Source organism: Oxyura jamaicensis, chromosome 4 (assembly GCF_011077185.1).
Source record: "Oxyura jamaicensis isolate SHBP4307 breed ruddy duck chromosome 4, BPBGC_Ojam_1.0, whole genome shotgun sequence".
Taxonomy (NCBI): Eukaryota; Metazoa; Chordata; class Aves; order Anseriformes; family Anatidae; genus Oxyura; species Oxyura jamaicensis.
Genome location: NC_048896.1, coordinates 73,195,704 through 73,256,651, shown reverse-complemented (window position 1 = coordinate 73,256,651; position 60,948 = coordinate 73,195,704). Strand labels below are relative to the sequence as shown.

The 60,948-nt window shown below is 40.6% G+C and overlaps 2 protein-coding genes across 5 annotated transcripts in view; one reads left to right on the top strand and one right to left on the bottom strand.

Moving 5' to 3' along the window:
- Nucleotides 1–441: 441 nt before the first annotated feature.
- Nucleotides 442–42,181, top strand: C4H4orf19 (chromosome 4 C4orf19 homolog). 3 transcript variants are annotated; one of them, XM_035324723.1, is made up of 7 exons: nt 442–589; nt 684–864; nt 18,965–19,014; nt 21,565–21,655; nt 24,115–24,169; nt 38,675–38,722; nt 39,804–42,181. In XM_035324723.1, exons 6-7 carry the CDS (start codon nt 38,691–38,693, stop codon nt 40,756–40,758), a joined length of 987 nt encoding a protein of 328 aa, XP_035180614.1. In that variant the 5' UTR covers nt 442–589; nt 684–864; nt 18,965–19,014; nt 21,565–21,655; nt 24,115–24,169; nt 38,675–38,690; the 3' UTR covers nt 40,759–42,181. The 3 variants fall into 3 exon arrangements, with proteins under 3 accessions (XP_035180614.1, XP_035180613.1, XP_035180615.1); XM_035324722.1 differs by having other exon boundaries at nt 446–864; XM_035324724.1 differs by lacking the exon at nt 18,965–19,014 and having other exon boundaries at nt 446–864.
- Nucleotides 42,182–50,125: 7,944 nt separating this feature from the next.
- RELL1 (RELT like 1) overlaps nt 50,126–60,948 on the bottom strand; it is a 21,817-nt gene continuing 10,994 nt past the window's right edge. The window contains exons 3-7 of one of the 2 annotated variants that reach the window (XM_035324726.1): nt 60,677–60,748; nt 59,390–59,447; nt 56,624–56,863; nt 55,930–56,117; nt 50,126–52,970 (exon numbers count right to left, since the gene is read on the bottom strand). In XM_035324726.1, coding sequence (XP_035180617.1) covers nt 55,937–56,117; nt 56,624–56,863; nt 59,390–59,447; nt 60,677–60,748 — 551 coding nt within the window. In that variant the 3' untranslated portion in view covers nt 50,126–52,970; nt 55,930–55,936. The remainder of the gene's footprint in view (nt 52,971–55,929; nt 56,118–56,623; nt 56,864–59,389; nt 59,448–60,676; nt 60,749–60,948) is intronic. The other variant, XM_035324725.1, reaches the window with a different exon arrangement.

Genomic DNA, 60,948 nt, shown 5'->3' with positions numbered 1-60,948 from the left:
CCAGCCTGGGAGCCATGCAGTGAGCTGTTGTAATGGTAGTGCCAGGTCTCTCCAGGACTTTGTTTTACAGTTTCCAGGTACACTGAGACACGTTAAGGTTACAGCTGGGAAACACCTGAGCCAGCTGCCTGCAGATATTGCTTAAGTTAAATCTCACCTCCTGGACAGGGAACACTCTCACAACCGGGTTGTGGCAGCAGAACACCTTCCATAGCACATTTGGAAACACCACACCCAAACCAAAAGGAGTCCAGGGAAGTCAGCAAGTTTCATCAGTAAATACGATGGGGTGCCTGCAAACACCTTCCTTACAGCCAGGTTCCTCTACGGAGCATCACCCGGCACAGCGGGGATTAAATTTCATTGCTAGGCAAAACTCTGATGTAACAGAGGAACTTTCTGCCAGAGCCCTTCAGCACCGCTTGTGACATGGGGAGATTTAATTTGAAGAATATGCAAATGACAGCATTAATACACTGCCAGCCTTGGACTTCGTTGTGGTCATAAGCGAGTGTCCCAGGGGAAGGGAACTGCTTGGCACGTGTTCTCTCTCCCGTCCTGCTTCTAACCCTGGCCAGAAAGCAGCAAGGTCTGTCAGGTTTTTATCCAGCTTGCAGGTAAAGGGTTACAGATTCTAGGAAGTATTAAATGCAAACTTTAAAGGATTTTATTTTCATCTGCAGTCACATGACGCCCTAATACCCAATGACACTAACTACAGTGTCTCATTAAGAGGTCATGCGAACTCCCAAGCTAAACAAGGCATTCTTACATATTTAACATTCAAATGCAGAAGCCACGCTAAGCCATGGAAGATTGCAATCAGAAAAAAGCTACACTTCCTGATCAGCACAGAAGCGACAGGTAGGAAAAGTTCTCGTTCCTTTAAACTTACAGCATTGTGCTTTCGAGAGAAAATGTTTCCAGGGCATATCTTGTACTGTCTCTCTTTCTCAGCTTTCAGAATAATCTAATACTTTTATTTGGAAAATACCTGATCCTGCTTGTTTCACCTGTTGTACAATCTGCAATGTTTGTATGCTCGGAAACACAGCTGGCTCAGCAGAAATCCAAACAAAACAATGTTCTTAAACGGGATGTAACTGCTGAAAAACTCATATTTCTTTAAGATTTCTTAGTTATTGAAACAGCTGCATCGGAGTATGTGAGGTGAAGGGGGTGTTAATGTGTCTGATGTCTGAATCAAAGGGATTTGGAGCTCTTCTGACTTTACTTATGCCATGAATTGCACATTGTTTCAGTCCCGTCAAGGAAAGCGTATTTTAGTGGATGTGGCTTCCTCAGTGGACTTTCGTGATTTCTGAGTTCTCCTCCTACAATTTGGTGCATTTTAAAGAAAAAAAAATCTTGCAAAAGCAAATGAAAGGCAGATGAGGGTATTTCAGTGCTCTACAAAAGGAGAAAAATTTACAAAACAGGGGAGTACAAAGAAAGTAAGTTAAAACCCAATTAATTGAGAATTTAAATTGTATTAATATATAGCTGCTTATACAGTAAGTGATAAAGTTTCACTGAAAACTGCTGACAAAATTGCAGAAGGTTTTGTTTTTGTTTTTTAACTTTTGCTGAAGGATTTTTCCAGGGTACAGCATCAGTATTTGTATCACAAAGATCTTTTTCTCATCACGGTTTTTCTCTAAACTGTAATTGTTTTCAGGCGGGTTTCTACAAACTTGTCATTTTCATCCCTTTATAGGGTTTTAGTTGTAGACTACATTCTGTAGAGCTACAAAACCTATATTTACTCAAAGACCTCGAGTGCATCAGAAGGTTTCCACCCCCTGGGGATTGCCACTACATGAAAGGAGCAAGTGGTTTTTATTGTTTTACTCCTACGCTGGTTGGGTGGTGATTGCAAGCAATGTATTTTTTCCTCAGTTTATTCTATAAAACCCATCTCTTTTTCCTCTTCCCACGTAATGCAAGTGGATACCAAAAAGAAGTGGGGAATAGCAATACTTACAGCACCTTGCTTCTGATAAGCTGTCAACTTTCTCTGCTTTATCGTTACCAGTACTTCCAATACATTTGAGAAAGGTTGAGCCCCAGCAAGTTTATCACTAGTGCTTAAAGAAATAAACAGTCAGAGTGCCCATCTTGAACTACTGTAGGTCTAACGTCAAGAAGGGCCAAGACCCCGCTTTGGCCTGGTCTGTCCAGCCCAAGACATCAAAAATCTTTTACCAAGCCAGCAGACCTGCTCACCTCCCAGCAGAGGAGCTAACCATAGTGAATGTAGCAAGAAGCCACTATGCTCTAACAGAACTATTCTACATTACTGTAACTGACCTCCGAGCTTAAATTATTTTTAAAAAATCTATTCAGTAACTTGTATTTGCTAAGCAAAACTTAAATATAAGGGCAGTGAGGGGAAGACACGAGCTCCCACCCAAACAGCCACCCTGTGACACAGGCTTTCACTGACGAGGAAGGCTGCACCTGCTGGGAGAGGAACAGCCAGCCTCGGCCAGCCTCTTCTAACAGATGTTTGTACAAATTGGGTGGGTCACGGAGAGCCAGCACTTAGTCGCTACGGAGTTAAAGCTGCTGAAGGTTGATTGCACAACATGTCTTTGTAGGATGGGAGATAAAAGGAATGCTAAAGTTACTCTGTGGGCAAACAGGCACCGAGTGAGGCGAGAAGTTGCTCGTTTCCAGAGGAGAGGAACACAAGTGAGGAGTGTGCTGCTAGAGCTCTAGCAGTTCAGATGTTCTTTATAGCAACAATTTTACAGTCGTTACAGGAATCTGCACTGATTTAATTTCTGGTGAAATAATCCAACCTGTTATCTCGGTTTGTCACATCAGCATAGTCAAACGTAGTGTTGTTTCACGGTGAGGACACACAAATCAAAGACTTCCTTCTCATACACAAGGAAAGAAAGAGATGATTGGAAACTGAGATCACCGGAAACCCAACAGAATTTTTCTCTTTTATCTTGGGCAGAAATCAAGCAAACATAAAAACAAAAACACTTCCAGAACTTTGGAATAGTTTTCTCTTCTCCCTCAAACCAAAGCTAAGCAAAGCACTGCTCCAAAGCCAACCCACCTCTTCACAAATGCTTGCAAATCTCAGGAAACTTTAACAGATTAAGGTTCATACTGAAAATCATCAACCTGATTTTATCGCAGCTCTAGGCAGGTGAGAAGACAGAGCAAAACTTGCAAGTGAAGGGAACTGTGGCTTCCTCAGAAAACCTGCTAGAAAGTGGTCAACAAGCAAGGTAAACATTGCTGAGTGCTGAGGCCCTTCTCTAACCACACAGTTGTTTTTATCAGATCTTAAGGAAATACAGCAAGTATTTGCTGTAAGGCTTTAACTAAATGAAAGCCAAGGTGCCTCACGCAGGCTGGGGTGCAATCCTTTCCTTCCTGCTGTGGAGAAACAAAGAGCAGGGGGGCTTGGAGCAGGCAGGGCCCACACAGGAAGCCAGGGCCTCTCCTGGCTCCATCCTATCGTACCACCTTAGAAAAGCCTTCCTTCATGTTTTTTTGGGAAGGGGTGGCCTGTATCTGCACAGTATCCAGTCAGACACGGCCTTGGCATTGTCTATGTCTTGCACTGCCACTGTTTCATGGATGACTTGGTGGGGATGGGACTTGACACACGCAACACTGACGTGATGAGATTTAATCAGTTAATAAATATTTGCTTCAAAGTTACAATTCCTCCTCCAAAACCTGTTCATCTGAGGATTATGTACAGTCACCTTACAGCAGGGCGTGACTGAGACTTCCACCAAAAATAGTTAACTGGAAAAACATACACGATCTCTGGGCTTCCTTGCTTTCATGACAGAAAATATGCTGGTGGCTTTTTTTGTTTTAGCACAGGTTGGTTGTTCTAGCACTCCATGGGGCGTCCATTTGAAATGAAACAATGAAAGGTCTGGTTTTCAGTGGGTGTGCAGTGCTGCAACACATCTCAGAGAGGGCACGGCTGAACCGAGAGCGGGAGGCCAGGTCCCAGCTCCCTCCTCACCCCTGAACTAGCACCCGAGTGTGCTCGCTTCACGTGCAAGCAATGGTGCATGGAAAACTTAGGGTTTTGCTGAGCTGTAGATGAAGAGTGCTGGCAAGCAGGATGTACTGCCATGGAGAATGGGTATTAAACACGATGGAGTTTTACTTATTGAAAGTTTAAAATCAAAATGGACAAAATATGTGAGTTTTGGTAGCAAGGCCAAAAGGGATTATTGCAAAGAAGGAACAACACAGCAATTTTCCTTGAGCTCCCCTTTGAGTCACTTTCACTTGGACATATGGAGGAACTTTAAAATTTTATTAAGAGCTGAATACATTGTTTGGAAACTAAACATTTAATCAGTTACAGCAGGAAGCGGGGGGGGGGGGGGGGGAGAAGACCTACGTTTTCTTTTGTGTGACATTTTTGTCTGCAGTTTCTATACAAGTTTATTTAACTTCCAATTCTTCACTTTAACCGCAGATGTTTGCTGCAAAGCCACAGATGCTTTCTGGTTAGAAAAGTATTTGTGGTCAAATATTCTATTAATTCACATAAGTTACTTTTCCATTTGGGAGAAAAGAATAAGCAATCTCCCTGCAGCTTACTTTTTTTGGCGTTACCAAATGGGCCTGGCTCCACTTTGAATCATTCCTCAACTATAAAAGAAAGACGTGTGTTGCTATTAAAGAGCAGTTAATCTTCTGATTTTATGTAAACAAGCTCCAGTGCCTTGCTATCGCAGGCAATCTGCTTTTCTGCAAGAGCAGAGTAACAAGGAGGAGAGTACCCCAAGTGAAATAGGAAACACCCACAAAACGACTGAAAAACCTTTCAACCTGGAGTCCACCCTGGGACCTTGTCATACTGGCTCCAGTGGGAGCAGTGTCAAATCCTCACACACAGGCCAGGAGGAAAATACACACCCCCATGTGCCTGGGTGCGAAGGCACTTCGCCCAGGCAGGTTGGCATTAATGCCCACAGACAATTAATGTCCGTGCACTCTGATGTGGAGGCTCCAGAGGCTGATTTAAGGCTGGAGTGTCCTAAATGAGCTGTGTGGAGCCTGGGGACTTGCCAGGCCGTGGGTTCCCTCCTCCTCTGAAAGCCCATCCGCTCCCTGTATTTGTTGCAATGGTTGCATTTATAGGCTTGAGCTGTATTTATGGCATTCCCTTCCCCCTGGATCCCACAGCCACTTGGCAACTCTGTTTGATCAGCGGTAGGTTTGGGAGCATCCAGCATTATCTACCTTACTAAGAAGCTGAGCTTTGTGCAACAGCCGGGGATGCAGAAAGCAGGGCCTGTGCCCTGAGACAGCTCAACAACAGCCCACCAGTTTCCTCACCTCTCCCTCCATGCCCCTGCCCACACCAGGGCACGTCCCAGGGACCAAGTTACCTGCAGTTTATTCCCCCCACCCCAAAAAGTGTTAGCAGCTCTTACTCTTCTTACAGCACGCAAGCCTGATAGTGATCTGATTTGGGTGATTTTAACGTGGCTTATTTCCAAGGAGCTACTCCTCTGATCTATTCATAGTAAAAGTACTCTTCTGACCTACTCAGAGTAAAACAGGCAAAAGGCTTGGATGGTGTCAGGTTGTTGAAGTAAGCTGATGGTCTTGCTCACTGTGTAGAGCTCAATGGAAAAAAAAAAAAAAAAGAAAGAAAAGGCAGTTCTGTCATCTTCCACTTACATGAATTAAGCTTTGTTAAGGTCCTTTCCATCTCTATTTTTGGTTTGGGTGTGGTGTGGAAAAAACAATATTTACCATCTCAGTAGCTGTGCCCTTTGTGTATTTGTTTTCATGTTCCCTTTCCCCATGTGAATTCAGCAGATGTTGCATGGCTTGATAGCAGCTCTGTATTGCTGTTGCCTGAATGCGTGCATGTCTCCACTGAACATTAGCAGTGAACGGGCTGTGTCTGTGCAGCAAAGATACCGACTTAACTGCCAGGCACTGTTTCACAGGCAAACGTGCATAAAGAAGAAAAATACCACAAGATTTCATTTGCAATGTAAATGAAACAGCAGCTACAGTCATCAGCCCTAAACTGAAGGCCTCCAGGGGCCTGAGACGCTACAACCATGTACAATGTCCCATTTCCATCCTTAACATGTCTTTTTAAATTGAAATCACTTGAGAATATTTTCCATTGCATTGGATGAATATGCTAAGATTGCTAAAAGGCTACTCCATATTTACCAATATACATTAAAAACTAATGCTCACTGCAATTATCCAATTCATTACTTTCCATAAAAACGTTTCCATCTATTCTATGTTTACTAGAGTATAAACAGACAGATTTGCTGTTGCACAGATGATCAAAAAGCCCAAAGACCTCTTAAGGAGACAGAGCAAAGACAAAGAGCTTGAGCTAGGGGAAGGAAAGCTGCATGCTTTCATGGCCAATACCAACATCACACATTCATCAGACTACAGCAATAGTTTTGTTTCATTTCTCTGCCATCTTTCCACAATAAAGCTTTGCTGTGGCACCACTGAAAACAATGTCGTTGGATGTGCCTCCTGGAGAGAGACAGTGAGCCTGTTTAGCTCAGAACCCATGCTCATATCCATGTGTGGTATGGGGAAGACCAGGTTTGAGAAGCAAGGAGCTAAATCAGCCCCAAGCTCTGTACGGGAGGCAGAATTTGAATCCAGGTCTCCTGACTTCTCTAGGAGCCAAATCTGCCTCTAGAGAGTAACCCTTTAAAGTCCCAGCCCACTGTCAATAACTCTCCCGTCACGAGGAAGCATGTCAGATGGGCCAATAAATGAGGGTCTTACCCACAGGCAGCAGACGTTTGCCTTACGATGGAGCTACCTGAGACGCACCATTTATAGCCATGGCATAAGCTGTCTGGAACAAGGAGTTCTGCTGGAAATGTCAGCATGTTGTCAGCACACGGCATCGGGAGCTGCTCCGCTGCAAAGGCAGAGTCCTACAAATCAGACTTAATTGTGCAATTTCCATTGATAATTTTGGTGAATACAGCCCATTCTTTTGCACAGGATTAAAGGGAAAAAAAAAATAGAAAAAGAAAAAAAAAGATTACTCAGCTGGACTGACTCTAGACAACCCTAAGTCTTTCAGTGGAATGAATACCTTCCTATAACTTTCAAGTATTGTTCTACAGTGAAACTGAAAAAGGTTGCAAATGCAATCAAGATGAACAATAATAGCGCAGAAATGCATCTGTATTTCACTGCTATCTCACCATTACCATATCTTTGCCACTTTGGGGCCTTTTAATGCAGTGGTCAATGCTTTGGACCTGCCTTCTGCTGAGAAAGAATTATTGTAATCACTACATAAAAACACTTCACTCTTGTTCACAAAATCATTGTGCCAAATCATTCTCTTAGCCACCCATCATCACTCAATGTCTGCTAAGGAAATTGGTTTAAAATAACCAAATGGAAAAGTTCACAGGCGCTCTAAACAGCTCCAGATTAAATTATCTCTATGCTTTACACATTAATCTAAGTGCTGTATTTAAAAGAAAAGAAAAACCCTTTGAGTCGCAAAGAACTCGTGTAAGAGAAAAAGTCACATCACATGAAAGGGTCTTTATTAAGGTATTGTATCAGAGTCTTTTCTTGAAGATTTTTGAGTGTGGCTTTAAGTAGTTTTAGCGTATTCTGTATCTTTCTGTTTTAAAAGGCTTGTTACCCATTTTCAGTGCTTTGTAACCATGGCCCAAACAATCCTCTGCTTTTCTGCTCTCTGCCCACCATTCTTCATGTGAAATGTTTGGGAACAATGAGGTAAAAATATCCTAGTACGTTTCCCACATTTATTATGTAGAAGCAGGACCATGTGGCAGGAGCATCCTGAGGAATGGAACAGGGGGGAAAGGAAAAAATAATAATAATAATAATAATAATTTTAAAAAAGAGGCACTGGGTGCATGAGGCTGTGTATCTTTGAGGCTATGTTAGAACTGAAAGCTGTCTGATACAGGTATATCCTGACAAAGAAATTGATTTATGTGGCTTAGACTGTTTTCAAATTATTCCTATTTTTATTCTACATATTTGATCCTCAAACATACCCAGAGTTGAACAGGTCTAAGCAGTTCAGGCTGCAAAATAATCTCAGAAAAAACTGCTTAAGCGAGGCACAGCAGGGCCTTATCATTCACTGAAATACCACTAAACATCTGGTACTCCTACATGCTACTACTGGCAGTCATCTGAACTGTGGACCACCAATATCTGACATAATATCTGACAATGCCCACTCTTTGCCCACTAAATACGTCATCTCTGCACCCACAACATATCAAATTCTTCAGAGGAAAGGATCTTCTCCAGGTGTCCCACCACAAGCTGTATTACTTAGCTGCACTTCATCTTTTGATCCAATTAAACACCAGCAAGGATAAGAAATCATGATCAAAGTGATCAAAATTACCAGTGCTGTTATACAGGACAACAAGTTGTTGTTTTTAAGATGGGCAAAGACAATTTTTTTTTTCTTTCAAACCCACCTACTCACCTGTACCAAGTACATAGTTCTCCAGTCTTTACATTTATTTTTCCTCTCTGTCCTTCTGTACATGCCTTAGCCCCGTGCCTTCTGATTCTCAGACCCTCTAGGCTGTCTTTGGGCAGGAGGCTGAGTTGTTAATTCACAGTGCTCTCTTTCAGTTTGGCCAAGAAAAAATACATTTGGCTGAGCAATAAATTTATAGTGCACGCTTTGTGGGCCATACCTACTCCTCTGAGTAGGATTCACTTTAGACTAGCAGTAACAAACCAAAGATGCAACTCTTGCAAACTCAAGCTATTTATAAACGGGCTTCAGTATTCTTTCATTCTGTTTATGTTCCACTTTGAAGATCAAGTTGTAACTGAAATCTTCCCAAAAGATTTTCCAGTCTGCCAGGCACACAAAATGCCATTTTTTTTTCCTGTGTTTAACTTAATTTTCCTTTGAAACAATGAAAGTAACAGAAACCCTTTACCCTATGAATTCTGCTTGCCTTACAAGGAACGCAAGTTTCATGGTTTTCCCCCAAACCTGATAAGCTGCCAAACATGTTAAATTGTCTTTGTCTCACAATGTTGGAGTCTGTAAATCATTGATTCTTCTAATCTTATAAAATTATTTTCTATTTTCCATATTATTGCAGCTTGGTGCAAAAAAACATATTTGCTAATGAAAATTGATTCATAGGGCCAGCATCTGAGATGAGCCCCACAAGCATGGCATATTGCAAATCTGTGGTTTGCACTGCTGTAACGACTGCATTAAATGAGCGTTTGTCATGATAAAGTAAACCTGACGGAACTTCTCTAAAGTATGTTTAGCGCAGATAATCCCGTAGTGGTATGCTCTCCCTGCTACAGGGCTTGTATTGTTCAGTATCATGCCATGAAAGAGCCTAGATCTGCTCTACTCTTGACTTGAAATAAAGTTAATCATAGACTGAGATTTCTTTGTTCAGTAAAACAGATTGTTTCTGGCCTTTTCAATTTTACTTTATCTCACATTCCTATAGCCTGCAATATTCTTCTGTCCACAGAGCTCACTGTACAGCACGGTGTTAATGCAGCTGAATAGCTCACCTATACACTGGCACAAAATCTCAAATCCAAGGTCTGAGTCCATCAAGAGTCACCTGTTTTCTAAATTTGGCCTTCTGTTTCTCAGTCTGTGCAAGGCTCTATTGTTAAGGTGCAGGATTTGTACTTTATGCTGGTTGTTTTGGTTTTCCTCATTTCCATGGCATCCCCGGTAAGGAGCATAACATCTGAAGATATAAAAAAGCCCTTTGTGCTCCAGGAGATATACAGGGTTTCTTGAATAAGGCTGCTGGAAACTTTGCAACAGAAACTGCGTGAGTAAATATACTACCGCCCAGAAAAAGCTGGGCTCCCTTTCCCGGGCAAACGGAAAGATTAACTCCATCAAGCCCTGCAGATTCAGGAGCCCTCTGTCCTCAAAACTTCCTCATCGCATAGCTCTCGTAGCTCTTTTGACAGAAGGAAACTTAAGCTTAAACTGGCAAAGACCCCATTCATTTATGCCAAGAAAATCCCACACAATTTGGAATTAATCAATAGCTCAGAAATCCCCTCCCACCTACCACATGGAGCCCAGTCTCCAAAAACCTGCAGTGTCTCTCTAGGGTGGTATTTGAAAGAAGCCTGTTTGCAGAGCTATCTTCACCCTCCTCCCATGCCACCTTCCCACACAGAGATCTTTTGCTACTTTCCTCCCATGGAAAAAAATAACATACCCATGTAGAAAATAAAGGCTAGAGCACCATAAAACCTGGAAAAGCCTGATCTGAGAAAATTTCTTCACCGAGTCAGCACACTTTCCTCCCAGTAAGAAAGGCAGTGTTTATAGTCCAACAAAAAGCGACGCAAACAAGGCTTAACACTTGAGTCAATGAGCACTTAGGAAAGGCCTGGTAACAAAGGTATGCCTGAAGCAAAGCCTGGGCTTCACCTTTCTTTCTCCAGGCCTTTCTTTTGCTTTCCAGGAGGCCTGAAAACCATTTTATGGGACCAAAATCACAACTGATTGCCACAAAGTTTTCCACAAATGCCCTTTTTTGAAGCATTCAGGAGAGACGCCTGGACAAGGGAGGTGTTCCTCACTGGCAGGGTGCAATCACACAGCTCCCACCGTGCTTCAGGGCCTTGCCCCTCTCCTCCAGGAGTTTGTCACACAGCTGCCATACAGGATTTCCCCTTTTAACGGGGCTGTAGGTGATTTGCAGATCAGCTCATCAAGAACAAGAGAGCTGCTTTCAGTTTTTCACAGTATTTCCTTGGTTGTGTTACAGTAGCATCTACAGGCCCCGGAGGTGATAAAGGTCGCATTGCTTTGGCTGTCACAGAGCCACCTGTACGACATACTCTATTTAAATATTGCCAGATTAAATAGCAAGTTTCAGACAGCAGACTGGATCCAGGCTTCTGGCATCTGCTGCTGCTGGGACAGTAAGGCTGAACAGCCCGATCCCATTCTGTGTATTAGTAAAGGATGCACCACCCCTGAGAAGCAAGAACTCTGTGTTTTAATCCCTTTGGATTTAGGAAGCAGATACCACCGGTATCTAAAATCCCAGAGGATGGGTGACCTCAGGAGGTTACCCCACAAGGTGTGGGGGGCGCTGCCTTTGTAGCAGTGGGGTCCGATGCCTGCCATGTGCCTGAGCGGGGGCAGAACTCACCCAGCGGCAGGGGCCCTTCGAGGCCAAGGAAACACCAGGCCCACAAACCTCAAGTTGCCTTGGTCAGACAAAAGGCTATCTGCCACCTGCAAGCCACCGTCACATCTAGTAACATGACTTTTAGCAGCAACACCAATTTTGTGGGGCAAGACCTAGTACATAACAGGCACTAAATAACCCAAACAGCACAGTAGGGCAGCAGCTGGTTGCTGCCTGAGCTGGGGGCCAGCACCGTACTCTTGAAGCCCACTTGGGGCCAGGGTGCCCACAGCAGGGCCATGAGCAGGCTGCCAGGTGTTAGTCAGGCCTCTTAGCCACAAAGCTGTCCCCCCCAAGCATTGCTCCACCCAACCCGCACAGCTAATTACCCTAATATTAATGTTTGCCACCTGTTTCCTTCTCCTTAGACTTTGCCCATGGAGACATCTTTTCCCTAAGCCTGAATTTCCAAGCTTCCATACTCCTTTCATGCCTGTAAAACTTTCTACTATATGAAAAAGCAATATATATATATTATATATATATATAATGAATATATCAGGGATCTTTCAAAGCAGTACATGCTAACCAAACTTTGTTTCTTTTGTACAAAATTACACACAATCTACTCCTTTCTGGAGGCAATAGCAATGATGGGTTTCCACTCCCCGCCTCTCTGTAGCAGGGCTGGGATTTTCACTCAATGTCGCAAGAGCAGAGGCATTGCAAATGAAACAGTGGACTTGTTTCACAAACTTCCTTGTTGTTTTCTCACTGTTATTTGCCACCTATTCAGGGACAGTTCTTGTTTGAGAAAGGAAGGAGGAAATCAGTGGAGTGCTGCCTCTGTCTCCTCTCACCTCTCATGGAAAACCTCCCCACAGTTGCTGGTGGCCACCAGAGGCTGTGTCCAGAGCCAGTGTCCAAGGGGACACCATCTGGGCACCTACTCCAACTTCTTAGGATGGTGCAATGGTTTCAGTGGTTTTGAGGCCTCTGGTTCACATGCACTTCTCACTTTGTGAGCTCAGAAGAAGCTTTAGCCACAGTAGATTGTGGCTTTTTTTTTGTTTTGTTTTCTTTTTCCCAGAGGGCACTTTTGTCCATCATGAATTTTAAATATATTTTTTAATTTTTTTTTCACACATACAGAACAGCTCAAAGAAATTGGTGAGAGTAGGGCTGTCTCTTGGCAGCAGTTCAGCATCACAGAAATTTAGCTGTGATGGGAAGTTACACCACAAGTCACTCATACATGACTTTTACTGAAAGAAAGCTTTGTTATAGAGGAAATAAAAAATATAAGCTCAATACATTTAAAGGTTTTCAAGAGGTAATCACCTAGAAAATACAGTGTGAAAAAGCCTGTAAAGGACAAAAATATCTTATTTCTTCAGACACCTTCCACAACTCACCACAATGAGCTGTGTAGACTGAAACTCTGTCAGATAGCAGGAGGGTTAGGAAAGCAACAACTACATTTTTACGCAGATCTGCCAGTCCATCTTAGCTGAAATGAGTTCTAGCGTCTTTCTGACATGAACAAGGCAGAATTTGGTAGAATCTGGCTAGCTATCTGCATCTCCATCAGAAACTCAACCCCTTCCCTGTCAGTTCACCATCTCTTCTTACCAGCACACTGATCCAAGCCAGGAAAGAAGCTCAGGTCTTTGGCAGTCAGCCTGCAGACTGGAAAGGAACAGAAAAAGTCAGGGACCACACATCCCCCTGTGTGCTCCAGTGTCCCCAGGCCATACAGACATTCCTACCAGTAGGGCCTGCAGAATCTTGAGCAGTTGAGGGGAAAGAAGTTCTTATTATTGGGGATAATATTAATGCTAGTTCATGTAAATTACTTAGACCCTAAATTAAAGGTGATTTTCAAAAGAATGACAGTGTCAATATTGGCTTTGGTATGTGTTACCAAGGCCCAGGATTTTTAATTTTAACTGATTTTAACATTAAAAATTTGATGGTTGTAAAATCCGGAGAGCCATTAATTGTGAGAAACAGATCTCATGACTGAAGGACTGGTACCAGTTTTACCTGATGAGAATATCTTAACTTCAGTAATGGCCATACCTTGCAAAAAATGCAAGCCTCTGCTAGACATTAACCATCCTCAGTAACCCCAAAACTTAAGCTGATTCAAGATGTGTTACCTGGCTTTAGTCAGTGTAAAATCAAAAGAACTCCTGACTAACCTTCACCTTATCTCTTTAAAATCCCAGGAATACGTTCAAATCATGCCAGTTCAGTCAAGTTAAGCCTACAACAGAAAAATAAATGCCTAAACTTGAGGCCTTCTTTGTTGACAATGTAATCAAAGACTGAAAAAAAAAAAAAAAAAAAAAAAAAAAGGATTCCTCTCATTTAAAGCTAACACTTCTGTATCAATTCTGCATGTGAAGATTACAAGCAAATGCCAACACCTGGCAAACCTAGTCTGGCACCTGGGCACAGTGGGTATCCCAGCTCAGGAGAGGTGAGCATCCAGCCTGGGTGAGATGCTTTAGCGGCACTGCTTCAGCTGTAAACTCACTGCTCAGAGCTGCTCACGGAAAGAGCACTGCATACTACACACCCTGCTCTAATGAAAGCATGGCGTAGCACTGGCAGTGTTAAACTGAAGCAATTTTCTACATAAGAATGATGTGCTGATTTAAAATTGGTTTACGTTGATTAGTTTACTCTTGCTTCACAACAGTGCCATTTCTGTGGGCAAACAAGTCTTAAATACTTGGACTATCATTCTCACAGGGTTAATTTTAAATTAAGGAATAGGTTGCAAGAAAAAGTAATTTCATGCTTCAAAAACAACTTTTTTATATTCCAAAAGCTTGGAATCCAGAACCATCAATCCATAATCTTATCCAAATGTTGATGTCGTCAATGCACTTTAAAGCAGCTTTTAATTAAGTTAAATAAAGAAAACAGATGCTGCTGAAGAAATGCCCAGTAAGAATTTCTATTTCTAGATAAAACTGCTTGAAATGCATAAGCAATTCTGCTAACTGTGGGATGTGATGCACACAACTAAGTGGATAGGTGTTTAGTGAGACTTGTGTGCCATTTTATGTGTCACTGTGAGCAGTCAGCACAAAGATAATGATGTGAAATAAAGAAGAATGAGCCTATAGCCTCCACTTCTAATTAAATAAAATTGCATAAATCATAGCCAGTAGCATTTGCTCTGGGTTACAACAGCATTTACTTTCCTTTAAAAGGAGCTTCAACTGCCCAAACCAAAGCAGTCTTCCTTCAGTTTTCTTAGCTGAGAGGAGCATGCACACAAGATGCCCATTCTGACAACAGCTCCTGCAGTCAGTGCTGCTGTAACCCAAGTCTCACCCAGGCCACAACGTGGTCTTAAAGCTAGACGGTATCAGCGTGGAAATCTGCAGCAGAGGGAGCAAGAGTAAAAACTAGGTCAGTCTAGCTGAATTGCAGTAGTTTGTCTGATAAACACCTTTGCTAGCCACTTTGAATGGGCTTTAGAGATCACATTAGGGAAATGTTTTTGTTTTCCAGATCTTCATCTTGGTTCTTTCCTGCTTTGCTCAGAGGACTCTCTACTGATACATTCTCCTGGGCTTTCACTTGGCTGGAGGGTGCAAATACTGCTATTATTGAAACTAGAACTTGAAAATGGACCAGAATTTCCCTTTGGCAAGATTTTGTGTGCCTTTTAGACCATTATGTGCGCAGTAAGATTTATCATAAACACCTAGATTTCTCTCCCAGAAGAGCTACCTACTGCAGGCTGGTCCTGGCCCGTTGTATGCAGCAAGCAGCGCAGGAGGAGACAAGGGTAGAGCTGTCGACTGCTTTGGTGATGGTGCTTTCTGGCCTTTGGGGACAGCTGCTCCTTCTACCTGGAGGAATACTCACTTCAAAAAAAAAAAAAAAAAAAAAAAAGATAAAAACTAACTTTGGTAACGTAGGGCTTTCCAAGCACTCATCACAGCAACAAGGAACATATGTTACACACATAACAAAAGTGATTAGGAAAGCCTGCTCCGAAGGCTGTGTTTGATAGCACTGAATCTTTAAAATGGCAGCTGAAGTGCTGCTACCCCACGTCGTTTCATTCCTCGGCTACGTCAGTGCGATATTCACACCACTGGGAACTGTAGGAACAAGTCCCCCTCCGAAGCTGGGGCCTCAGAGGCTGCATATGTTATCCAAATACATGAATGAAAGCTGAGCACATCGGGCTGCTCTCAGCCACCCATCTACATAACAGCAGTTATCTCAAATATTGCGCTAGGAGAGTCATGTTTAGCGAAGAACATTTTGTTACAACGTCTGCTTATACAGGAAATACCATTCCTGAGAGCTCCCCCATTTCCCTGGCCTTCAGCACAGTGTGTTTCTTACCTCTATTAGCACAATCTTTGCTGCTAAGCCATTTGTATAAGTTAGTATCTGACTGCATCTCTAATCTGACTGACAGGATTATAGACATTATGTGTTTACTTAAGGGATTTTTCTACTTATGGAATCAGTCTGCAATCTTCTCACTGTCTAAATTATAACCTAGGATTTAGTGTCATCCATTTCCGTATCCTCAGAAATGTGAACGGAGGGAAATCCCATTTCCACAGGAGGCTCCCCATGGCTCTTTGCCTGCCGAAGAGCTTATGGCAGTACATTCACTCTTCAGAAACCTTCGGAATTTTTGCAGCTAAATTAGATTCTGCTTTGTCACCACTGCCTGGAAATAGTCAGAGGCTGGGAGATGACTGGGTGTCTGGGAGTACTGCTTGCAAAAAGCCAGGTCCTAAGCAAGATAGCTGCAACCCAGATCAAAGCTGGCAAGGCCGGCTAATCACATGGACACATTTGCACCCGGCACATCAAAGGCACCAGACAATTTTAATGAAGGCAGTGAAAAAAGGCAAAGCAGGCAGTGTACCCACCTCCCCTTCACCCCCATCAGTAAAATCCATAATCTGTTGTAAGAACGTAGAGGGGACAGGCTCCCCAGCAAATGCAAGCAAGGAGGAGTTCTGCAGCAGCTCTGTGCAGAGGGACTGCGGATCCATGGCACACCATGCAGCATGAAGGTTAAGCTGCCATAAATTTGGGTGCACCTTAACGTGTGCTGTGAACTTTGTTAAAAAAAGAGTAGAAGAAACACAGCCTCTTCCATCTTTCCTTACTCTGGAAATGGGCCTTATCGATAATGAGAGGAGGCCAACAGCAGGAAAAACTATTTCCTTTTTCCACCATCCTCGTGAAGGATCCCAGAGCACACAACACAGCCTTTACAGGCAGTTGTGCTGATAAAAATTGGGTTGTTGAAGATTTTACACAATAAAGTGCTGCCAGGTATAGCTGTAAGGCTAACTTAAGAAATGGCTAAAGTCTTTTGGTTAAAGCTGCTATATATAGAGAGAAAGCTAAAATATTTATTCTACAATTAGATGAAAAAATGCTCTCTTATAACAAACACCAAGACCTAGCACACCCGTTGCCTGGCGTTTGGCTTTCTTTGTGAACATTTCCCAGAACCACCAATGTCAGGGTCTGGCCAGTACAGTCCCAAGTGTGTTTAAACACTTAAACTTAGCAATGAAGTCGCATTTTGTGACTGAAACTTGTTATGGATGTTCTTGTTTTGGCAAGAGTGTTTAAAAACTGAGAGTTGTGAATCTTTGCAAGGTATGTCAGGAGGAGAAGTCTGAGGTTTTTTCCTGATTAAAATGTGCAGCAGATTGCACTCAACACTCTCTCTGAATCCTAAGTTCCACATAAATATTCATAAATGCACTCATTGCAGATCTGGTAATCTTGTTCTGAAACTTAGAGGTCTGATTCTCCTCAAATCCCCAGACAGGTCCTGCCCCCAAACCCTAGATTTAAGGAAGGCAGAAAGACCAAACAACTAGGACTGATGCTGTTAGCACGACATCTCAGGGTTCAAGTCATCAGAGCCATTCTGATGCACATGCCATTCTGCTCCCAGAGCTTCCAGGGTATTCTCACACCTGTAGACAACATAGGGAATAAAAGGCAACATTCAACCATTTTCCCCTATTTTCAGGCTTATTTTTTAGTGTTTGAATAAAGCACCGTTGTTTTTCAAATGTCTTTGCTAGCAGATTAACTCAGCCTCAGAAACATCCCCGCTAGCCAAAACCACCAACCCGTATAGATCGAATAATGCTCTGAAAAACTGTTTCTTCCCAAAAAGCTGTATTTTGTAGTATACATTTTTCAAAGATCTCTAGGTGCCTAGAGAGGCAATGAAAACACATACTGCGTTGTAGACTAAAGGGATAATATATAATCCTTTTATATAAAATAGGGTTATATAATATAAATACCAGGAAACACCCAAGCAGACCAAAAAAGGGCCTAATTCAAAATTGAGCAAACAAAATTATTCGTCTGGCATAGCTAGGCTGGGCAATTGGTATCTATACATTTATCTCTGAGGAAAAGGAATATAATAAGGTTTCTAGGGAAAACAACAGACTAATGCAACAACAGGGAGTATGACCAAATCAAATGTAAGTTTAAAAAAGATTGAACTTTTAGAAGAATGTAAGTCTTCAAACTCAGGAGACATAAGCCATGTTTGATGGATGTAAAAGGTGCACAATAGCAGCTCCCTGACAGGCCCACAACTTCTTCAGAGGTATCCGATGCTCACTACAGGACTGAACTTGAGTCTAATCAAGTTTGACAGTTTCTGTGTCTCTTAACATGTAACAAGAATTAAAAATACAAGAAAAACAAAGAGTACAGTCAGAGATATTCTTGACGGTCCACTTCATGGACAACTTAGAATAAGCTTTTGGGTCTGTTTGTTTAACAAAGTGGTAGGATATATCTACATGATTTTTGTTAATAATTTAATTCCCAATCACGCAAAGCAGCCCAAACCCACCCTTTGTTCTCCCCACAGTGTTCTGCAGCAGCCATTACCGATGCCTTTGTTGAGCAGAGCTCGGGTGGAACCACAGCAGTGCCACTTCCAACCTGCTGCTCCTCTGTGGCTCCGATCTGGGTGCCCAAAGAACAAGGATTTGCTGCAGTCATTGGCTTGCCACCTGCCCAAGGCATTCAACTGTGTCTAGCACAATGATGCTGGAAGGCATTCATGAGTAAATACACAATAACATTTGTATGTTTACAGCTTCTGTGAAAGGTGTGGAGAGGGTGACTACTGTGTGTTTCCAGAGCAAGTCAAACCCATTAATTAAATTCATGCTGTTGCCTTGTTTCCAAAGGAAAAACACAGCTGATTTATGGGCACTGACAGCTGCAGGAACCAGGAGCTGGCTTTGCTCTTTCTGCCCCTAATTAATGTTTAAGCATCTGGGTAGGCTGATTTCTCAGATTCTGATTGTATGAAAGGCTGTGCACATCCTCATCTTCTAGAAATAAAAGGAAGGTGCTCCACACAGCGAACTGTCTGTCCCACGGACATGGCTTCTCAGTGCTGCCTCAATTGTACCTGCAGAAGCAAGGTACCCGAACATCTCTGTGCCCAAGCAACTGGCAGGGTGAAGCTCTCAAAGGTCCCACTCACAAGGCATCGCTTATCTACTCATTATTTTGCTCATCTTAACAATAACTTTAAAATGAGAAAGAAATGGTATCTGAGAAAAAGTGTGATCTATTGCAACAATGACAAAAACTCTTTCGTTAACAACAGACGCAGATAAATTGCCACAGATAGAATAGAACAGAACCTTTTTCTAGAGGGAAGATGCCACAGCACATACAATATATGTCAATAGCGATATCCAGCAAGACCTCAGTATGTTCTTTTCTTCTTCCAGGTTCTTTAAAGAGGAGACAGATTGCTAGCATTTGGGGCTGAAATCTGGAGGTAAGGAACTGGAACACAAATTTAACACCCAATCTATGAACAGGAAATTTTTTACAGGAGTGGAAAACCTCAGATGCTGAACTTTCACCCCAGACTTCTGCGAGATCTTTGCTAACAAAGAACTACACAAACATAGATGGAGTTTATTGATGCCGCACCACCTGCCCAGCATTTGCTGCTGTCGCAGCCACTGCCAATAAAGATCAAAGTTTCCCCTGCATTAATGAGCTAAGCATAGGTGTTGCATGTTCTGCAGAAAGCTGTAGACCTACGTTGACCTCCTCTGAGTAAAGGTTGGGCCGGATGAACTCCAGAGGTTCTTTCCAATGAAGTAGTTTATGATTCTGCATGACACTTCATAAAACGTAATTTTATTTTGTTGTGATTCATGGTCCAGGAAGCAGAAAACCTTGTACGACAGATACCACCATGCGAAACAGCTCGTGATCATTACTTTCCGGGAAGAGATAGAACACAGTAGCCAGCACGATCTGCAAAAGCAGTGGAACAAATAGAATATAAAAAACTTTCTCTTCACCAGAGATCTAAAGCGGCCTCACTAAAAGATAGCTAGAGCTAAGAACCTGTATCTGGACACCAATAGACTCGTGATAATGGACGACAAGATCAACGAAACAGATAGCACCATCCTAAGCTGTCTTAGCTAAAGGAAAGGTGATAATTCTCCAGAAATCCCCACACCTACTTGAACGTACCACTTCTTACCATTCAAAACGCTAGCAGTTTGTGACCTTTCAGTTTATGACAAAATGAGCAAAACTCAACCTGTACTGCTGGCAACTGGAAGCTCAGCTCATGCACCCAGGAAAGGGCAAGACCACAGGGCTCTTCTGGAAGACTTTTTCTATTTTCAGCCTACATTTTCCATTTTCAGCCTATTTTCAGTTGTGGATCAAGATATCTCCTCTCATCAGCTTGTCTTCACTATTCAGGAAACAGCTTTTCTGTGACTGCTCAGGTTCTCCACAGATCAAGCAGATCCATCAGATCTCAGAGAATTATTAAAACGTGCTCATTTAAATGTTAACCGATGCATGGCATCTCTCCTGTTTACACATTTCATGTTTTCAGTGGCGTTTCATATTTACAAGAAACACAATGACAGTATTCAGGAACGAGTGTACTGACAAATATATTAAAAGCCTTGAAAATCTCTCTGAATGCAAAAAAGTTTGCAAGGATAACTAGCCTCAACCCAATTCGACTTCTTAAGTGCTTTTTGTAAGAAAACTGACTACTCGTTTTTCTCCCTCGTCCATTCCCCTAGTAAGCCAAGACATTCAGTTTTCTACATTTTACTGTTCCTCGTCCCTACAGAGCCTAGGGGAGAAGTGCGCAGTCCCACAGCTGAAAGGCTGTTTCTGGACTCTAAGCATTCACAGGAACAATCTAGGATTTTCAAATTCAGCTTTTACTGCACAACATTTCTCCCTCTCATTATCTTGCAACAGCCTCTTAAAGGCTTTGATTCCACTCCTAGCGAGGTCAGCCACAGTTTCACCATGAACAAGCAGTGGGTCTACATTTCATACAGTATCCCTCATACGAAACCCATCTCAGCTTGTCTTCAGGAAAGAGCACATTAATACAACCAGATGTAAACAGTTACAGAGAAACACATGGGCAGAAACACAAAGAATGCATGTAAATCAGAGGTTTGTTCCACTGAACTCCGAACTGAGATGACGAGTAGAAATGATCAAAAAGATCCTCCTAAAAACGATTGGAGTTTGCAGCACTGAAAGTATTTGAACAATACCACAAGGGCACCCGGGAGCAGGACCAAGGCTAACAGAGCAGGGAAGGAAACAGGGGGATGCAAATCTCAGGGCATAAATTAAAACAACGGATGACAGCTGAACATTTTTTCTGAAACTGTTGGGGACAACACTGAGTTCTATTACTTCTGACCAACAAAAGAAAAGAAGAAATGTCTACAGTCAGCTGATCTCCAGATCAGCTTGGAGCAGCAGGAAAGAATAAGTCTCAGCCTGTCTTGCTGTTCTGAGGAACAGAGACATTGCTCCTCTTTGACTGTAGGCTGAGGGAGGCTCTTTTCTTACGAAAAGTACTGCCTGGCTTCACACAATATTTTACTGCAGAGGACCTGTGCATGGTGCTTGAAAACTTCATGCTGGGAGCTCCTAATGGGGTGGGAAAGTATGTAGATTGGAGAAACAGCTGTCCAGCATTTACAAATGCAACTTTATTTAAAAAATAAATAAAATAAATAAAATAAATAAAAAAATAAAAAAGCAAGCCTAGCAAAGGATTTGACAGCGGAATTAGACGGTAAATCTGGAAATAACTGCTTACGCCACCCAAAATGTTAATTTTGTCCAGCAAAAAGCATACTCAGGAGTAGAAGCATACACAGGGGCTATGCCAAAACAGGCCTAGGGGATTGCACTTAGATTTTGACTATTTGACTTTGAAATAGCTTGTTTTCAGCAACTGAACGAAATGGAAAATGCAAATAGCTTCTACAACGTCAGTACAGAGAGCCTAATGATTTTGTTTAAATTCCAGGTTATTTTGGAATGTGAAAGCTCCTTGCTGCTTGGGTCCATGACAAACACGCAGATGCTATTCACGTGCTGGAACAACCTGCACCACCATGGTAAGCCGTGCTCCAACAGCTGGGGCTTGGGTCATTTGTAGTTGTGTCCTGCAATATATTGGAGTGAGTGGGTATGTGAGGCTTTGTGCTTCTCTCCCAGAAACACTAATATAAAAAGTATTAAACAATGTAAGAGAGCAGGATGTGGCGACATTCCTTGATTTATGAACACTGTTGTACGCATCAGACAAGTATTAAGTTTCCAAGAATATCTCAAAAGGGATGTTGCTAAGCAAAGATGATGGTAAAAAAGAGTATTTAGTTAAGATGTCTGAGTGTAATTTGCAGGAACAAGAACAATTTTCCAAGCTATCACTACGTAAAAGAGGAGAAAGCTCCAAATACAATGAAAAGAGTATATTTTTAACTCACATTTAAGTATTAACATAGACTGGTTTATGTCTGATCCTGTCTGACATGGAAAATGAACTACTGGTTCACTTGAATTCATGCCTTGCACATTTTATTCCATTAAGCATCCAGCATTTGACGCTGACTTTCAGCACATTTCTACCATCATAGACAGCTTTGGTAATTCATTCCTTAAAACTAACAAACAAACAACTCCATGTTTAGATCAAAAACCAGTGACATGCATCACGGTGAAATCAGTTATCACTCGACACGATATAACGGGTAAGCTTACGAGTTACGGCTGTTGTATCAGCTCTCCTTTTTGGCATTTTTCTTTTCTGGGAATTTTAGAAACATATGTCCTAGTAGAGTTAAAATAAACACACAAAACCCAATTAAAAATTAATGAAAACCCTATAGCTGACCTACTATTTCAGAATTTGTTCAACAGACAAAAGCAATTCACAGGGGATAAGAATGCTCTGTAAGACTGAGTTAAACAGGATACATCTTTTGCCTTTGTTAAATAAAATCTGCATCCTCTCAACATGTGGCAAGAGGCCATGGATTTTGCTTTTCATTTTTGCAGGGATTTTTGCTTTCATTTAGGGCATGGCTTACACAAAGCAAATAACGACATCAAGACAAAATTACCCTGCAAGAAAGATTAATTAGAGAACAGAACAAAAACTAAATGGAATAAACAACTTCATAATTAATGATGACAGCTATATCAAACAAGAATGGAATTAAGGTAAAAAGAGACAAGAAAACCCCCAGGAAAAAAAAAAAAAATGTCCCATAAAGATAGGAAGACACAATGACTCAGTCTTTGTAAGCGTTATTCTTTACTCCACCTGAAATACAGCAGCACCTTTAGCAGATGCATAGAAACCCTCTCAGCCCTCTGCAACACTATAATGAGATGGAATAGCACCATAAATCTCCAAAGTGCTGCACAAACATTAAGCTCTGAGAAGGATGTGAAATGGTAGCATACAAGACAAGTTAAGTGGCTCGCTGTAGGGCAACAGAGCTGAGCAATGAATCAAAAGTGCTCAGGCTCTCCTTAGCAATGACTCACAGCAGATATTGGGGCCACCTCAGTTTGGTCCCAAATCACAAGCTGCTGAATTCAACAGAGAGCATTTAGTTTTCAGCCATATTTCAGGCTTCAGAGCTCTGCTGAAAGGGATCTCAAAGCCTTTGGAAGCCTCCCTCCTGATGGTGCAAGCATAACTACCTGGAGTCAAAGCTTGTAACGTAAGCTGCACTGAGATTTTTCAAGTTATTGCTACCCAGGCAGAGAGATGCTAAGGATGAAAGGAAGCACATAGCAAAAGTTCTGAACACACAGCAAAATACATTGCCCATTTCACAGATCTGACCCTGACTTGGTGATTAATGTTTCTTACAGGTTTGCGTGCACACACACAGATCCACGTGGGCATGTCCACATTCCCTTCCCTAACAAGGAACACACCAAAAAAAAAAAATTTAAGGAGAAAAAGCATCCACACTGTTTCGGTGTAACTCTATCACTATCTCTCAAATGTATCTCTCTCTAAATCATTAATAGAAAACATTTTACTGAAATTTCTATTTAGCCTAGGGCACACATATCTGAAAGAACAATAGCTTTACCAGATACCTTGAACACTGGGGCAATGCCAGAGGCTTTTCTTCAATTTCAAAGTTCACGAAAATCTGAAGGAGAAACTTCTAACAAGGATACTGCAGTTTTAGCTGATACTATAAATATCCTGGCTGCCAGCAAAGAAAAAAGAATCCCCATAATATTTGAAGATTTTCTAAGTTTATTGTTGTTATTATAAGTGTAAACATTTTACATGAGTCCTAATCCACTGTAGTAGGCAAGCCCATGCTCACTTTAAGCAGGTTAGCATTCCAGTTCAGCTCAAGGGGATGAGCATATTGCTTAAGTGATTTGTTTGGTCATTGTGTAAATTAAGAAATTACAATGGCATGAAGAGGAGGATGTTATATTTCCACACTGTTTGTGGCAGACAGCCTGCTCCTCAGAATATCCTACTTGTGCAGACACATGAAGAAGCCACTCTCAAAGCGTTGCTCTACTATTGCAGGATGAAGATATTTAAACCAGACCTTTTCAGCAGTCGATGGAGTACAATCTGAAAGGTAAGACTTCTTTTTTATTCTTCTTGTGTAGGTTTAAGACTTACTGGCCATTCACTGTGGTAACTTCAGCACTCCACAAAGGAGAACGTCACCAGATTCTTCTTCTCTCTGCAGTACCTTATTTTCTAATGATGATGCTTTGCAGCTATAGGCACTGGTGACAGAGCAGGTTCTGAAGTGTTGCTTTCCAACCTCTAATATTTCTGTTGTAACAAGTGACAGATTTCCACTTTGAAGTTTAGAAAAAGTTAAACACCATGAAAAGGAAATACAGGAACACAAAGTTGACAGGTCAGTTAACACAGGTGAAAAAGAAGGAAGGATAAAAAGCAGAAAAGAAGGCAAAAGGTGATGCAAGAACAAACTAGTGCAGTGTGGGAAAGAAAGAGGGGAATTTGGGGAAGGAGAACAAACTGGAAAACAAGAGAACTGATTTGGCTGAAGAGGGAGAGCACGCTGATTTCTAGCAGCCCCCTTTCAAAGAGCTGCAGGTTACTTCATCAAATGGTCAAACCCAATATCCTGACAATTTAAAGCAAGCTCCTGGAACCATTTGTTGTTGTAGGGTTTAGGGTGTTTTTGTTAGTTTGTTTTATTTTACTAGAGCACAACCACTGAGTCATGCTAACTGCTTAGGGCTTTATCCAATTCTTTTTGTATTAAGCGAGGCTGATGTTCAGAACAGTATAGCACCACTACAGCACCTGCCACTAGCAATACTTCAGATGATGTAAACAAACCAGAAGCATTTGAAATATTCAGGGCAAAATAATTTTGGGGACTCAAAGCTACAATTGAATACCACAGCTGAGATCACATATCCTACCTGGCCTCGATCTAGCCTAAAGGCATATATGCAATATCTCTTTGAAGCAATCTCCATAGGTATTTGAGCCCGCTTTCAGAATATTGTTCCCTTATGTAAAAATGCACAACACAATTGAACAATAAAGGCCTGCTAAATTCCAGCAGTGTTTCTTCATGCCCACTACCAAAACAAAAAAGAAAAAGAAGCAGTGAGCCTATCCACAGAACTGCTTTGCAAACAAAAAATAAGTTTTGATAAGCCAAGATACCAAAATTACATACGAATTAACTTGTACCATTAAGTGCACTTGCTTTTAATAATTGCTTTAATAAATTTTGTATTTTTCTTCTTTCAGCTTACAAGAATTTTATGAAATCTAAAACATGAGGTCTCCACTTTCTCTCCTTTCTCCTCTTCCTCTGTTCTCCAAGTGTTTCCCAGACCACCTGAAGGCTCAAAGTCTTACAACAGCATTTGTTTTTAAAGGTTCTGCTATTGGTAGCCCCCCTGTTGCTGCAGAAGTCCAGTACTGTTCCCTGGTTTTTCGCTCACAAAGCAAAGAGAGCAACAGTTTTCAGCAGACAAAGGATGAAATCTAAGATCTAGGAGCTTGATTCATAGTGGTGTACAGTGTGCTGCTGTGCTGCAAGCTAGTGGCAGCTATGTGGCAGTGTCATAGCACAATCACATATATAGCTGGGAACCGGCCTGTCCTGCCAGGTTGTTCTCACAGACCTCATCCTGTGGCAGTAAGCTTTAGCCATCACATTCACTATCCAATATTTTCCAGTTTCCTAATGTCCAAAGTAGAATTTTCTCATTGGTTTCAGAATCCGTATGATTGACATAATAAAAACAAAATTATTCCAGAAGGTACAAAACAGAGAAAAATAAATACTCACTTGAGAATCAATGCACATCTAGAAAATACCTCTATATGTAAACAGGCTCAAAGTCTTTGGCTGACTCTGCAAATGGAAGTCTAAGGAAAAGTGACTTCTGAGACAGAAGAGAAAACAAGCAGCTCCACAGCCGGTTGTGCTGACATACGAAATTCAAGTCAAAGGATTTGTTTGCTTTCCTGTCAGTACTGCAAAGGAAATCAAACTGTGCGCTTTCTGGTTCATTCAGCCCCAGAAGTAATAAATATTCTGAAAGGCCGGTTCTGCCCTTATTTGCATTCTCCAGGTCCCCTCTGGTGAGGGTGCGGGAAACTAAGGCCACATCACAGTTACAGAAGAACCAAGAGAGAATCGGCTTTGTATACACATTACCACATGGATCCTGCATCACTACAGGATCTTAGGGACTGCCATACCAGTTCAAAGCAGCAACCTGAGTGACCAGCAGTGCCCTCATTTTCTGCTGAGTACCCGAGTTTGGCACTACTGCGCGCCTCAGTCACACACAGCGATTGAGACACCCTGGCTATGCCTCTTTAGGCACTCTAAATTCATCTGAGTTTGCTCAAGTCACGTGCAGCCAAAAAGGGACATAGCCAAAAGCAAATCTTTCAAGGGCCAGAGACAAATTCAGCCTGACATACTTTATTTTCCCCAAACGTGCCTTTTCTGACCACAGCATCTGCCTTTTCTCAATTTCAGCTAAATCTTCTCTTTCACCAGGGGCAGCATTATCTTTCAACTGCTACTGTCCTTATCAGATGCCTTTGGCATCTCTCAGCAACTGTTGAATTTTCTGTGCTCATATAATTTACCACAGCTTTTAATATACTGATGAAACAAGCAGCATGCTTCTATTCTCTGTCTATCCTTTAGCATGACTATCCACGCTTCTATCCTCTGTGTCTTGGAGACCTAAATGTATCAAGTCCTGTAAAGTTTTTAAGTCTTTCTTCTTTACTTCACCTTCTATCCAGAGGTTGAAATTTCACTCCTCCAGCTAACCCTGTACACAGAAATAGAAGCATCTGTAAGAAGGCTATCACAAGACCTTTAATTTAGGTCATTTCCATATTATTTTAAAGATAACTCTGATGAACCTATTGGGAAAAAAAAAAAAAAAAAAGAAAAAAAGAAAAGTGTGGGGACACCAAATTTTGAACTGTGTGTAGCTTTGGGAAATAGTTCAGTTCTTAGCTGAAAAAAAAAAAAAAAAAAAAGAGCACATATATAAAAACCTCAGTATTTCCAGTGACGTAGACAGCTAGTCTTAATTAGTCAATGGAGGGACTCGGGACTCATCAAGATCTCTTTTGAAGGAGACCAAAAGGTCTCCACTGATTTCAGGGTACAATCGCTTCTCATGTGGGCACGCAGAACACGGATGCACGCAGGGCAAAAGGCTCACGGTCTTCAGGATGTTCAGGCCAGGTCATTGAACAGGAAGGAAGTTAAACAGAATATCCCTGAGGCAGGATAGAGCAGTTAAACTTCAGGTATTTGATCCTCCAGCTGATATGTCAGCGGGGAAAGCACCTAGTGCAGTACACCAAGGACAGGCACTCGGTAACCGCTCGAAGTGAAGATATTTCTAGCAAGAACCAGGAAGCAGCCTCCTGTTACCACCTTAAAATGTGTCAGCGAAACACCTCCTGCCAAGCTCATCTGGGCACTGTAAGATAAGAAACTATTTGTATTAGGCCTCCGGAAAGGCTGCCCAGCCAAATACATGATAGGACTGGGAGTCCATGAGGTAAAGGGTTATAATCAAGCACCCACATGCATGTAGGCCAGGAGGGACGAGGCACTTCAGCTGGGTTCTCCTAAGGGCTTCAGGAGCTCTCATTTTGCTCCAGGCTGCCACTATGCCAAATTTCCTGTGGCCTGAAACTCCATGTGGCTGATGAGGCCATAAAGCCAGGCAGGTGCCTTAGGGCCGCATCTCGCTCAGACAAAGGGCACAAGGTTCAACCTAAAACACAGCCACCACCGCAGCTTCCAGTCAAAACCACTGGGGAGGCTGTGATTATTTTACATAGTATTCAAAGGGTTAGCAAATTGCCTCATAAATTAGGAGCCCTGGTTCCCTTTGACCCTCAGTCTCAAAGTCACGTCCTTGACAGCCTGTGAAGAAGGCTCAGCCCCTGTTTCTAGGGCTGCTTCTACGTTAAGAGTTTTTTTAAAAAAATGTTGCAACCAGGGATTTTCAGACTAAGGGTTGGAACCCTAGACTCCATTCTCCAAAGTGTGTAGTTGTACCAAGCTTGCAGAAACACTTTAACATCCTGAAGGAGATCAGACTCCAGACACAGTCTTTCTCAGTTGCAAAAAAAATTGGCTACAGCTATTTTGAGGCTCCAGCTGTGTCCCTAAACACAGTTTCCCTGCCGATTGCTTCTTTCACACGTACATGACCATCTGCTTATCACACCCATTTTTTGCCTTGTCACACATTTAGACCACGCATCCCTTGGGAAACTGCATTCCTACGTTGGTGTCTGCACAATATGGCCCTAAATACGACTTGGGGTTTAGGCACCATTACAGAACAAATTAGTATAATGTATAAGATTAACGACTTTAAAAGACAGGAAATATGAACTTCAGTAACTTAAACACCAGACAGCGATGTAAGTTGGGGAAGAACAGATGTAGGGAATAAGCTTGGCTAAGGAGGAAATGAGTGTTTTTATGCTGAAAGCTATATTTGTTTTTCCTTTGTGCAAACTGGCTAATGATTGTGAGAGTTTCACCCTTTGCCCAACTCTTCCTTTTAATCACCAGAAATAAAACAAACATATTCTGTGGTAAATAACAGCGGTAGGGAAGTGCTCTGTGACCTAGTGCTGTGAGTGACGAGGAACTAGCCAGAGAGAATGCATTTCCTCTTAAAGGTCTTCTAAGTATTTAAAATCAATTGTGAGGAGGGGAACAAGAGAAAAAGGGTGCATTCAGATCACCTCGAAGTCATGTCCCATGTGCACTGCGGGCCTGTACACCGCAGTAACAGGTCTCACAAAGAGCTCCTCCTTTCCAGCAGCGTTTAAAGCAAAGCCCTGCAGCTACCCCAGAGATCAGGGAACAAAATAGTAAAACAACCTCAAAGTTGGTAGCGGGGAAGAAGAGGACTGACCCAATCCCATTTTGCAGGCCTCGATGCCTCTCAGAGGCCAGGCACACCAGGGAGCTGAGCAAGGCAGGGCAGGGGCTGCCCGCAGGCCTGCTGCTCCCAGGCACCTGCAGCACCGGGGCCTGAACATGTACCAGGATGGCAGGCTGGAAAAGGAGGAATTATTAAAGACAGGCTGGGAGCTGAGCGCCCAGCCCCAGCAGGTGAGAAGAACAGCTTCATCTGCACATAAAAGCAATGAGGGGCAGAAGATGCTGGGCGGGGGCACATCTCATCCTTTAACAGTGTGCAGGAGAGGGGGGAAAGCTGCCTGCTGTGAAGAGAAAGGGAACAGCTAAAATGAGAATGAAACAAGGGACTTCATGTACTGACCAAGGGCACCAGGAAACCGCTGGGGAAAAGCAGAAGATCTGGCTGACCTTACTGGCTTGGGAAGAAGGACGTTTTGAGGAGGAGCTAGCAGGAGTTAATACAGCTATGCATATTGTTACACGTGGTGGAAGATCTGCTTAGGCAATAACCAGCACTCACAGCTCAAAACAAAACACCTTTTGTAAACCTGATAGCATCAAACTTTTCATTCCTTTCCCCATCTGGCAGTGCACCTGCAAACAACAAGTGCAGGTGTGCTCACGCTGCGCTGGCAGCACTCAAACCTCCCTGGCCTGGGGCCTGCCTGTCTCTGCGCCTTCCTTTGGTGCAAGGCTGCTGCCTGGAAAAACAGGGAGGTGAGGGGCAAGGTGAGGGCAGAAGTACCATCAGGACTGATAAAGATGTAGCTAGGTGGTTGGGGACCTGGGGAGAGCCGTGGTAGGGAAGGGAAGCATTTCTGATGTTGCATTGGCATCACATCAGGCGCTCCCCATTCCAGCTAAAGTACTTACACCGGCATGCGTTGCCACTGCCAACTGTACTGGTATTAGAGCTACGTGTATGCAAGCTAAATAGCATGTATTTTTTCTGGTATCAGCAGAGTCAGGCTAAGTCTGACCTTTTCTCGTCTCTCTAGTAGGAATAGGAACATAAGCAGGTATTTCCACTGCTCTGAGCAGCCTGCCTGCCCATTTTGTTCCTCATCAGGTTGTAGCTGGACATCACGCTGGCAAGATGCTTTTCCCCAGCACTGAGAAATGGCACAATTAGAGCACATAGTTGACTCCTGCACAGGAGATGCACCTCTCAGCTAGGTGACTGCTCTCTCCCTTGGATGCTGTTATGAATAATCCAAGGATATAACACAATTTGCACTATGTTGTATATATAGTAATTAACGTCTACTGCTAATCCCAGGATGAAAAGCATAGTAAGAGCAAATTTTGTCAATTACTACTGAAAATTTTCTGGAGAAACACTTGAAACACATATACAATTTCAGATGCCACAGGCAGACATTAAAATCACGATAACATTACTCCCACTGGTTATTTGGTGAGTAGGCTGTAGCTGGTGATTAGCTGATGCTGGAGTGATGGTTCATCGGGCAAACACAGTGTTTGTTATGCGAGTGTTTCTTCATATTAAATTGCTTTGCTCTAATTTCCTGAAAAGTATGGGGCTAAACTAATTAGAAACAGTTCTCTTTAGATGTTACTTGATTTGTTTTTACCCTTGCTACGACTGCTTGTACAGCATTGTCATTTAAGGATTCTGTTATTGTGCCACATGTTACCCTGTTGAAAAAACGGCACTGTGACATTGGAGCTACTTCCTTAGTGAGAGACCTATTCTATATAAGAACACAGAGCATCAACATTAATGAAGCCATAACAGAGGCCAATAAGCTCCCAGATAACGAGCAATGCATGATTCTGCGGCGCGAAAACTTCCAGGTTTTGATACCTACCCTGGATAAAGCCTGGAAAGAAAAAAAAAGAAAAAAAAAGAAAAAAAAAAAAAAAAAGGAAGAAAAAAAACCTGCCAGTCTAAATCACGTTCATGATTTCTTTGGGAATAAGCAGAAATAATATGTTTAAGTCCCTACACCCAGAAACAACCATAAACTTCATGCCATGAATAGTACACAAAATACTCAAAATTCCTCCTTCAGTGAAGCAAACAGCTGCTGTCTGTACACAGTGCTAGTGGGTAACATCAGCCAGAAGTTTGCCACTTTGGTCACAGGAACACCAAGAACTAGGTCACTGCCCCAAACAGCCCCAGGCTCAACTTAGGTGGGCAAGTTAGGAAAGAAGGGGAGCAGCAGGGAAAAAATCATCATTGAATTGCAGAAGTTAGATTTTGGGAGAGTCACACTGATACAACTTCTGTTTCTTTCAAGAAAAATTAAAGGGTGAGGGTATGGATACGAGCATTTCAGATAAATTTGAATGAATCAATAGGTGATCTCTCAGAAGTCTGAAAAGATCCTCTAAGCACAGATGAATGAAATAAATTTGGATGACAGCAGGTGGTATATACATTGGGTATGCACCATGCCATTCAACAGAACTGAGATTTTAACTTCTGATTTTTTTCTGAAAATATTTTTTTTAAAGAAAAAATTTTCCTTTTAAAGAAAAAACTTTTCCTTGCCAAAAGCAAGCCATAAAGAGTATTTTTTATTATAAGAAAAAAATGGAGAAATATCAACAACGCAATAGAATCATGAATGATGGTTTCATAGGGAAATGTACTTGATAATACTTCTAAAAATACCCATAAAAATGAGAACGTGCAGTCACCTGTGTGACTCCCTTTGACACCTCTCTCCCTTTTTGATTCTAATAATCATCTTTAAAATATGTAAAGATTCTTCTCAACAGCTGCAGGTCGTGTAAGAAGGATTGCTTGTGTTCATGCAACAATGGCATTTACTGGTGAAAACCAGGGGAAACAACCTGAAAATGAACAAGCAGAACACCAACAGACACAAGGAGCTAAAGCTGGCTGCCCTAAGTTACCACCGTGGTGACTTAAAGGATCCTCAGCAGGTCCCTCTGCCAACTTATCCTCACAGTTAGCAGTACTGGCAGCGCACGCAAACAGTTCAGTGGGTAAATGAGGCCTCAGTGGAGAAGGAAAGTGGCTGGTCGGCCGAGCAGCTTCCCGGCTTTGTTTGTAAAGTAAATGGAAAAGAGCACGTTGTAGGGGGAGGAGTAATGAGGGCAGGACAGGCAACTGCAACCTTGGCAATAACCTTGTGCTGGCAGGATAGCACAAGGATCTCTCTGGCAGACACTCCAACATTCCTTGCTCCCAAATATAGTGCCTGCCATCCTCAGAACAGGAGGATGAGCCAGCCTGCACCAGGGGAAGCATTTGGCACCTTTTCCTTTTCTTGCAGAGCAGTGTAGATGGCAGGGGCTGAACTCAGAGTCAATCTGCACCTTGTACTGCGTGACCAGGGTGGCACAGGCACTTATGCCCACCAGGGCTGACTGCAAGATGGCTGGAATATGGAAGTGACAATTCAGTGCTACAGCTAAAGAAAGTGTGAACAAGGAGCCTGAAAGTAATTCAGCTATGGAAAGTACCCATGAGGTGGGTGGGACCTGTTTTCCATAAGGAAGCATGTTTTGATACCTCCTCAGGTTGGTTCATTTATTTCATGTACTATATGATGATTGAGTTGCTCCCTGAAGCACTTTTAAAACAAATTGCCAGACCCAGAATCAGTCAGAAGGAAGCAGAGAGATTTCAGCCCAGCTTTGAGTACTGGCCTTAGTGCAGAGTTAGGCACAGACTTGTTATCAAATTGTCGCCCTCATACCAACTGCGCTAAGGCAAGAGACGCCAAAGATTGCAGAGACTCGTTGAAACCATAAACAGGGCTGATGTCTTTCATTTTTCACTTTTTGGTTTTTTTTTTTGGCTGTCACCTATATGCTAAACATGGCTGTTCCAGTTAAGTTGTGCTGTGACTGTCAGGTGTGGGTACAGAGCTGATCTGGAGTTTTGTGGAAAGGAATTTGTTTGCAGAAGACACTTATCTGGCAGCTCCATAGCTTTTCATCAGTGGTAGCAGTTTCCACAAAGCATTAGCAGAAAGGCGTTTTGGGCCCAGAACAATTCTCACTCCTGTAGGAGACAGTCTGCCCTCAGAATAGCGAGTAAGGTCAGGAAAAAAGCAGCATGTGACGATGTGTCTGTACTTTATGCGAAGTGAATAATTCTCGCAGATGCTATTCGCCCAAAAGCAGTGTTCAGCCTGCATACAGAGTGGCTAACGAAGTTATATCTCTGCTCTTTCTTCCCTTACAACCTTCTGCCTGTTTCCTTTTCCTCTACCACAGGCTGGTGCTTTTTTCTAGTGTATGTTTACTAGTTCCCTACATTTCTAATTATAGTTCTCAGCTCTACCATCTGTCCCACAGACCTTCCATGCTTCTTTCATATTACCTGCCACCCACAGCAATTGTTCCGCTGCCTCCACCCCTCCGGAGCACATGGCACGTCCCTCCTCCACACCTCAGCACACCTGAGCCTTTCTCAGGCCTGGGCACATGCTGAGGACAGCCTCTGAGGTCTGCCAAGAGGTGGGAATGCCTCCTCAGCACAGAAGGCAGGCCGTGCCTCTCCCGCAAGGAGAAGCTCGCCAAGTGCTAGAGCTGGCTGAGGTTATTCCCACCCCAGTTCCTTAATATGCCTTCTTTACATGTTTTTCTGTAGACACTTTCAAAAAGAAGAAAAAAAAAAAAAAAGAAAAAAAAAAAGTAAATTATGTTAGTAGCTGGGCAGCCAGACTTCATTTTGATGAGAGTGTGTGTCCATTTAACAATAGTGGGAGCTGCGAGCTGTACCCAGAGGCTGGGCAGGTTTCGCTGAGGACCGCACGCCACAGCAGGCTGACAGGAAAGACACCGACAGGGCCCAGGGTAAGAAAGAGCAGAAAGAGGCACGTATCCCAGGCCGCTGGGAGATGCGGCATCCAGGCTCAGCAGCCCGGGTAATACACAGAGGGAAAAACAGGTTACTTTGCAACCTAGAGTGGGAAATGAGGGAGGAGAGCAAAAAGCTGAAGAAAGAGCAAAAGCTCATTAAGAACAAGACTTGGGGGAAGGGAAAAAAAAGCTTAAGAATGACCTAGATCAAAAGACACAGAGCCAGAATTTATAAGTTTGGGACAAAAAGTGCCCACATTTTATAATATAAATAATAATAATAATATGCTCTCCTTACCTTTATGCCTCCACTCCTGGAGGGACTAAAAATAAATAAATCATGGTGTGTTGTTCTTCTGTTCTTTTGAAGAAAGAAATATATTGGTCTTTTTCTGTTTCCATGTAAACTTCCAAGAATATCAAGAAAGGTTGTCAACACATTTCTATCTCTACAATGTGTGCCCTTCCCTTTTCATGCCATTATCATTTGCCTTTTGTTTATTCATAACACAGCTACAGTTTAAATAGACAATAGAAGCTGTGTTATTACATAACCTAAGATCAGATACGTTGTGTTTCTCAAACCTGATGAAGCAAAGCAGAAATCTTAAAGCACACTGTGTCTTGCAATGTAAGCCCACATTTGTGGAGTCAGACACCACCCATCCGTGTCATCCCCAGCAAGGTCTCACACTAAGAAAAGCCCCACTCCATTTTCCTAGCAGGTGCCACCAGCAGAACATTTACAGCCTCCCCCTTTTTCAGCACGTATTTTACTGACAGGATTGGTGTTCTGCTCTCCTCAGATTAAACCCAGTTACAACCTCCTTAACAGCCATAGCAGCATATTTCCCTAAGGATTTTAAAATAGTTGCTTTTCTATAAAATTTCTATAAAAACACTCATTTAACAACACACTGCCAAGAAAATACATCTAGCGTATCTTTTCATATGGCCAACTCAAGGTCTGCTGGGGTAGCTGGGGAAAAAGTACATGCTGCAGGAATCTGGTATTTTGAAGAAACTGGTATAAGCTCAGCTTCAGAGACCATTAGAAGACTCAGCAGCTTCTCAAAGCTGAAAAGCAAAAGTTCGAAATTGAGCAGAGAGGAAGAATTTGAACCTAGGTCTCCCTCATCCCTTTCTCCTGAACAGCTCCAATTCTTCCCTCTAAATGCTCCAAGTGCTAGTCTTAAAAAAATAAATAAGTACAATCTGTAAATCTATACTTAACGTTTTAGTAGAGATTTAATGCCAAGTAATGTGCTAATGTTCAGAATTAAGTGACTGTGAAGCAACCACTGAGAAATGTAGAGGCTTTTAAGTATTTCGCGATCAAGGAAGAATGATGTTCAGGATTAGGAACAGGTTGACCTGAATCTGAGGATCTAAATGTTAAGGCCAAGCATTTTATTGACACTTGAGAGAGACAGCTTTTTTTTTTTTTGCCTTTTTTTTTTTTTTAACTAAACCCCCAAAGCGTTTTGCAAGGCAGCATTCTGCATCACATCACGTTCATCTGAAAGCATCTTAACAATTTAACAGCACAGAATAACAGAATATCCAACAGAACAAACATCTTATAAAAAGACAGAGCTGGAACAACATAAAAGGATGCCATGTCTTGTTCTAGATGTCTTTTTAAAGTCAGTCACAGATAATTATCCATCGCTTGAGCTCTCTAACCCTTTTTTGTTGCAAATCCGCATAACGTGCTCGATTCAGACTTCTCTAAACAGGAGCTTATTAGTACTACTTCTTTGTTAATGGAACTGTGAACCTCACAATACCAAAGTCTTTAGAACAAGCTACCTAAAACAAAGTAAGTAGGATTAAAGTATGTCTTTTCATGCTATGGAGGCAATTTGTTCAACAGAATTATTTTCCAACCTTGGCTTGAAAGATTATTATAAGTATGGAAGGGCAAGGAGAGAAAAAAACAACAATGTTGTTTAGACAGTGACATTGTAAAACTGTATTCCTACTTCAGGGATATGAAATAATTTATAAGCATAAAAATGCAGCATAAAATATATCCATATGCTATAACTCATTCATGCCAGAGGACAAATTCACTTGTAACTAATCAGCTGAAAAGCTTCAATGCAGTAGCTGCAGAGAGAATTCAAACAGTAGCTGTAATTAAAAAAGACAAATAGGAAAGGGCTTATTATAAAAATAAGAAGTCATTTCCATTTATAATTGCTTTCTGTGAAGATAAACATCTTTGCAGTAGAATAAAGGACAGCAATTAACACTTCCCAATGGTTAAAACCTATAAGTGAGATTCTTCTTAAAAATCATAAAACATTTTACATATCAGCACAAAGCAGGAAATTTGTCAGGGCAAAGATTAAGCAGAAGTGGGATCTGCTCTCAGAGCTGGGCTGCAGATGAACCCAGGCTGGTTTCACCAAACCAGCAACTTTAAAGTGAAGCAGCAGGGGCTGTTTGGGGAGCTCAGTGGGCTCGTGGTGACTGACAGTGACCGAAGTCATAGTGATTTACCTGAGCTGGAATAATATTTGTGTGCTCTTAGCCTACAGCAAGCTTGAGGGATGGTGGCAGTTTAGCCTGTTTAGAAAGGGCCTCAACATAATCCAAGTATTTCGCCTTTCCCATGAACAAAGATCACGCAGTCACTGTGACTTACCCTAACATGCCGAGACTTGAAGGCTGAGCCTGTCAAGGGCTGGTCAGTTTTAAGCAGTTTTTGTTCTTCTGGCTTAGAAGCAGATTTAAGCTAAAACTAGAGATGTCAGTCAAAACAAGCATCATCATACAGCTTAGCTCAACTGAAGCTTCAAGTCAGTCTTAAACTACAGAAGGGCTGAAACTAATTCAGCTTTCAAAACAATTAAAGCAAATTAAGAAGTCTGCTTTGACTAGATAAGATGGCTACGTGCTCAAATGAGCCTCGTAGCTTGGCAAACCTGCCCCGGTGCCTCTACGCTGCACAGCAGCTGCACACAAGGAGGGTTGGTACGCATGGCCACCTCAACCTCACTGCACACTCTTCAGACAAAAAACCCTGCACCAGAACTCCTGCTGAGATGTTATTGGGGAGAATGCATTTAAGGAAGACGGAGAAGCAGCCCCGTTTGGAGAGGAAGCAAAGCAGCTGGCATGCAGGCCACCCTGACAAGCACCGAGCTACACCAAGCTGCTTCTCCTTTAAAAAACTTCCTGTTCCAGGAGAATTCAGGCACAGACACGAAAAGCACGGGTAGGAGCAGCTGTGTCCTAGCTACAGCCAGCTGCTGAATATCTGGGGCCAGGAACAAGGGACTTGCCACCAGGCACTACATTCAGTGCTAGCAGCAGAGGCGTCAGATTTTGAGAGCAAAACTGGGACAAAAACTGACACGGAGCATTATAGTTTCTGCTAGCATAATCACTGGGGGGCAGTTTGGGAGAAAACTCAACTGGTACAAATAAAGCAATACTATTTTCCTTCAGTGAATAACTTGCTCTAGAAAATACCCCAACCTTGTGCCATCGATTTGTCTTATGGGAAGTGAGCTGCTGTCCTTAGGCAACAGCAAAAGTATGTAAGGTTATAGAGCACCAAGAGAAAGAAAGAGCCTGAATAATAAGACAGAATATTAACAAACTCTCCTGACTTGATCAACTTGAACTATGATAGCCCAACCTATAAAATAAAGAATAATTTTCTTACAAGGTTTTTCAGATATTTAGGTCTGTGCCTTCATTTTAGGTTCAGAACACAAAAGTTCAAGGGTCCAAATTCACAAATTATTTCTTACCCTAATAGAAGACTGACATACGAACCACATCACAGTTAGCTCTCAGCATCCTGTTGGATCAGACATGACAAACAGATAAAGAAAGCTTGCAAGACAGAGATGTAGCAGGACATGAGCAGTTTGACTGCTCTGGTCAAACTAGTAAAACACAGGTGCACAACACTGTAAGAAAGTGCCCACCCCAGCAACATGTCTGTGTCTAAGGTCAGAGGATTAAGAGAGATCCACAGCAAGGTCATGCCAGTGCTCAGTAGCTGTCTCTGCGACAGCTCCCAAGTGAGTAGGGACAGCAGTAATTAAGACAGAGTAAATCTGTGGCTCTCCACAGCTCGAGAGCACTGCATTGTGGTTCCCACGCCTAATTCAAGAAGGATGTCAAAATGCAAGAGATCCAGAGAACAAGGGGAATCTAAAGGCCTGAAATAACGTGAGCATTTCAACAGATGAGGATTCTTCAGGCTGAGTATTGGAGCTGAAGGTGGCAGTACAGGGCCCGTACTACCACAACACCAGGACATGATGATCACTGCCTGTTCCAGTACACCAGCTAGGAGGCATCAAATAACACCAGTAAGAGCCAGGTTTGAGTCAAACAAAAGCAGGTGGTTTTTCACACAGGCAAGGCTGAGCAGTGGTACTGCTCACTAAAGGATCTTGTAAATGCAAGCAGTTTACCTGAGTCCAGAAAAAAACAAAGACTTGAAACAGGATAAATTTATAGAAGAGAAATCCATCAGTAGTTATCAAATAAAAAAATTTACTCCATCTTAGAAGTCTTCAAATCATAAACCTGTTGCAGACTAGGAAAACATTCTGGGCAAACACCACTGTCTGCTAAAGAAATTAAATCAAATTCTTCCCTAAATTCTTCCCCAACTATGGGCCACTGTCAATGCAAGATAGCAAGCTACAAAGACATTTAATGTTACTACATCCATTCTTGCGTAGGCATGTTTCTTGTTAGCTAATAAAACATTTCTAAACATGAGCATCATTTTCAATGCAATTACCCATGCATTAATTTCATAATGCTTCACTCATTTCTCCTCTCCCTTGCCTTCCCTCTCTCTCTTTTCAGATTAAAGAAAATCCAGATGGGGTGCAGGTGCTGCAAAATGATACAAAGGTACAACAGAGTAAGAGTTGCTTAGACTGAATAAAAGAAAAACATTAAAACGTGTTTGTGCTCCTCTACACCTCTTGCTCAAATTAAGCCCATTTACAAGGTTGAAGTTTTCCCAGAGTCTACAGTATCTTGACAGTCATGCCAGAGCATAGGCATACTGATTTCCCCTGAATGTCCTTATAATTCATTGTAATTGAGGTCCATTTCTATATTTCTCGAGTTGCAGAAGACCTGTATGGCACTGAAAATTCAACTTTACCAGAAAGATTTTCCTCATGTAGATAGTACGAGCTTCCCCTCAGTTCAGCAGAATGAGGAGCACAGGCTTGGTCAGATCCTCCTGCTCTCCTGAACCATGAACGTGAGCTACAGATCCATGCTTCCGTCATGGCTTTTTTTTATATAGTTAGCTGTGGGAACAATTCCACACTAAAAGTCTTCCTGATGAGGGAATGATAGCTTTAGAAATAACATTGCAATCCCACTTGACAGTTACTCTTCCCTTGGCCACGTTTCTAGAACAGGTAAGGAAGTGGGAAGAAAACTACAAGAGAAAGAGGAAAAAGAAAGAAAAGAGAGGCTCTGGAATAAGTCAAGGAACAGTTAGGAGCAGAAGGGAAAACCAAGAAAAAAAAAAAAGAGGAGGGGAAAAATACAGAAAAAGGACAAAGAGGCAAGACTTAAGAGGAAGAGCACCAGAGGAAAAAAAAAAAAAAAAAAAAAAAAAAAAGGAAGTATTTTTGGCAACTACATGAGGGCCCATCAGTTAACGATATAGATCGTTTTCTATATGATGACTACTCATTGGCTAATCCATCCTCCAGAGGAAAAAGAATAAGCAAAGCTGGAAGCATGCACTAACCAGCAGAAGGTTCTGATATCTTCTGTGATCCTGGTGAACCTCGCTGCAGGGGTCAGTCCCTGTCACTCCCAGGAGACTATGGCATGGCCCAACATGTCCATTCAGCTTAGGATCCTTAAGACCTCCAGCTAAAAATTAAGCTTAATTACACTGTTAATGATAGGAACTGGAAAAAAATGATTAACATTTCCTCTTCATTTTTTTCCCCCCTTACTCCAGCTACATTTTTGACCCAGAAGAAGTACAGTCATCTGGATGCATCCACGAAGTAAACAGCTACAAACAGGATGAGCAAAGCAGCAACAAATTCAAATTCAAGCAGAATAATGAAATTCAAGATCACAAAAATGAACTCCAGAAGGATGAGCTAAACAGAACAGAACACAAGAATCGGGTAAATAGCACACAGGGAACCCTCTGGAACCACAGAAGCAACGCTTCTCAAGAGGATGGCCTCGTGAGGTGCATCACAAAGCTTGATGTTGCAGTCAATGGTGGCAGCTCGTGCACTGGAGCGCACCCCAGTTTCGGTCCCAACACAAACCCAGTGAAAGAAGTCAGTGAGCAGGGAACCTCCAGCCAGCCAGCAGAGCCTCCTTCAGCCAGCACTAGAGACTTTCATACCCAATCGAATGAGCGTGGCCAGGAGCTTGACCTAGGAGTAGGCAGCCACAAGAAGACAGCCTGCAATGAGCCAAACAGTATTCAGGATGGGAAGCCCCCAGCTGCAGAAGATAGTGACTTTCTCAGAGGAACTGCAATGCTGGAGATGCAAAACACCACCAAACAGCTGCCAGATAAAGATTATCACCAAAATGGCAACAGACTCAGGAACTATGTTGAAAAAGATAGCTTTCCGGTCAACTGTGCACGTACAGACCAAGTCACCAGGCCTTCAGCCGCACAGGTCCAGGGCCTCTGTGTAACACCACCTTCACATACAAAGGAAAGCAGTATTGAACCTTCTAAAACTGACTCTACAGGTTTGAGCAAGGACGTTCTTGATGGTATCACTGCCACGGCTGTGACCACTGCACTACAGGCACCCCCACACCCCAGCCACAGAGACATCAACGAAGAAATCGAGGAGGAAGACGCAGAAGTAGCAGCAGCTCTGGCTGCACTGGAAGCTGCAACTGCAGGTGAAGACCTGGAGGATGATGATGAGTACTAGATGAAGGTTTATTTCCAATACACTGGCTGATATCCAGATTTTATTTCTGGATTTACATGAATGCATGTTTTGTACATGTAGTCCGCTGTTACAAACAGCATATGTAAAAAGAGATGGGACTAAATCTGTCCCTTCAGCTGTTTTATACAGCCTTTTAATTCCTACTGCCTGAGATACACTTTTCTCTACAGGGCCAACCAGGAGGGCAAAGCCTCATTCCTACCACACAGGATATTCTGCTGTATCCCCACCTCACAAGGTCTCATGCAAATGTTTCCTTCAGTTTTGACTTTCATGAGGGTCTGTGCACACCGTATGTTCCAGGTTCAGAAAAACTCCGTTATTTAAAACTGAACTATAGAAACTACAGATTTTCATCATGTTAGCACAAACAAAATTGGCCCAAAGTTCTAGGATGCAGTGTGAAATGAGGATGGCAGTGTGGCTTGCACTTCAGCAGGGTCTTGGTTTCTTTTGGTTCTACTCCAGATTAAGCCCAAATCTGTGCACATACATCTGGGATTGGGACAATAACCCTACCTCTTCTCTTATATCTCCCCTGGACTTAATCTGATACCCCAGTGACCTGTTTTAGTTAATTAAAACAGGAGAAGCCTAGTCAAATTCAAGAGTGGGTAACTCATGTGGTTTAATGAGCTGAAGTAGCTCATAAGAATTGCACGCACACTATCAGAAGCGCTGGAGAGGGATCAAAACTCAGTCCTACTTGTTTGGTAGATTAAAACTATTGTGAAACAACAACCCAAGACCTCTCAACTCTAAGTTTTCCAGGCATATATCACTTGCCCTAAAAAGACAGTCTGCAAATAGGTTGTGTCTCTAGGCTCCCCAGCAAGGTGTGCTTTGCTTATATGCAAACAATGAAGAATGAGTGTGGTCCCATCTCTGATTTGTCTGCAGTCCCTAAATTTACAGCAGAAAAGGGATTGAGCTTACAAACTGAATTAAACATGAGGCATCAAAATATCGGAGCTGTATTCCTGGTATGTCTACCATTTCTCTGATCTTCAGACTAGTACATTACTTTTGTTGTATTCCTTGTGGAAAGCAAAGGAGTTAGAGACCAGCTTGGTGCTGTCATTTCATCAAAAGTGGGGTATTAATGGTTGAAATAGAAAGTGCTTAAAACTTTGTACTGAGATTTCACAGTTTCTCAGCCTGTTAAGCACTCAATAAATTTTTTTTAAAACTTATGAAAAATTATCTGGTGGCTTTTGTACTTTATGCATCTTCTGATTATACAACAGTTACGTAAAATAGATATTCATTAGATACATAAAAAGCATCAACTATATATTTGCCAACAGTATATGCTGAATGCTGGTCTAACCATTGACACTTATGTGAGTGTTAAAGAAGTGCATTTTAAATAATGAGTAAATATTTAAAGTATTTGTTTAAATGAAGATCCCCTCTTTTCATCCAAATACTGTGAGACGAAACAAAGATCTCTATTTCACTTAACATACATGATACTCCTAAGTGCAACTGAAAGACTATTTCTCTTGCAGCTGAGACTTTAAAGTCAGCAACAGACTAAAATGTCACCACATTTTACCTTTAAAATAAAGCTTTCTATGTCAAGAATCACAGTACAGTTTACCATCTGATTCCTCTACCCTTTTCCTCCCTTTTCAGTGGGAGTTATCTGTACAACTGTGATTTTTAAAAATACATGAATGGTAAATCACCACACAGATTCCAAACACATCCGCGAGGCTGAGAAGCAACGTTAAGTACCAGCATTTAGTAGGCAGTCCTAAGCATTTTCCTGTAACACCTAAGGACAGCATTTACAAAATGACAAAGCCACGGCCACCAGGCCAAGGGAGACCCAGTGGACATCTCCCTTACCCCTTTATACTTGGCTTGGATCAATTCCACCTCCAGCGCTCCCAGCGCATCCTTTTCTTTGCAGTGTAACTTCTCTGAGGCTGAAAGAGGAAACCCCGTCCTCCCCTTGGCCAACCCAGCCCCTCACACAGCCATGCCAAGACACCATGCCAGGGCACGGGGAGGTGGCAGGGACAGGCTGCCAGGACAGAGGGGAACAACTCGACAGCACCACAGGCCTCCGTGTGCTCCAGCAGCTCGTCAGGGCCCTGAGGGCACCGCCAGGCCTGAGAACAGGCCCCAGGCCTGCCACACCATGACATGGATCTTAAAATGTGATTTAAGCAATATTATTATTAATAATAAAGAGCAGTTTCTTATCTTGCTCCCCAGGAACTAAAATAAAGCCATGAGGGTTGGTCAAACCAAAACCAGCTCCCCAGACATGCCAGACCACCTCTCCATCAGGGCCAATGCCTATTAATGCAGGGCACTGCACTTTCATCCTCTGCCGGAGACCATCCAGGCCATAAATATCCTATTTCTTGTCTGCCAAGTTCCCATTGCCTCTATTGCAAGAGGGATGAAATGCAGTGTGAAATGAGCGTATCCACTGCATGGAAAATACCCGGCCAATGCTGCTCCTCACCAAAAAAGTCAGTGAGGCACCTGCATCTCTCCAGTCTGCAGGATATGGAAAGCTTTCCTAAAACAAAAATGAGGGGTCACCAACATTCAGACTTCCCTTATCTCCTATTTAACAGTATGCAGATTATTATGATATATTAAAAACATACGTATATAGTTTTATTTCCCTTCTGCTCCACCACTTCACAGTTGAAAGCGGCCAGAACCCCTAGCCACTTCTCGCATTATGGTATGCTCTTCACAATGAGCATACAAGAGAACCATTTTTTTTAAGAAATAATTTTTAAATTCCACAATTCTATTAAAAATCAGCTTTTAATCATGTCAGAACCAAGTCTTATTCAGTCTTCTCAGACACAAAGAAACGTGAACACTGCCAGCCTGAACAAGCCATTTTGTTTTTGAACACTTAGGTCAGACAATTGTGAAAATAAAGTTTAATATCTTGAGAAAACAGAGAAAGTAACAAAAAAAAAGTTTCTGGAATCTAGAATAAACTGTGTATGTAAAGACTTCTCTCAAAAACTACACAAATATTCCCAAATATGCCAACCAGAATGGAAGACAGCCCAGTCCACCCAACTCAAGGAAGTGAATTGATTTAACCCCTACAGAAAACTTTACGGGGCAAGTTCATTTACAGAGCAACAAGAGAAACTGAAGTGATACTGTGGAATTCTTCAGCTCAGCAAACAGGATCATAACAAGAAAGCAGAAACCTGGAAATAAATAAATTCTGCATAGATGTTTTTTTATTATTATTATTTTAAAGAACAAAGGCAATTGGTTGGCGAAGTGTTGCTATGGAGACTCTCCATTAAAAATTAAAATCTAGAAATAGAAAGTCTATTTGCCAGAAGACACTTCAGATATGATTGCTTTAAAGTAATCTGAAAATATGAATTTTTATCATCATGTAAATCATGAAACAAGAAACACTGATTTAAAAATATAAAAATTAATCCTGCCCTGGTGTTGTATTTGCAGTTTTAATTTCCTAAATGTGATTTAATTTTCTATGAGATTAAATCTTGCTGATGTACCACATTTTGCTAAATCAGACTACAATATATCAACATTTATTAGGGTCCATGTATATGGCATTTCATACATTTATTCAAATGCCTAAATTGTACGTTTTAATTGCATTGAAATGATTTCTGTTAACATTTTATCTTGAACTGTGACACCCCTCCTTGCATGAAGATGGAAATTGGAATCTAAATTGCACAAGAGTAGCAATTCAAAATTAAATATATTAGCACTTCTTTAGCATTCTGAGTAAACAAGAAAGTATATTTATCGAAGGCATTCTACATGGAAAACTAATTTATTTTTAAAGGAACTATTATCAAAGAATTGTTTGAGACATTGTGTCCTGGGTTTTAGTGCACCTGTATCTTACACCGTATCTAGGACTGAGAAGAAGCAGGTTAAAAATTTTCACTGGTCTTTCCAACAAGAACTGTCCTTGGCAAAGGATTTTTTTTTTCCCCTTGGTATTGTGAAATCAAAGTAGAAACTCACCAGCAACTTCCCTGTACTGGCTTTCCAAACTTCATTCACAGCCAGACAACTCAATGTCAGGACTGTTTCCCCAGTAACAATTTCACTTGGGGTCTCAGGGAAATTTGTTTTTAAACTTTCCTTCATTTTGAACCTTCACAGTCACTTTCTAGACTTTGGATCAGGCAACCTTTTAATGAGTTGGAAAACCAGGAAATACTCAGTCTGCACCTACAGATTATACTATTTTGTCAGGTACTACTGAGCGAGCAGTCTTCTAGTTGCTTTGGCACTTTCTCAATTTCAAACAAGATGCTGAAATTTTGAAAAAAGTTAGGTGTGCACCATGGATTCTATAAGAAATTGACACTGATAACTGCTTGTACTGAGGCATAACATCGCTGTAAATTCATTTTTGTTAAATACAATTTTATTTTTTTTAAAAAAAAACATGGCTTAACCCAGCTTCACTACAGATTTTTATTAAACAGCCTGACCAGTACTTCTGGGGAGTGACTGACTTACTGCCTGAAATCCTTCACTCATTCACCCTTCACTCCCCTTCTGTAGTCAGAGAAGAGCAATATTCTCATGTATGACTTCATTCAGAGAACAGGATTCGCTCAATGAATCTAGAAAGACAATGGATATTTTTATTTTGTTTTTAACCCAGTTTCTGAAGTACAACTCACAAGCAGTCATCTCACAGTCATCATTGTGAACAAAACTGTGTGGAGGTTGCACCATTCCCTGCTCTGAATGGCAAGTGAAATGACTATAGATCAAACAGGACTTAACAGGTTTTTGATGTACTTCACAACTTTATTCCGTACCAAAAAAAAAAAAAAAAAAAAAAAAAAAAAAAAAAAAACTTTTCTGTAGCAAAACCCACAAAACAAGTCTTTCAGGAAATACAGCATCCCAAGATTACGTCAGGTGGCAGATGACTTAACAAAAAGTACTGAACCAACCCCACAATAAAAACATGTCACATGAAGATTGCAGTTTAATTTGTTTGCTCACTGAGCTCGCTGCTATTTACTGAGCCAGAGATTAGCTTCATTTTTATGAGGCCACAGAAGCAGAGCGAGGCAAGCCTTTCATCTTAACCTCAAGGATGGCCAGATTTCCAATACTCTGTGCCCACATATGCTCTCCCTGGCTTTTAACACCCAGAGCTGTACCATGAGACAGCAAGTAGGTTACCGAGACTTAGCTGAAATGAGGGGAAGGTAAGCAAAGAAGCAATGCAACTGAGTACTAGGACCAACATGAATGTATCAATGAGATGAAAATACTGTTTGAGTTTTGATGATGAACTGTAGGGATTTGGCCAAGAATCTCCTGGAAATAATAACAGGTTGCTTCCGTTTCTTGTCTAAAGGTTGATATCTAAATAAAGCTTTATTTTCCTCTAGTTCTCATTTGAGAACTAATTCCAGCAACAAGATGGTATCAAATGACCACAAGGTCACTTAGATTAGTTTCTCCATGCCATTTTCAGGAAAAAAAAAAAAAAAAAAAAAATCCATGCAAATTCAGTATTTCTGATACAAGATATGCTGTATGAAAAGACTTTGCTGTGGCCAAAACCAGTACAAGTTTATTCACAATACCTATCCACCCCCATTCAAAAAAGAAAAAAAAATCTCCAGGACTGAGGAAATATTACAGGTTTTTAACCCAACAAGTTTCAGTTTGGTAAATGAAAGTCATACAGAGGTTACTCTAAAAAGTATTCGGCCTGTTTTGCCAGAACAAGGCCGCTGATTTTGGTTATTGTTAATTTAGTGATTAATCTCCTGTTTATACGGACTTGCGTATGAAACTCATTCAGCTAGCATCTTCAAAAAAGAAAAGACCCAACATTAATCAAAATAAAAATAAATACACAGATTCCACCCCAATTGCAAATTACTTTTCCAGAGTCATGCGTTCATGTTAATTAGCAGCTGATGCATGCCGCTATTGTTTTGACATGAGCCACGCGGATCCTGTTCTCGCCCATCACTTTGATTAAAAATTTGGCTTCGGGAGAAGTTACGTTGTTCCTCTCAATAATTACAGCAGCTACTTCCCGGCTGACTCCAGCCCCGGGGGCTGGGGACAGGGACAGGGCTGCCACCAGCCAAGGCCACCCGGCTCCTACTTCACCCCTTCGGCTCCTGGGCACAGGAGACCCAGGCACTCAGCCCCAGGGAAGCAAAATGCAATTGCTGAGGTACCACTGTTTAAATTAGAGCTTTTTGTTGCTGTTGTGTTTAACACTTACACACGCTTTAGAAAGTTTTCTTTAATTGTCAATAAAAACGTCAATAGCTCCCTCTGCTGCCAACAAATACCTATTTCAGCTTTCCTACCCCAAGCTTGCTCCCCCGCTGACTAACCACCGTGCTCCTGCCTGTATCCCTCCGTAGACGTCCACACACATGCAGTAGAAACCTTGAAAAACAGAACCTGGTTTACATTACATGGGTATTTTAACGCTCTCCTAAAACTGTTGCTTTTAAAGAATAGTTATTTTGAATTTAAGTCAAGATACTGAAGGCCACTACTTTTACATATTCACTACTTCTCAGTGATGATTTCAAAATATCTTATTCCATGGCAAGCATCACACTGCGTTACCTGGAGAGAGGAAAGGAGGAACCAAGAGTAGTGGATATTTAAAACAACAAAAAATAATCACAGATCAACTGATTGCACATGGACTACATATACTAGTGGCTCCCTGTGCGTTTAGTCAACCAAAAACTCTGATGGTGCTTTAAGTCCCTCTTAGCATATAACAGGCATCTGTGAACTCTGTGCTAAGGCCCATCCTTGTCACAGGTAGCTTCTAACCCAAACTCGACACAACATACCACCAACCCACAGCCCCCTGCGCGTTCCTGGATAACTGGGAAGTCACTCACACACTCCAGTGGTCTCCAAGCCTTGCCGGCACATCTCTCCACAGGCTTCCGCCATCTTCCAGCACTACAGGCCCGGGGTCTCTCCTGCCTTGTCTTCTCTACTCTGAGGGTTACGAGAGCAGGCTCCTACTCTCCCAGATTGCTCAGCTCTTTTCTCCCCTCCAAGCTTCAGCCTTCTGTATCCTCTTCCTAATTCTGCAGCTCCTAGGCTGACTGGATGCCTTGCAGCTCTGTGGAGGGGCAGTTCAAAAATCCAGTCAGCCCTGCCACAGGTGGTGCTTCTTAGGCAGCAAGGGGAAGAAATGGTGTAACGAGAGCAAGAGATACCAAATTGTGGCAAGAGGAAGAGACTGGTGGTACTTTGTTGTACATGCCCAACGATCGAAGAAAAATATATAAAGAAAACAAGAAAAAGAAATGAAAATTCCATCTAATGTCTGTAGAAGATAGCCAACTTCAAACTTTAAGCAAAACTCCCAAAGACACGACTTCACAAAACATTAGGAAAAGGAAAAACAGTTTAGTTTTAGATTTTATCTAGCCAAGCCCCATGCTTTGTTCATTAATATTAGATAGCCAAAGCTTAATCACTCTGTACCAAGTTTCCTCGTTTATTCATTAGCAGTAGTATTACATGCCTAGCAAGGAAAAGCAAAGAAGAGCCCTAAAGTGCAGAAAACCCAGTTTAGATAGGTACAAGTTGATTTGCACTGCAAACCACCTGCAGAGCACAGGTGGGAGTATTCAACATCCATTATACATCCAGGAAATTTAACTCCTTAGGAGAAACAGATGCTCATGTTCCACCCCAGTAGGCATCAGCATTATCAAAACAGAATAAACTGTTTCCTCCCTTCAACATGAAACTAGAACTTTTAGAAAAAGGCGCTTTTAAATCCACATCATTTTGTATCAGTATGCAGTGAAGGACCAGCTCAATTTGTGTTAAAAAAAAAAACAAAACTGACACCCTTTTCTACAGTCTTTTCCCATTACACTGTCCGCACCCATCTCCCCATCTGTCTTTCAGTCTGACTCTACCACCCAGCCACATCTCCCCTTTATGTTAAAAAAATAAAAAATAAACTGACACCCTTTTCTACAGCCTTTTCCCATCATACTGTCTCCACCCATCTCCCCATCTGTCTTTCAGTCTGACTGCCACCCAGCCGTATTTCTCCCCCAGGCCTAGGAAAGGCCCCAGCTGTGTGCACACACTTCAGGAGAACGGGAACAGCCCAGGGTTAGCTTCCACAGAAAGCACACAGATAAAACAACACCCATAGACTTATTTCAAGCTGAAAGACACTCATGCTTTCATTTTTTTATTTTTTATTTTTTGTAAATGAGACCAGCTGGATGAAGTTACATTGTCTTTCCACACAGGACAAACACTTGTCAATACAGGGATCTTATGAGGTACCAATTTTGTCAAGGTTTCTGTACCTGGGAAAAACAGGGAAAGAGTTGAGAAAGAAAAGATGAAATGAAGAGCTACCAAGTACACTACAGTATGCTATTCAACTGAGTGTTGGTTACAAAGAAAATTAGGAACATGAAAAGAAACTGTTTAATCCTTACTGTGTTTCAAGAAAACATTGCACACACTCTTCACCTGTAAAATCAGGTTTTATTAAAGAGAGAAGTAGCTCCCTCATTTGTTTTGCTACAGTAAAGTTAGGTAGCCTGCAGAATTTTGACATAATGCCTCTGGGAAAAAATAAAGCACGTGTTTTGGGGAAAAAAAAAAAATGAACCATGTAAAAAAGTTTCCTGCTGGAAAAAGAACCTTCATATTTCTTTTGAGAACTGATCTATATCAGTCCAATTATAACAGCATTTCTCAAAATTCAGTACAGCAATCCTTTATTTTATGTGCACGTAGTTAATAAAAGAATGTATTACACAATTATAACCACCATCCTTATCTTTTCTGGCATCAGAAAGTGTGTTCAAGTTCCAGAAATTCGCTACCAGCAGTGTCTCAATTCCCTTAGAGAGCTGAGGCCTGGAAGGGTTCTCCCCTCTGTCCCCCCTCCCCCCCCCCATTTATTTTTTAAATTCTGAATATTAAGTGTAGCTGCTTTTACACTTCTAAAACTCAGATACAGACCTCAAAACAGACCTTGTGCGATGCAGCTAGAAACATCAGAAAAACGAACAGAAAAACTGCCAACAGGATGGTTGGTACACTGATAATTACATCTCAGCTAGCCATAACATCTTGCTTTGAGCTTCCTTCACCCTGTTTAGAGAGCAAAACTCATTTTAATGCCATTTACAGATTGTAGTCATCTGTGAGAACATAATGTAACAAATTAAACATTGTAATATCACTGAGAGACAGAGGAAGCAATTGCAAAGAGCTTCCTGTCATTTGTAATTTTTCTTTCCATACCTTACAAAAACAATTAACAAGAAAGTAGCCTTTTTTTTTTTTTAAGAAGTTATAACTTTGTATTGTATTTGACATTAAAGTCCTGATACCTTAAAGGAAAAGGTTCTTCAGTCAGATAACAGCTTAGATTTTCTTCTTCCTCAGACAAAGCATGGAACAAGTAGCAGTTGCAATTGTTCTTTCTCAAAAAAATAAAATTCAAGTACAACACACAACAATCTAACCTTACTACCTCCATACACAAAAATTCATAGTGCAAGGAGATTGTATTACACATTAGGAGTTCAGACAGACTACTTAATGGCTAAGTTTCATACAACGGATGCAGGTTTAAGGAAATCACAAGCAAGCTTATGAATTGATGTTTTATTTACCACTTGGTAGTACAAAAGTTGTATATAAACTATTTTGTTAAAAATACATCTGATATGCAAAATTAGGAAAGGCTGATTAATATGGCAATATCCATATCACTACAAAATTGCAGAGTGTAGTGTTAAAGGCAATAAAACAGGCACAGTTTTTAAATCCTCTTACCGAAGCAGCAATGCACAAAGTAAGTTCTTGCACATACCAGATCTTATAATACCTTATGTAAGTACTTTATATAGGTAAACAATGTTTTACATATCCACCACATTTTTGTTTCTTTTATTCTACATATTTCCAATGGAATCAAAATAGAAATTACTTTTAAATTAAGTAAAAAAAATAGGGTATTTCTGTTTAAGCTTTCTTTAATCCTTTTGGCATACTACCTTACGGTATATCCCACCATGCATTAAAACACAATACTATCAGATTAAAAAAAAAATTTAAAGCTTTTGGTACAGTCGATAACTGCGTATCTCCTTTCTGAAAGCTATTTAAAACTGCTTGGCTTTGCCCAATATTCCATTTTTCCAATAACATTTTATACCATAGCTCTCAATCTCTTTGAAATTGAAAGTTAACTACTGTAACCAACACTGACTAAATTATTCTAGAAAAAATAGATCTTTATAGAAATCAAGTGAAGCTCGAAGAAGAAATAAAGCAAGAATCTAACAAATGTATGCCTATAAGGTGAGTTTGGTAATTATGTTATATGTTGAAGAGATGTTATAAACCAGTCTTAAATTAACGAGGATGCTAAACACTCAAGTACCAGTCCTGGTCAAAGAGTTATTTTAGGTGGTCAAAATTATTTTAGGTACTCAAAAATTGAAAGTTATCTCTGAAAATAACAAATTTTAGAAGGTACAATAAACAAATATTTCTTTCCAAGGGCTTAGGTTTTGTTTTTGTTTGTTTTCCCTAAATACAGTATCAGTTAGAAGTATAAACTGATTAGACCTACTGATATCTCATTGATACAAGTCAAATGAAGATAATCACAGCACATACTTCCCAGCAACTGTCAAGCAAACTCCATGTTTCCTGACAAGATGTGGCAGTATCTAACACTGTAAATAAGAGTATTATTTTTTTTAAAAATCTTTGTACACATTGATTGTTAAGACTACACAAGCTGCTGAAGAAAACTTATTCTCATATCTGAAAGAGAAACGTAGTTTAGAGCACTTAGACTGAAAGGATTGAAAGCATTAATTTAAAACATACCAAATTCAAAACAAGCACTGATTTTCATGGAGTTCATAGATCAGATTAAATTATAGTTCTCAGAATATAGTGCAATCTCTACTAAAATGCATTACACAACAGCTTATATTCTTAGGCACTTGGAGTAAATGTTATTTTTCAGTTTCTTTTACACAGCAAAGCTTGCTGAAGTATTGCAAAGGTCCTCCCCCACCTCTGCCCCCCCCCCCCCAGAAAACAACAAAATAGAGATCATAATAAGTGGACACAAAAATAACATCACAAAACCATCAATGGCATTTTTAGCAGTAGGTCACACTTAAAATATTAAGGTAGTGTAACAATGGCTTAAGATTTTGAAGCCAATGAGAACTGCTACCCTTGGTCCAATTAAGCCACTCTGAAGTACTTTAGTACACAGTCCATAAATTTTTAATGCCATATATTCCATATTCTTATCTAATGGTTGAAATGTTGCCTTTGCTTAATAAGGAACCTGTGGGTAAAAACAAAAGAGAACAGCAGAACTAGTAGGCATTCTTCAAGTAGAAGCAAGTAGCTGCAAGAAAATGGGAGAACAAATGGCCTAGACAAAAGTGACCTTCCCAAAGGTTCACCCAAGTGCATAGAAAAAGATACTCTTTAGACTAACATTAAGTAGTTATCAAGGGGGAAGAAGGACAATCATATAATTTAAAAGCTACATATAGCTAAAATACTCCATCCTGTGAATTATCCTTCACAGAGTCAGAGAGCTTACATACTAAAGGCACACATGCAGATCTGGGTGACTGCTTATTTCCTTGTATGTTTTGCTCGGCTACTAACAGATTAACAGAGTATTTTCATCTTCTGAAGCCTGACTTTTATCTTCAGCGAATGCTTGTCAACTCTGGAAGAACACAGAAGTACCCAGATGGACCAGAGGGGTAAACACAGCTTATCCATAGGGTAATCTTATTACGTATAATATTGAGCTCAGTAACAAAAATGTTTGTCTAAGTACAAAAAAAAACAACACTATTTGATAAGGCTTTTTATCTTTCCTGTCCAAAAATGTATATGTATTTTTTCTTTCGAAGATGAAGCCCAACGTTTGGTACGAGGGGTCCACAAGGCTCAAGAGTATATAGGTGCCTAAATCTTACTGATTTTACTGGTGAAAAACCATCAACCTTGCATGGATGCCATCACAAAACTTATAAAATGCTACGGTGCCATAAGTACATTTCCTTAAATAGTGTGCGTCTCTTGAGAATTTTCTGTCTTCTCCAAAGTGCTAGTAGACAAACTTCTTCTAGAAGCTCCACCTGCAAAAGAAAAAAGCAATTCCAAAAATAAGCATGATTAGAAAAGTTAGTTTTAGGATGAGCAGGCCAATTAAAAAGTCAGCAGATGCTCTGGAATGGAAAAAAAATATGCCACAGTTACGTAACATGGTGGTTATGTGTTACAAGTTTTACGATGGGAAGTCAGAAAGTAAAGGAGCTAAAAACTCAGCTGGTAATCACAAAAAGGATGTGCAAAAACACCAACGCAAACTGATAAATTGCACTGCAGTGCGAAGTATACATAACTTTGAAAGGGATACTAGGAATGGAAAACATTACATAGCTGCAGCACAACACTAACCTCAGTTTTTGTCTTCCTAGTAGTTTACCATGGAACTGCAAGAGCTCCACGCAGAATTTGGACTAAATATTTGCCATATATGTACTCCTTTTTACGTGCCACTTAAAAAAAAATAAACTGAAACAATGAAACGCAGTCTGCTCAAGAACATGGGCCTCAGAGATCTGGAGAAGATGTGCTAAGCATAAAAGATGCAGACAGCAAAATGCTAGGATAAGCTGAAACACTGCAATGCTCGTTTCAAGAAACTTCTAAAAACTTGTCAATTTAGGGGGGGGAAAAATGAACTCAAGAGCAGCAGTGAACACAAGCAGCTGGCAACATTACATCATTCAAGTACTGCCCCACTCAGAAATTCCAAGTACAAGAACTCTCAGTAATGGCAGCTAAAGCCAGGCCACAAAGCACAAATCCACTGCCTCCAGAAGCTGTAACAAACCTTTTCTGGCAGCAGCTACATGCACATTTGTGCCTTCCTTCTTCCTCCACATCTGAAGATCTGAGCCAAATTCTCTAAAATAATATGCTTTTAACATTTATTGGCTACAGACACAAAAGTCCTAAACATTGCTTATCCACTCAATTTCAGTAAATTAAGCTATAATAATTTATTAGAAGTTGAAATAAATAATTGAAGCAGGGGTCTAGCTAATATCTGTCTATGTTTCTCATGGCAGTTGACTAAAACTGATACAGAACCATGCTAGGGAAGAGAATGGTAGGCTTTCAAGCAAAAACTGTTTATTTTTTGTAGTACAGAGCAAACAAGCCTGGCTACTTTCCCAGATTTACAAAATAGTTTTGTTGAACTAGAGAGAACTTGACAAGAGATTCCACTGAGCTATTTCTCTGACATTAGAATATTTGTTTTCAGAAAGAGCAGCATTTTAAATCCTAAGGGAGGTTATACAATAGAAAACTGCCATAGATGGACTTTTTTTTAAGCTATATTTTATTCTAGAGAGCAGCCTATTTTTAGATTAGAGTAGTAGCAGTTCAAACTTAGGGAACAAGTTTTATGTAGTTACAAAGAACAGCTCTCTTTTATTTAGGAGAGAAAGGAAATTAGAAAACAGAAGTACATAACATTTCTAGATTATTTTAAAAAAATCATCTCTTCAAATCACAAGTGCATTAGAATTAACTATATTTTCATGTATGCCTCTTTCTTGCTATTTTTCTTGTTAAAAGACAGACATTATCTTCCCATTACTCAAAGGACACGTTACTAAGCCTGATCACACTCCCAGTGGAGAGATTGGAAAGAAAAAGGTTGCAGGAGTAACAAAACAACCCAGATGAACATGAAGATACCAGTGCAGTTAGTCATGAAATACTCTGCTTTTTACCTTCTTACCCACTGAGTAGAAAAAAGTTTACCCCATTTTCACACCACAGCTTTTTAAGTATTTGGAAGTAGAGCACACCTCTAAGCCTCTTTCTCAGTAGGAATGATTGGAAAAAAAGGGGGGGGGGGGGGGTATTTTAATGCTACGGTACGGTGTCCGGACAAATACACTCAGTTTAACAATCATTTATCTTTATACTGCCATTAAAGGTAGGAAGTAACCACCCATATAACAAACCAGCTCTTAGATTTGTCTTCCATGCTAAATTAACAGTTACAGAATGCTTTTTTAATGAATACCAAGGAACACTATGGAAACCCCTCATCTCACACCTTGGCCTTTCACAATTCTACCTTAACATGCTAAAGTGGTTTGGTTTTTTGTTTTGTTTTAAAGCACACTCAATTTTCATTTGTGTGCTTCCTTCTTACATTTGAGGTTATTGAGAGTCCAAAACTGGGCTGAGAGGACACATCACTTTAGGCTCTCTCATTGAAAGAGTTTGTCACTGTACACTTGCTAATTTTCTTCAGATCTAGTGCCTTTATTTTGTTATGCCAGAACTCCTTTCTTCCCCAAGGATCAATCTCTCACATCGCATTTGTGTGAAATTGCCTTTTCCCTTTAACTGGTCATCAGTTAGAAGGAAACCATATTATTTTACATGTCTCTACCCCCTGTACATTGTCAACTGTCCAAAAAAAAAAAAAAAAGGAGTCAGGGGTGAATACCAAAAAAATGCCAGATATTTTCAACATGCTTAATGAGATGCCTCAAGCAATTCACTGAATTTTAACAACTCAAGAAAACCCCATCCTCCTGATTTGGTAATCTACCAGAGATCCCTGCAAAATGAGCATTTCATGTCTCCATTCTTATTACAATTACTCCAGTGAAGCAGCTGTCAGCAGCATTTGTTTCTTTTGGGACACCAGCACATTGTCACTAAGATCTGAACTATCCGTTTACTGTGGATAATTAATATGCAGATGTTTTATTTCTTGGACCAGGGATGCCACCTCCACAAAGCAGCTTTCAATTTCCACGTCTATCCCAATTTCAAAGTCAATATAAACAAGTAGATAAGAATTTGGTAGCTAATTTTGGCTTCACCAATTTACCACTAACTGATCAAACCTAACTTTTTCGGGCATTTATAGAAACTTTCAAAATTGCCCAATGAGTTTTCACATGGCTCAGATACATTTTCAAGCTTATTTTTCCTCACTGACTACCTTAGTTATTTCACAACATAGCACTTTCAGTGTTAGTCCCCAACATTTGGTACCTGCTGCTTACTCTGAGCTTCTCCTCTCCTGTGTCCCCTGTTTCGCAGGCGTGGCAGGTACTTCTCTTGCTTCCTGCTTTGCAGGCGTGGCAGGCGTATCACCATTGACGCTTTCCACTCCAGTAACAGACATCAAGCTTTTCCGTTCTTTGGAATTGGATTTGTGCTCCACTTTTGTGACTCTAAATCTGACGTGTCCAAAAGAGAGATTCAGTCGTATTTCCCTGGATATTAGCTAGATCTTTCTCAGTATCCAAGATATGGATATGCACATGTTTTTAGATAGGGGCATCTGAAAACCTAGACATTAGAGCTCATGTCCATGCATACCCAGCTCCACTTCACAGCAATCTTCCTTTCTATTACCTGTGCATACTTTTAAGACACACTGCTGCTGAATAGCACTCTCAGGGACCTGCTTTTTAAAACAATCCATAGATGCTATACTACTAAGAACAGTAATTTTCTAAGACAACTACAATATAAGATAGGAATTAAAACTAACTGGAAGCAGAATTTAGTCATTTTATAGCTCATAATTAATAAAGAAACATCAACTTAAGAAAGAAGAATTTACTCTAAAAAACACAATCACTGAGTCTATAAATAGAGTTAAATCAATGGACAGCTGATCCAACATGGACCACTGTAGCATCCCTAAGAAAAGTATACAATAAAGTGGCATCAATCTTACCTTCCCACAGAAAGTACTGTAACCTCTCCAAGACGACTTCTTCTGTGCTCTTTGGATTTGTGAGCTGGCTTTATATGATGCCATCGTTTGTGGCTACAGCGAGTACAAACATCCTTTTCTATTACTCCTCCAACAGTATGTAAGTGATGGCCTTTGCAGCTGTGTTTAAATGGAGCAGTACCAGGTGACAAAGGAGACCCTGGACTCGTTGGACTCCCAGGAGTGGCAGGAGATGAAGGGCTATATGAAAAAGTATAAAGGAAAGGCAGAGTTTACTATAAAATCCTGTTTCATAAAAGAAAACAAAGAATGAAGTATAACCTTCAGTTGTATCTAATAGCTATCTTTTTTGAGGGACAGTTTATTTGTGAGGATGTGGGGTTTAAGGTTCCCTCTAGTATATTTATTTGCACAGTTAAAATTCACTTCCATCAATTAATTCTTCAGCAGTCATCTGGTGAATATAGCTACTAAAAAGGAAAAGGAAGTGAAATAGATCAGGGTAAAATAAAGAAAAACAGGTTAATTGGACATATACAGAGGAAAGCATCTAATCAGCTGATTAAATTTACACTTGGAGAATTAATAACAGGTGTTTCACAGTTGTTACTATGTCCTTTTTCTGTGAGTTCTTAAAGATGGTGATCTTTAAGAACTCACAGAAAAAGGACATAGTCCCACAATACTGCAAAGAGGTAAAACTAAATATCTATCATAGAGAAAAGGAATTAACATGTCATTCAGCCTAAGCTTCAGAAACATTGCTTTATAAGGCATATATAAAGGACCTGTAAAACAAAAAAGAAAAGGCATTAAAACATCTATAGGGAATAACCGATGGAATTAATCTGATTTTCTTCTAAAACAGAAAAGCAGACAGCACAGAGTAAAAATGTACTTTTGGACTTCAGCATCAGTTTTGACACTGCCTTACAACATGTTCTCACAAAGCAAGCTAGGACTCAGTGTTACAGGTGAAAATACCATAGTTTAAGGTAGCACATCCTGTTTAAAAAAGACATACCAGAAAGTTACATAGCAGTAGATTACTGTGAAACTGAAAAGACATACTAAATGCAGTTATTCTGGTCCCGATGATAGTCAGCGTTTTAAATAGTTCCTTGGGTAATGGAATAAAAGAATAGCTAAAGAATCTGTAAACTTTGGGTTACATATAGTATCTGTAGAGAACAAGACCAGAAATGAGGATGATCAGAGGAAAGTGTGAGAAAGACACTCACACATACAGAAGCATTATCAAAAATACTGGGTGTGTTGCAACATAAACTTCACAGCCTTAGCAGAAAAAGAAAAACAGCCAGGTAAACATTCTTCAGAAAAAGGTAAAGATTGGGGAAATAACAAGAACACAACCTGTCAGCCTAATAGAGTTACAATTCTAAACTTTGATCACGTGTTAGCTGGAACATTGCATCCAGTTTTAGGAATGTTACTTCAAGAAAATAAGAGACTCCAATGAGAAGAGAAAGAACAAAGATGTAAACCCTGCCATGAAAGACTGGGTTTACCTGGATGTTTGTTTTCAAAACAAAAACATCAACAGGAGACATTTAATAAAATTATTTTATTTATTTTAAGACTATAAGAGAAATATAATGTTTAACATGTCTGAAGCAAAGACAAGAAGTAATGGCTTTAAATGGCAGATTTAGTTTTGCCATTATTATTCCTACTGTTCGAAAGTGTTTCATAGTGGACTGAACATACAAAAAATTTAATGGATTTGCATTCAAGTTACTAGAGCTTTAAGAGTATCTGTTAGAAATTATGCAAGAGCAAACAATCATATTTTTAGTAGCCTTGTAAGACCCTTTTCCCTTTTTATATTTTGATTCACCACTGAAACAGTCAAACTCTCCAAGTAACATTACACAGACCTACAGTGTCCGAGTTGAAACTAAACCAAACATTTCTACTGCACCATATAAAATTTCAAAGTAATCCCTACATGTAAGAACTCATTCTGTTAAATGCAAATTAATTCTTCAATAATCAAGCCCCTCACATTAAGATAGGAGATAAATGGTTGCACATTCAATTCTGTTTTGCTAAAAGAATGCTCCTACTTAATTTTATTAGTGACAGTGCTACTTGAATCTCCATCTCCTCTGCCTTGAATAGCAATACAGGATTACATATAAAGAGTAGAGTAATACAGACACAACTTAGAAGTACTTAAGAGTACTTATACCTGTATGTAAACAGAATGATATGTCTGCAACTCAAGGGCTAAAGGGCTACTTTCTCTATGTAAATTTTTAATAGGTGTGCAGTCGAAAAAATAAGAGGTAGGCCAGCCAATGTGTATTACCACAATTATAATGCAAAAGATTAAAACAGAAGGAGACATTGAAAGAGGTATCTACTTCAGGCATTCGTACAAATGAAGCAAGCACTGCTTCTGCTCTTTCAAATCAGCAACAAGTTTGGACTAAATCAACTCATAATTAACCGCACCCTAAAGTAAACAATTATTTGCAGCTTCTGTAAATCTTTAGCCCAAGAAGCAATAAAATGCTTTTTACAGACCTAGAACATATAACCAGAATAGCCAGTTACTATAATAGGGCTTACATTAAAATGTAGTGACTCAAAGTTACGACAAGGAAATCAAGCTGTTATCCTCTTAGCTGACAACTACAGTAAGTGATATAGTCTTAGGAAAGTGCATAGGAAATAAAACCCTTTGAAAGGGTACGTTTTTAGTTGCCTCAGGAAACACACATTAAAAAGTTGAGCAATTACCTTTCAGGTTCAAGGACACTGCTATCTGCTACCATGGCCTTTAAAACATCAGCATTTGCTGTAATGAGAAGAAATAGAATTCTTCAAAACCGTACAGCTCTAACTTTAGAAAAGCAAATAGTAAAATTAAAGGTGCTCAAAGAACTTTCATCTAGAAGAAAGATGGCTACACTATGTATATCTCCAGAAAGGCAAGAGAGAACATCATGCTAAAAATGTTAATAGAATCCTAGGGAATTTTCTTAACAGAAGCTACTCAAATTACAGCTCATATTGTACTCAAAGATCTGCTCCAATACAAGTCATTTAACAGCCATCTGCACAAAACTACCAAAACAAGATCCCCACAAATCTTAAAACATCCATTTGATCACAGGTGCATCATCACCTCTTATGTATAAAGCAACTTAAGGTAAAAAGCACCAGTTTAAACAAGCCCTACAGAAATACAAAATAATTACTAGCCACGAACTACAGATTGCTCACGTGTTTTAAAGAAAAAAATAAGCAGACCTAATCCCAGCTTTGATGAAATATACACAATCTCAAAGCCCTAAGAGTTATTAAAGGGGAAAAATAAAATTACACATTTTCCAGAACGCTAGGCTTCATTCACAGGTAACTCAAACTAAACTCAATGCTTAGAAGACCTTTGATTTAAACAAACGTAAGGTTAAAAGGCTAAAGGTTTTTATAGGGTAAAATTATGGTCTCCTAAATGTTTTTTTTTGACTAGTAAATATGTTCTAAACCAACCAAGCATTCATCAGGCTGCTTAAGTTTGGTTTTACTTTTCCCAGTCATACCGTCTTTATCATGTATTTTCTGCGTACAGCACATGAAGATATGTCTGAAATTCAAAGTCAGAGCAAGTCTACTCTGCTCTTTCAGTTACATACAAATCTTTCATCAGAGAACAGCTCCAGTAATCATTTTGAGACAAAATGCTTTATCTGGTCAAAACAGTCGAATCTGACATGCTTTAAATATTAAGAAAACAAGCTTGAGCTTGTACTTCAAAAATAAGCAAAAAGCTTAAAAAAATAAACACCTAATAGAGGATTAAGAGACATTTGAAACAAATTTACTACACAAAATTATTTTCAGGTAAGCAAAAAACTTCCTTTTTGTTTGAAATGATCACCTCCTGAAGGCAATCTCAGAGTTAAGCATTTACATAAAGGTTATTACATGAAAACATGTGCATATCAAACTTCTGAATATTTTCAAAAACCTTTATCAGACAACACCACAAAGGCTCATAACTTCAATATCAATGTACTATACCTTCATTTTTCATAATGTAGTTAATAATTTGTCCCACAGTGTCACTATTCTCATGTGCCGTTTCATTCATTTCTGTGCAAGGAAATAAATATGTTGTCAATAGCTTGGCCTTTCAAAAGAAAAAAAAATAGCTATTTAAAAAAAAAAAAAAAGTCACTAAAATACCCCACCTTCAAAAAAAACAAATATCAGAAAAGATGTTACATTAAAAAAAAAGACTTTTTAAAAATAAATTCATTAACATTCATTTAAGACTTGAAAAAGCTCAATAT

What these genes read in the sequence shown, in the direction of transcription:
- C4H4orf19 (XM_035324723.1), top strand. Translation starts at nt 38,691, where the DNA reads ATGGGGTGCAGGTGCTGCAAAATGATACAAAG. An exon ending in TGCTGCAAAATGATACAAAG is followed by an intron (nt 38,723 to 39,803) that starts GTACAACAGAGT and finishes CCCTTACTCCAG; the next exon opens with CTACATTTTTGACCCAGAAG.